Below are 67,466 nucleotides of genomic sequence, written 5' to 3'. Positions count from 1 at the left end.
CTTCAGGAGCTAGGCAGTGAAACAGAGCAGTCTTTTCCCTAAACCATGTTCCTTGTAGCACTAGGGCCCTGGAAAACACAAACTGCCTAACTTTGAACAGCGCTTCCCTCTACACAGCTGAGAGCAGGGGGAGGTTTGAATGGATCTGTGTCTCACTTCCCTCCCCTCCTGCTCCCCAGCAGCTGACAAGGCTCTTGGCTTTGACTTTTTCCATTGCTGGGCTCCCCTTTGTCTCTAGTTTCCACCAGGCACAGGTGTCCTGGCTGACGCCTCGGAGCATTAACTGTTTCCCTGCTGGAGAAACCAATGGCATTCCCAGGACTGCTGCTCAGTTTCAAGCTATTTGGAAACATCTGCATCTGAGACATGGAGTGGAAGGTATGTATCTACAGGGGGATATCTGATGTATCTGCATCTGGAGAAAGGAACTGCTTCCAGATGTGTTTGAGCAGAAATGCTATTGAAATGTAAACTCAGTTTATGTTGTCCTGCTTCACAAAATGCTCAGAAAGTGCCTGGGTGCAGGAGAGTCTGAGGCTGCTGCTGTGGGTGAGCTGTGGGTGCAGATGTGCATTTGCTGCAGGGAATGGTGTGGTTCGTGGCTGGTGAGAGTGTCACATTGTTTTCTCTCTTACCAGCCAAGTCATTCAATTCCTCATGCTGAGTATTTCTCCCAGATGTGGAAGTGCCTTACAAAAGCAGGGCTGTGTGGCACTGGAGAGCAGGGGCTGGGCTTGGGGGTATCACTGCTAGACACTGGCTGGGATTCACTCTTCTGCAGAGTGAGCATTGTGTAAAGCCGTGGGAGAAGGTGTCAGTCCATCAGCAGGCAGCCTTGCTCCCTGCCTGCCTGGCACAGTGTTCTTCCCCTTCTCTGTGACCACCTGGCCCTCTGGAAAGGGGCAAGTGGCAGCACAGGCCTGGGAGTTCTCCTGTGGGAACACCCAGGCTGCAGGTCAGGGCTGTGCTCCTCTCCCAACCAGCCTGCAGCGTTGCCATTGCAGTGTCCTGCTCCAGCCATGTGGAAGCAGAGCCTGTGGCTGGAAAACCCGGTACCCAACAGACCTTCCTCCTCCCAGTGCTTTTGCAGGTGATTTGTCATGACAAGAGAGAACATGGAAATCGTTTTTATCTCACTCTCAGCCTCTGCTGGGTAAATCCTGAGGAGGACGGTGGCACACGGTGAAGGAAGCAGGGTTGTGCCATCCCTGCCCACCCGAGGTTTCCCTCCTTTGTTCTGTTTATTGAGCAAGGATCCTGACACCCTTTCCCAGACGGTGACTCACAGCAGCTCTGTCTGTGCAGAAGCCATGTGCTCGGAGCACTTTACAGATCCAGGAGCTGCAGGAGCCTCGCAGGAGCCAACTGTGTTTATTAAAAGATGATCAGATGGTTCCTTCCTCAAGGCAGTGTCTAGCTGAGGCTGAGTAATAACTCATTACCAACGAGACAAATAACTGCTTATCATCAGGTCAGTGCCTTTCCCAGCCCTTTGGTAGGGGTGGCAGGTGCTCTGAGCACCGGTGGGCGCAGCACCCACAATAGGGGGTAAGAAGACCCCACTCCAGTCCCTGTCCCTTCCCCTGGGGCAGCCCCAGGCTCTGCTCAGCAGGGTTTGGCCCTGGGTTAAGCTCGAAGAACAGCTTTATCCAGCCCTGGTGCAGCATGTTCCCTACTGCCTGTGAAATCTGGCTGCTGTAGTGGCCTTTGGCCATCCTTTGATGGTCATTCCATCCTGGTGCTGGGGACTCAGAACCAATGTGCCAGAGCTCCTTGTGGCCTGATGGAAAAACCAGCAGCGGGCCAGGGCAGTGCTGGAGAGGCATCCCAGGAGTGCTGTGGGGCCGTGGGTGAGGTGGGAGGTCGTGATCCCCCATGTCCCCTGTCCCCACGTGCCCCATGCTGGCAGGGCTGGGCTGGGGAGAGGCAGAGCAGGGCCAGCTCTCAGCCCTGGGGCCGGGACCCTCTTGGGATGGCTCAGAGGCTTTCCTCAGACGCCATCCTCTGGTGCAGCCACCACGGTCCTTCCCTGCCAGATGCCATGGCATCTCTCCATGTCCTTTGTTCCCTCCCTTGCTCATGGCTCTCCCATGATTTATGGCCGTTGCAGAGCAGCCTGGCTGCAGCTCGGCTGCTTGTCCAGACCCCTGGGCTCTGTGCCCTCGCTCCCAGCCTGGGGCAGGCGGCTCTTGGGGGGACCCCCTGCATTCGGGCCCCCTTGCATTTAACCATGTGCATGGCCTTTTCTTTCACCTCCTTCCAGCCTGGCTGTGAATGAAGTGCTTTCAGGGGGAGGAGATTGTTGGGAGCCCAGCTCTGCCTGTGCATTGGTAGCAGCCCATAAAAGCATCCCAGGAATTCGCCTCGGCGGCCCTGTGCGGGGTGAGCCACTGAAAGACACCCTTTGTTCCTACAGCCCAGTCCCACACGCCCTCTGACGGGCTGGAATCTGCAGAGCTGGACTGTGCTCCCACTGCCTGCCACGCTGCACTCAGGCTCTCGGGAAGAGGTTTTCCCACGTCTGACCCGGGCCAGGGTGAGCAGGGCACTGGAGAAAGGCTTCCCCGGGGTTTGCTGGCAGGTCGAGCCAGGCGTGTGTGACCCCAGCCTTAGCCCCGTGCTGCCTAAGCTGAGTCAGAGGGACGGAAATCCCTCCTTCCAGGGCTCCCTCTCGCCGCGGGGGTTGATTACAGGTTTGGGGTGTGATGTGGTGCAGACTCCCGCTGGGCCGCTCCGGCCGGGGCTGACACGGAGCCAGGCCGGGCCCCGCCGCAGCCTGCACACAGCCGCCTGGCGCCCGGCCCAGAACACGGCTCTGGAAAAAAAATAAATGCCTTTGTTGTTGTTGAGGAAAGCCCAGAACGCTCCGACAAGGACACAACCTCTTCTTAAAGCTGGGTTTCAAAGCCCTGCTTTCACAGAGGGTTCAAAGTGACCTGGCCAGAGGCATCTGCTCCTCTGTAGGTCAGCCCGCCCGAAGGAAACCTGACCCACGTTGTAAGGGCTCCCTCTGAAACCACAATTTGCAGGGGGACTGAGGGATGGCATCCATGCAGCCTCTTCCAGAAGGGTGCCCACCCAGGGGTGCTGGTGGGGAGCCCCTGGAGCTTTCCTGTGCTGTCATTTGTCAGAGAAAAGCTTTGGGTGACTCAGCAAGCGGGTGCCAGACCAGGGCTTGGATGCTGCCTCGTGTCCTCAGCAAGACTGACACATGCAGTTCAGGCAGAGCCTGGGCTGGCTAAAGATACTATGGTACTTAAATATTTTATAGAAAATCATTAGGCAATTAAATCTGGTGGATCTCACATAGTAGGAAAAGCAGCTTGAAGCTTGTGCAGTAAACAGGGCAACGCTTCCTGCTCGTTTGGGATGTCTTCTTGGAGTCTTAACTACAATCCTTGCTTCAAAATAACTATAATTATCTCTTAATTGCCATTATTGTTTAACATTTTTAGCATTTGCAAGTGCAAACTGTTACAGTTTTCCGTGCAGATACAATCAGTAGCCAGGGATCACAATGAAAGCAATTAAAATCCTGTGATTATCACAAGGCTGCATGTCTCTCTCTACACCAGCTTCAATCTGCATCATTTGCCAAGATGTAGGCTAGAAACTCAGACAAATTTAGCATTTATTTAGTAACCCAGCAAAGCTACTACCCCTTGCTGCCTCCAATGATTTGCATCTACGGCACTTTTTGGAAGGACGGGAGCGGAGAGGGGAGGGGAAAGAAAGCAGTTTCTAGAATACATCCCAGGAGAATATACAGCAAGAAAAATTATGCACATGAATTATGCATCTGAATTATGATTTCACTCCTATTTTTGTCCGGATTAGCTCATGTTTGGTGTGCATCCCTGGCAGGGTGCTAGCAGAGTGTGCTCCAGCTCCCAGCAGGTCACTGCAGCTCTGGGTCCCGTGGTCCCTGCTCCGCTGGCAGCTGCTTCCCAAGGGCTCACGGAGCTTCCTGGGGCTGCAGCCCCCCAGTAACGATGGCAGCCCCCGCTCCTGCACCCCTCACGGGCTGGCCAAGTCGTTTTCCCGTGTTCATTGAATGCCTCTCCCTTCTGTAAACACACAACGGATGACAACAGATTCGGGTGTAAACTAAAAAAGCAGGTCTGCGCTATTTTGTGAAGAGGGGGAGGCGTTTGGAGGCTGTGCTGCCAGCAGCCAGGATTCAGCGGCATCCCCCAGGTCCCCAGCATCTCCGGGGGAAGGCACACATGGAAACATCTTGGCCTCTGCCAGCTCTGGGGAGATAAGCCCAGGAGAGAAGTGCAAGGGGAAGGCAGTAGCAGGGCTTCCAGAATCTCACCAGATGCAACTGCAATCCCAGCACATGGTCAAGTAAAGCCAGCAATCCTTCCAGGAAAAACTGCTTTGCAATCCTCAGGCCCCTTCCCTGGAGAGCTGGTGGCCCCAGGCCATGGATGTTTCCATGTGTAAGGAATTTTAATGGCCCTCATTGCAGGAACTATCCTCATTGCCCGAGTCAGCAGGGCACCTGCACCCCAGGTCCAGGCTGGGGAGGGTGTGAGCACAGGGCACCTTTCTCTGATGGGGCCATGTGGGGAGGCTTGAGGGGCTGGGAATGCTCCTTAGCTGGGCTCTTCCCTCACCAAACCGGCATGTCCCATCTCTGCTGCTGCCTTGGATTAACATCCCTGACATCCCAGCAGTTGTTTGCATGAGAAAATGAGATTAGGAAAGTATTTCAAGTATTTGTGTCTGTTGTTCAGTGGCAAACAAGGCTGGAGCCAGTGCTGTTTGTCCCGTCAGCTGCCCCAAAGCTTGGGAAAACAGCCAGGAAGGCAGTGGGAGACACCCAACGAAGCACCAGGGGCTGAATTTGCACATACCTTTAGAGAGTGGAAAATGTGGAGCCAGTGCAGGCTAAGTCCCCTTGCCAGGGATGGATACCTGCATGTGCACCTTTGTGGGTACCTCTGGGGCTCCCTGGGCTACCTCAGAGGATTGGGATTTTTCTACATTCGGGTGTTTCCCATCTGCTTTGAAATGCTGCAGGTAGGAAGTGAACAGTCAGTAAGTTTGGACAGTCAAAGAAAAGAGGAGCAAAGGCAGAATTAAGGAAATTAAGGCATCTTGGAAAGTCTGGGCTCGAAACCCCTGCAATTGCCTGCTGAGTTTTGAGCCGGTTGTGCTCCCAGAGTGATCAGATTAAGAGGAACTCTCCCGTTTGTCTTTTGGAGAAAGGACACAGCTGCAAGGGAGAGAGGCAAGGAGGAGGCCAGGAGAGCTGCAGCAGCTCCAGGTCACCGTGTTTTCAGGCTCAGCAGGTCCCTGCCACATCCTGGGGCTCTCCTGTGGCTCCTGTTCAGTTTGGCATTCCCGTGGCAGCTGTCACTATCCCTGCATTTTCAAACCACTGCCTGAATGTCAAGGAAGTCATCCATATATTCAACAGGAATATCAATTTCCAGGAGCTCCGGGGGACTCTGAGATCACAGCAGCTAATGCAGGGATTCTGCTGAGCTGTGCTCACCCCACCAGAGCTGGAATTCCTCTTCAATGGGGTGTCTGCTGAGGAGAGCTGGGGGTGTTTAAACTTCCCCTGGGCTTTCTGGGGCTCAGGTATTCTGGGGTGAGCCCCATCCCAGCTACTGGGATCCAGCCCAAGCCTGCAGCCCAGGGAGGACACTTTCTCTACATTTTAAAGCCAGAAGTGGCTCCTGAAATCAATAGAAAAGGAGATTCCTCTGCAGCCTAGGGAACCACGCTGTCCACATTCTTCCCTGAGGCTTTCAAAGGAGCAGAGGAATCTAATTCCCACTAATTTGCTTTGAAAACACCAACTTAAAATTGTAATTACAGCCTGGTGTCTTACTGCCAAGGGAAGACCCCAGCAGACTGCAGCTTCCTTGCTTCCCTAAAACATCAGTTTTGATGATTTATTAAGACTTACATTTTTAACAATATGATGTTGGTTAATGTTGGAAGATGTTCCTACAATTAATGAAAATTTCATAGACTGACTGGAGAAGAAAGAGACCATTTTGTGTCCCCTACCAGATGGCCTAGACCAGCTGCTCACTTTTTTCTTTGAACTGTGATTCTAATGACTTCTCTGTCCTTTGAAGTCTGCTTAGAGCTGCTGAACCAGATGGATTTGCATGATAGTAGCAGCCCACGTTTAACAGTGGAGGACTTGTGCTATTTTCCCTCCTGGCCACCGCTGAATGCTGCAGTTGGGGGATTTGGAGGGGTGAGTAAACCCGGAATATTGCCAGGCACTGGCAAAATGTGTCTTGGTGTATCATCACTGGCTTCAGTGGAGTTATTCCCCAAACCCTCAGTGTCCTTACCCAGCTCTCAGCTGGTTTTGTTGCTTTACAACCCATGAGACACTGTCAGTCATGGATTTATTTGGGCCTCACAAAGTGGGGGCTGCTGTCAGAATGCACATTTCAGCACCATTAAAAAAAAAAAAGAGGAAAAGATGAAAGAAAGAGCTTTAAATATGTATTAAGAAGTTTTAAAAATAATAAATCACTAAATAAAATGGTGACAAAAGAAACAAAACTGAAAAAGGTCCCTGAGTATGGGTTTGGTAAGAGTAGAGAAGCTGGGGAGGCAACACTGACATTCCTGGGTTTAAAATCTCAAATCACTAGTGAAGGTGGCCACATCACTTTTTCACACTGCCTCCCAGAGCACTCACAGGATCTCAAGCAGCTGCTCCCCCTGGAGCAATGTCCGGGCTGGGCTGACACAGAGCTCTCTAAAATCTCTCAGGACTCTGATGATCCTTGTGGGTCCCTTCCAACTCAGGATATTCTGTCATTCTACGAAAATCATCCCCACACAATAACAACATGCCTAGAGCTGTCTCTGCGCTGTGTTTCTCTGTGCCTGCCTCAGAGGCTTTTAGAGACTTTTGAGGAACAAAGAGCACAGGATAAATGGAATGATAAAGGGAAGGAGCAGAGCAATTCAGGGCACAGAAGGACCCCAAGGCCACGGCACTGGTGGCACAGAAGGTGCTTTCCTTACTCAGTGTGATAAGGAAATGGAAGCAGGGTAAACCAGAGGTGAGGCTGTGCCTGGATGTGACATGGAAGGAAATGGCAGTCTGCTGGCCCTGGAGCCCTCCTGCTCCTTCCCAGGTGGTGTGGAGCCGGTGCTGGCGGCAGTCCAGGTGCAGCAAGGCAGGAGCACCGGGCTGAGCCCCGTTCGGTGACTGTCCCCATCAGCCAGTGCTTCCCAGGCCTCGGCTGCTCCCGGATCCCATCCACAGCGAATGGCGGGAGCCCCGACGGTAACTTGATGTCACCGTGGGTGAGATGTTAATGCTGCTGAGATGCAGATCCCGTCTGGGTTAATGTCCTTAAGGGGAGCAGGTCGCTATTGACGGCCGCTGGTCCCAGTGTCCCCAGTGCTGCCCGATGGCAGAACGTCCTGTGTCTGACCCGAACCGGGTACCGTCAGAGCTGGGACAGCAGCAGCCTGATACAGCACAGCAGCCCCCAGTTTGGGTTACAGCCACCACATCCTCCGCGCCAGGAGAGCTTCACATCAGACACCGCCGATATCTCTTCATGGAACAGCCCGTCCAGCCCTGGCACAGGTGGAGGGATTTAAAAGCCGCCTGGATGCGGCACTTGGGGACACGGCTCGGTGACAGCCTTGGCAGCGCCGCGCCGGTCCCGAGGGGCTTTCCCACGAGGGGTGACTCAGCGCTGGAACACTGGCCGTGGTTCCGAGCCCCGGGCTGTCCCACAGGCGGGCGGGCACCGCCACCTGCCGCGGGCGCTGCCGCCCTCAGCCCGGTCCTCAGCCCTCCCACAGCCCGGTCCTCAGCCCGCCCTCAGCCCTCAGCCCTCCCACAGCCCGCCCTCAGGCCGCCCTCGGCCCGGTCCTCAGCCCGCCCTCAGCCTGGCCTCAGGCCGCTCTCAGCCCGCTTTCAGCCCGGTCCTCAGCCCTCCCACAGCCTGGCCTCAGGCCGCCCTCAGCCCGGTCCTCAGCCCTCCCACAGCCCGCCCTCAGGCCGCCCACAGCCTGGCCTCAGGCCGCCCTCAGGCCGGTCCTCAGCCCGCCCTCAGCCTGGCCTCAGCCTGGCCTCAGCCCTCCCACAGCCCGGTCCTCAGGCCGCCCTCAGCCCGCCCTCAGCCCGCCCTCAGCCCGGCCTCAGCCCGCCCTCAGCCCTCCCACAGCCCGGCCTCAGCCCGCCCTCAGCCCGCCCTCAGGCCGGTCCTCAGCCCTCCCACAGCCCGCCCTCAGGCCGCCCTCAGCCCGCTTTCAGCCCGGCCTCAGCCCTCCCACAGCCCGCCCTCAGCCCTCCCACAGCCCGCCCTCAGCCCTCAGCCCTCAGCCCCCCCTCAGCCCGCTCTCGGCCCGCCCTCAGCCCGCCCTCAGCCCTCAGCCCTCAGCCCTCAGCCCGCCCTCAGCCCGCCCTCAGCCCTCCTTCAGCCCTCCTTCAGCCCTCCCTGAGCCCGCTCTCGGCCCGCCCTCAGCCCGCCCTCAGCCCGCTCTCGGCCCTCCCTCAGCCCTCAGCCCTCAGCCCTCAGCCCGCCCTCAGCCCGCCCTCAGCCCGCCCTCAGTCCGCCCTCTGCCCGCCCTCAGCCCGCTCTCAGCCCGCCCTCTGCCCGCCCTCAGCCCTCCCACAGCCCGCCCTCAGCCCGCCCTCGGCGCTGCCGGGCCGCCGTAGCCGGGCCGCCCCGGAAGGGCTGCGGTTGCCATAGCGGCGGGGCGGGCCGGGCCGCGGGCTATGGCGGCGGCGGAGCCGGGCCCGGCCGCTTCTCTGCGGCGCTGCCTGACGCGGCTCGGAGCGCTGCGGGCCCGGCCCGACGGCGGCCGCCGCACGGAGCTGCACCTGCTCTTCGATCAGCTCATCTCGGAGAGCTGCGGGCCCGAACCTCCGGCCGCGCCCGGCCCGCAGGTACCGGGACATGGGGCACCGGGGCCGCGTGGAGGGAGCCCGGCGGCTGCGGGGATGTGTCCGCGTAGGGAGGAAGAGGAGGCGGCCCCGGCCGCGGCTGCCGCTGTGGGCACGGCGTGCGCGGGGCTTTGTCCCGCTGGGCCACCCCCGTGTCCCCGCGGAGCCCCGAGGGTTCCTCCCCACGGTCTCCCCGCTGATCCCCGAGGGTTCCTCCCCACGGTCTCCCCGCTGATCCCCGAGGGTTCCTCCCCACGGTCCCCCCGCTGCGGGACCTTCCCCGCTCCTCCGCCCGCCCCCGGGCCCCTTCTCCGGCTCCTTGGTGGTTCTGAGCCCTGCTGCCCTGTGCCGAAGCGCTGCCGGGTGGAGATACGGTGGGTGACACCAACAGGTGTGACAGTGGGCCTCGGCGATTCTCATAGTCCGATGCTGGAAAAATAGTAATTTTTGAAACCTTAAAGCAAGCCGTTCAAAGCTGAGCACTCTAGATGAGCAGCATGGATGCTGCTCCATTGGCAACACACAGTACTTCATTATTGCACTGGTTTGTCTTCATTTTATTTCCAAAGCAGGCTTACTTTGCGCTTTACAATTAATTCATTTTTGGACAATGCTCTTCTGTTCCTTGATCTAACTTGGTATTTTCTTTGAGCCACTATTATTGACTTTGTAGTCCCTAAATAATAAACAGGCTTTCTCTTCCAGGATGTTTGTGCTGTGCTTGTCCAAGCCTGTCAGCTGGTTCCCCTTGATCAGGAACATCTTGTCAGCAAAGTCTGTCAGCTTATGCATCACTTACTCAACAGATATCAGGTAGGGAGACTTTGGTCATGTCCCTCCTGTCCCTCAATAAGCCAGCAGAACTCTGTCTTTTTCCAGGGATGTGGAGCCAACCTTCAGAGTTAATTGGATTTTCACTGTATTACTTCTTTTTGGTAGCTGAGGCTCTGATCTGGTTCTAAAATGGTTCCTCATAAAACCACTTCTCAGTCAGAAGTGATTCACCATAGGAAATAGTCTTGGTTTTAGGACATTTGTACAGATTTATCCATTATTTTTCAGGTGTGTTCTCCGCTGATGTGTGATTTTAACAGCCAGATCACCTGAATCTGTGACCAATTTCTCTGGGTTTATTGACTGCAGCCGTAGAAGATGATGTTTATCTTGACCTTTTCTGTTGCAACAGGTGATGGTTGATGAGCAGAACTTGAATTTCCTTCTCTCTTACTGCATCTCGGCTCTGAGGCAGTGCAGCTCCTGGACACATGTTGAAATTCTGCAAGCCTTAGCAGCTCTTGTTTACAATAATGGGCCTAAGTGTCAGAAGGTGAGTTTACAAACAGAAAGTAACAACAAAAACATTTGCACCACTGCTGTTTCTTTTTTTTTTTTTTCTCCTTTTTTTTTTTTCCTGAGAGAAAGAAAAGCTCAAATTGTGTTACCTTTCATGCTAAGATTAGATCCCATTCAAATAGTGGCTGATATTTATGGGAAAGTTGAATTTCAGTTGTATTTATTAATAATTATTATTCCCATGTGGAATACTCTGTACCTGCAGGCTGCAGCTGTAGGGATCACCTTTAAATAAAGGCACAGGCTTAGCCTGCAGACCAACCATGCTGTGCCTCAGGCAGGAAGATCACAGGGGGTTTCAAATTGCACATAACTCCACAGGCTCCTCTGAGGATGCTGAAATCCATCCTGTAACCAGATCAGGGCTTTAGCTCGGTGCCATTTCAAAGCAGAGGCTCTTGGGTCTCAATCCTGTGTGAAGCTCCTTGTTGCTGCAGCTGACAGTGTTGGAAATGCTGAATCCTCCTGCTGTCACCAGCTCGTGGCAGCTTGCAAAGCAGTCTCTGCTGTTGGGCTGAGCCTGGGGTGGTGATGCTCACAGTTTGGGAGCTGCCAGCTTGTGTGGGCTTGTAGCCCGTGTAGTGGCAGCAGTTTGGTGCAGCAGTTGTTCCTAGCTTAGCTTCATGTCTGGGAAGAGAGCATAAACTGGGACTCAGCTGAACTGTGCTCAACTCTGTCCTTTCTCAAAACAAAATAAGAGGACTTAAGGAATTAAGGTTTTCGTGCTGTTTTTTATAAACATAAATCCGTCTCTGGAATCTGAAATTGCAGCTGAGAATTTTTAGGGTTTGTTTTCCTCCTCATTATCCTGCTTTGATTTTTGACTGGTAATGAATTCAACTAATTTCACTAAGTCAGGTGTGCTCTGCCCATGATGGTCATCAGTGAGTGACCTCTCCTTGCCCTTGTCTCAACTTATGAGCCTTTCCTTACATTTTCTCTCCCCTGCCCAATCTGAGGAGCACTTTTGGTGGGCACCTGGCGTCCAGCCAGGCTCCAGCCACCTCCCATGATATTTAGCCCCCAAACAACAAGACCCAGGAGGTTGAGGGATGAGCACTGACCCCTGATGGCTTTTGGTGGTTTGTTTTCAGTATCTCCCAGATCTGCTGGGCCAGGCTGGGCTCCTGCTGCACTTCAGTGACCCTGCCCAGCCAGACGTGGAGCTCAGGAGGGCAGCTGTGCGCAGCATGGCAAACCTGTGCCTCAGGTGTGTACCAGCCTTTTTGGGTGGGTTGGAAAGGTGTAAATCTGCCAGCAAGGTGTAGGTGCATAGATTTGAAATGCAGAGTTTTAGTGTTCCAAGATACCTGTGCATAAAACCATCAATTCTTGGTCTTCCAGAAATAATGTTACAGGGATTAGCTTAGGGGAAAAAGAAAAGCTGTTGTGCTGTTTGGTTTTTGCATGCAGAAGGTTTTCTTTTGTTCTGTGTATGGTAGAGCTGGCCCCTTTCAATCAGCCATTCATCCATCTGGAGCTCTGCAGGACAACAGAGGGCTTGGGTGGGGCTTTGTGTGACTTTATGAACTTGTGGGCAGACTGTAAACCCACCTCGTGTCTCCTGCTCTAATTTTAGTGTCCCTGCACAGCCATACCTGGATGAGTCCTACAGAAGTGTCTGTTTTCAAACTTTCTTAAGTGTTCTGCAGTCTTCAAAAACCTCTGATGTAGATGACATCACTTTTTGCATGGTAAGTGTGGGTCTAAATGTCTAAAATACTCTAATTAGGAGGTTGTGCTGCTGGAATATATGGAATTTGGAATGTTGTCAATTAAGATTTTGCTTTAATAGTCTACAATTTATCATATTACTGTCCCAGTTGAGCAAAACTGCCTAGAAAGTTGCTTGAAAGATGTGAACCTGCAGCATTTTGGGAAGGAAAAGTAAGTAATGCTTTGTTTTCAGTTACTGCAAAGTGCACTGAAAGGTGTCCAGTCGCTTCTCAACGGTGGGAAGATGAAACTGATGCAAACTGACCAAATTGGAGCTCTTCTGGCAGTGTTAAAGGTAAATCCTTAAATCCACCTGGGGAAAGAGGCAGCCACTGGGAGGTTCCAGGTGCTGTTAAGTGGGAAACAGTAGAAGATGAGCAGGAGGGGAGCAGAGAAGCCTCAGCGTGGGGGGAAATGGAGTGTGAGAAACAAAGAAAAATATATTCAGTTTCTCTCACAGCATCCTCACTGCACTTCCCACTGCAGAATGTGAGAGGAAGATGGGAGGCTTGGGGTTTTTTTGACCTACTTGAAATCCTTCTAGACACAGATGGATTTCAGTTGTGTAGCCTTCTACATGGGGGAGACAAGACCTGGGGGAAGGAGCACAGCTGAAAATTGTTTTATAACAGTAAATAACAGTGAATAACAGTAAATCTGTGCCTGAGAAAGGGCCAGAATGCTAACACATTTGTGTTCCTGTTGCAGAAATGCATGTTCCATGGGCTGCCAGGACTGAGCATAGAGGTGCCCACAGCCCTGTACCCTGCTCCTTTACCTCAGTATGATAAAAGGTCCCCTGTCAAGCAGGAACAGTCAGAACCAGCCACCTCTAAGCAGACAGGGGTAAGCTGGGCTGCTCCTGATTCTCCAGCCTGTTGTGTCTTACGTGTCGTGATATTGGTGGCTCTTCATGTCCTGAGCATGTGGCACATTTAATTCTTTGCTTCAAAGGTGTTGGTTATATATTCTGTATTGCTTTGAGAACTCAGGTGACACGAACAAATGGCTCTGCAGGGCTTGGCTTCCCTCAGTTAATCTCTGTGCAACAATTATTTGTCCGTAGCCAAGAATTCCTGGCCTTCAGGCACGGGATTGATGCGTGCAAACTCGCCAAAGCTTTTGATTTTATAAGTCACGTTTTCTCTCCTAACACTTGCACAATTGTTTGACTCTTTCTTAGGGAAGTCAAGTTCATTTAAGACTGATTTCTTGCCTCATCTGTTCCGCCTAATCCTTCTGCAGGTTGCTTTTTAACCCTGTAAATACTTTGGATTACTGATTATCTGAAAGACATGAGAGAAAATAAAGTTGTCTAGTCATGTTGACCTGTTTCTTTTTAGGTGCTGAAAAGAAAGGTTTGTTAGTGTTACCTACTGTAAATCTAAAAACTACAGAAGTATTTAGTAGTGTTCTTTGATCACTTTTGTGTGAAATATGATTTTTAGCTGAAAGTTTTTTCTTGGATATATTTTGCTTTACTGATGAAGAAGCCAAAGCTTAGTTTTAGAGGCTATTCAGTTATAAACTGTTTACTTAGGTATTACTGGAATTTTGTGACTGTTGCTACTAATAAGCAGAATTCAAAAACTCAGATACTAAAGAGTGAGTGTTTAAAGAGTATTGCAGAGACATGTAACTGCATTTATGTATTTGTTAAGCATTGACTAAGAAAAATCAATCTTTTGTCTTAGAGCCGAAGAAGAAAGTGCAAAGGGAAACAAAAGAAGGGAGAGTTTGGGGAAGAAGGAAGAGAAGACTCGGGGGATGCAGGAAACGAGTCAGTGCTGGGAGCAGACATGCTGAAATTGCACTTGGAGGATGTGCAGCCTCGTGCATCAGATGTGTGTGCTGGGAAGGATCCCCTGTCCTCACAGCCCACGGGCTGGAAATGCATCAGCAGCAGCGAGTCGGAATATTCTGATGCTGAAGGTGGAATACAGAGCAAAGTGAGGTGATTGTTGTGCACATGAACATAAAACCACGGGGTCCATGAAACACTTCCACACCATCCTTTGTTCTGAATCAAATCTGCTGAGGGAATCACTTTCCCTTTTGATTTATGAGATGATACGAGAAAATTGGAAGGCAGTAATTTGTGTTGATTTGAAAGTAAATTTGTTCTTCCTCTTCCTGTTCTTGGTCTAAAAGATTTCCTCTCACAGCCAGCCACTGACACACATGAAAGAGGTGGAGTTCATCCCTTGTCCCTGCTGTTTTCATGAACCTTTTTTGTTTGTGTTTAAGGTCTTACCAAGCCAATGTTCGCCAAGGGGCTCTGGCCTGTTTCCTCTCCACTATAAAGTCAATAGAAAAGAGAGTTCTTTATGGCTACTGGTCAGCATTTGTCCCTGATGCCCCTGGAATTGGCAGCCCCCAATCTGTGTCCCTGATGACTATTGCTCTAAAGGACCCTTCTCCAAAGGTGAGGCACTTTTGAGAACAAAAATTGTTCTATTTTCTACTATTAATCTTAGGAGTTGTCTTCTCTTGTCTTCAGTAAGTATATGGGTACTGCCCAAGAAATAAATAGGAAATGTTGGCTAAGGAAACAAAGGATTGATTCTGTATTGCCTAAAGTTATGAAAAAAAGACAGAGTTGAATTTTCTCCTTCTAGAGAGGAATTAATGTATTTTAAAATTCTCCCTGCTCAAAAGAGGTGTTAAAATCTATCACAAATTTTTTATCATTTCAGACACGTGCCTGTGCTCTTCAAGTCCTCTCAGCCTTTCTGGAAGGTTCTAAGCAGTTCCTCTCTGTGGCTGAAGATGCCAATGACCACAAGAGAGCTTTTACTCCCTTCTCTGTCACCATTGCTTCCAGCATCCGGGAGCTGCACCGCTGCCTGCTGCTGGCCCTGGTGGCAGAGTCCTCCTCTCAGACACTGACACAGATTGTCAAGGTACCTGCACAGCTGCAAATGTGCCACGTGCTCCCAAAGGGGTGACACTGCTCTCTAGATTGAGTCCTGAAGAAAGATTGCACGGAATTGCTGGTGAGGAGTGAGGTGGTGGTGAGAAACAGACCTTTGTCATCTCGCAAGACTTCATGGACTGAGTCATCCCACAGAATCATGGAATCACAGAATGGTTTGGGTTGGAAGGGACCTTACTGATCACCTTGTTTCAATCTCCTGCTGTGGACAGGGACACCTTCCACTAGACCAGGTTCCTCAGAGTTCCATCCAGAGTCTAGGGGGTTTCTTTTCTCTTCAGCACAGTTATTTTTTTTCTGCCTTTTTTTTAGTCTTTTTGTAGCTGAATGAACTTATAAAATGATTCTGAAGACTCACACTGACTTTAAAACTGGAGTCCAAATGGACAAATCCTTCCCATGTGCTCTCAAAATCCCTTGGTCTTTATGCCAGGGTCACAGTAGTTAAATCCTTGTTTTTAGGACCTGAGTTTGTATCCAGTGTTCAGGCAGCAGATAATTGGGGTGTTTTTTTTCAGCTGCCCTCAGATAATGAGCTGCCTGAGCGACCTAAATTACAAATGTTAAAACAAACCTGTTGGAGGCCGGGCTGACATTGTAACCAGCACCTTTCTCTGTGTTTCAGTGCCTTGCAAACTTGGTTTCCAACGCACCCTACAGCCGATTGAAACCTGGGCTGCTTACCAGGGTGTGGAACCAGATCAAGCCCTACATCTCTCACAAAGGTTTGCATTCTCTCTCTGTTATATTCCTCCCCTCCTCTGTGCTCCATAAACTCATAATTCAGTAGCAGTGGATGTTTCTGTTATAATCTATCTTGTCTGAAAACTGCTGAGGGAGGATGCTGGGCTGTCAGTGAGATTCTAATGGAGCTTTTTTTGTTCTAATGGAGCTTTTTTTGTTTTTGTCTTCTCTGTTCATTGTCTCTTGCAGATGTTAACGTTCGAGTTTCCAGCCTCACATTGTTGGGGGCAATAGTTTCTGTCCAGGCACCTTTGCCAGAGGTGCAGCTGCTCCTGCAGCAGCCCAGCTCCTCGGGGCTAAACAGCAGCGGCAGCGCAACCCCTGGGCGCTTCTTCTCCTGTGAGCAGTGGAGGACAGCAGTGCCCTGGGCAGGGGAAAGCCCTCGGGACAATCCAGCAGGGTGTGGCCCTCCAGAGCCGTGCTGGCTGCTCCGCCTGTGTGTGTCCATCATCATCCTGCCCCGGGAGGATTCCTGCTCCGACAGCGACACCACCTTCCCGTCCTTGGGCAGCGTCTATGAGCCGTGTCCCCTGCGCCTGGAGGCCCTGCAGGTGGGAGCTGGGCTCAGCTCTGCATTCCCTTGGCTCCCTGCTTTCCCAAGGGGATTTAGGCTGAGGCCAGTGCTGGTGCAGTGAGGCTGAGCAGCTGTGACACCGTGTGTCCTTCTCAGGAACAGTCACAGATGTTGAATCCAAAAACACTTTTAAAGGAGCAGGAATGGATCTGCGAGTCCAGCTTGGGTAGGGGAGGGTCTTGTGTGAGAGCAGTGTCTTAGCCACTAAGTACTGAGCTTTGCTTCAAGCAGTGTATTTATGAAGAGAAAAACATTTACTTTTTGGAGCCACCCACCTAATCTCTTGATACAAAGCTATTAGTGGGATGGAACTGGATTTATCATTCTCTTTCCAGTTGCTATCTGTTAACAGCTTCACGGTACTCCTCTGCTGCCTAAAGAGCATGAGCTGCTGTGATTCAAAGAGAAACATTTTGATTCCTTGGCCACAGCATGGCTGTCCCACTGCAAACCTGCTGCAGCAAGTTCATCTGCCTGTGATTGTTTTATCTCCAGTATTTTTTTCAATATTATTTGGGGGTGTGTGCTGACAGACTGTGAGTCTTCCCCATGCAAACTCCTCCATACAGAATCCAAGTTAAAGTTTTGGTGAGAAACAGTGGGAAAGAGCTGTGTAGTCAGAGAACTGTCTGCAAGGAGCTATGGAGGGGCTCAAGGAGTACCTGTGGATGCTGAGGCTTGGCTTTGTTTTAATTCATGTAGCCACAGCAAAGGGTAAGATTCTGTAACATACATCCCAAGAATTCTCACTCTTTTTCTGGAACAGTAAATGTTTGTTAAATCCAGTTCACAGAAGGCAGCAGCAGTGTTACAGGAGGTGCAGAATGTCCTGCTCTTGGGTTTTTTGGCTACAGGAGCCCTCACTTACAGTAAATAATTCATGGTCTTGCTACCTGATAGTGCTTCTGTGGCTCTTCTTTGAGCAAGATAATGGAACAGGGAGGCTTTTAATCAGCTCTAGTATTCCAGTAGTGCTGCAAAGTGTATCTGTTACATCAGAGTTCAGTATATGGTGCTGGGGTTGGTTAGCTCATTAACATCATTTCAGTGTGTAGTTGGGGTATTTTGGATAAACAGAAGGAAGAAATGCTGAATGGAATTTCCTTGTCTGTGTTTAGGTGTTGGCTCTTCTTGTGAAAGGTTATTTCCCTATGGCTCAGAGCTACTTCCTAGAACTTGGAGAAGTGGCTTGCAGATGCATGGAAGAAATGGATCCATCCATCCAGCTTCATGGAGCCAAAGTAAGAGCAGGAGAACACATCAACATTGTTTTACCAAGTCGGTTTTATCTGTCTGTCTGTGTGCTTTGCAAATGCAGATGAGTGGTGATGAATATTCAAAGCATCTGTGTGTGATGTAGGAATGCAGTACCCTGACACTTTGAGAAATGCACCTTCTGCTTCCAGTCTTGAAGTCTCAGCAGAATGTTGTTGCTCTGCTGAGTCACCAGGAAGCTTGGGATGTGCAAGGACTACAACACTGAGCGTCAGCTGGTGCAGGGGCTGGACTCTGTGACACAAAGATTTCCTCTTTGTGCAGTAGTTTGTTATGCTGTGCCTGCAGGAGACTTTATGTAGGAAAGGCTTTTCCTCTAATTTCAGTACTAGCAGGGACAGAACAGTCCAAACCAGTGCTGAACCTTTTATTTTTGTTCCCTGGGTCAGATGTAGTACTAGGTGAATGTTGTGTACTTCCATGGTCCTTGAGTCGCCCCTGATGGAAAACCTCCTTGCTTTTTGTTCTTTGTAGCTTCTGGAGGAGCTGGGCACGGGTGTCCTGCAGCAGCACAAACCTGACTCCCCCACTGCCCCTGAGCAGAGGGTGCCTGTCAGTGTGGTAAGTGTGAGATTCCACCTCACTGAGCTCCTTCCCTGCCCTCTGCAAAGTCACTGGCACAGACACAGATAAGTAATTGCAGGGAAGCAGGAAGGGACTCAGACTGTGGCTTTATGGATGCCACTATGGACAGTTTCTGGAGATTTCCTGCAGTAATTTGGCAGTTGTTCTTGTCTGGAGACAGATGTGTTGGGTTTTGTTTCTTTTATATGATGTTAACCCTGTGTCTTTGCCGCTTCTCTTCCCAACTCTTGCAGCCTGCTGTAGTTCAGAGAGCTGGAAGAACAGCACTGATTTTGTGTGTGTCATTACTGCTGCATAAAACTTCCAGAATTTCGGTGAATTTGTGTCATTAAAGAGCCAACCTACATTTTTCTGGCTGGTCTCAAGTGCAGAAAGAGTGGCCAGAAGCACAATATATGTGAATTTAGAAAAACTCATTAGCTGTTTGTTGGCTAAGTTTGCAGAAGCTGAGCAATTTGGGCCTGTTTAAGTCTTCCTTCTGTGAACAGAAGACAAGCTTAAAAAATTCTTTGGCTCATGCTTAGTTTTGAGCCTACAAGACAGGAAATGTGTTCAGTAGCATCAGGTTCCTGTTATTTGCTATGAATGTAAATTGTCAGGCAAATGAAAACACTCAGCTGTGTGGATTCAGGAGTGGGATTGCAAGTCTATTAAATGCTATATAAATTTCAGGGTATGATGATCATCTTTAACACACAAACTTGGGTTTAATTGCTGAGTTTAAAAGATAAACCTGGCTGCTTCTCCTGCAGGTTGTGACCTTCTGGACAATGATGTTAAATGGCCCTTTACCTGGCACTCTGCAGAACTCCCCCCACCCCACTCTCCAGACAAGTGCCTGTGATGCCCTGTCCTCTATCTTACCAGAGGCTTTCAGCCTCCTGCAGGTAGGAGAACACACCTTTCCGTGTGGTGTTTTTACCTTTGAGGCTTTGCCCTTGTCCACCAGATTACAGTAGTGTAAAGCCTTTTAAAACTTACCAGGACAAAGCAAAGAAACTTTCCCAAATTTTTTTTTTTCCTCATTCTGAGCATTGTGACTGTTGAAGGCTGGGAAGGGCAATGTCAGGAGTAATTAGCCTGTCAGAACAATTAAACTGTGGGTCACAGCACCTGTTTGGGCCTGCCATGAATACCCAGCCTTGGCAAAGATGCACAGGAGATGGAGGACAAGAATTTAATGGCATGAGGGAGGCTGAGGGATTGTTGTTCTGCTGGTTAATTCTTTGAGGAGCCAGCTGAGCCAACAGCCAGGGCCTGATGTTGTGCACCCATTTGCCAACATGTTGTGGGCAAATGTGGGCACAGTGTTGTGCACCCATTTGGTTTTTTCCCTTTGCTATGTGAAATATGCTTTTAAACATGAAAGCCTTGGCAGAGGATACCCCCTGCATTGTGCAGCTCCTTCTGTGTCACTGTGCCCTTGCTGGGGAGTGCTCTGCCAGATCTCATTTGCCCAGGAATTGCTGGTCCAGCAGTATCTCTGGAATTCTCCAAGTACAGCATGTACTTCATCCTCCTGTACTTTGATCCCATCCCCTCTCCTGTCCCTGTGGCCAAGTGGGGTCAAGTCAGTGCCCACTGTGACCTTTTGTCATGGGCTGGTGAACTGACAACCTGCCCAGGCGGAGCTCACCCTGCCTGCCTGTCCTGCTTAATGAGGGGCAGAGAGGGAAGGAAGGCAAGAGCAGCCCATCCTCTCTGTGTGAGCCGTTCCTTCTACTTTGGAGAAGAGTTAATGCTTTGATTTCCTTTGTGGTCTCCCCTAACAGCAGTGAGATCCTGTGTGCTGGAAACATTCCTGAAACACTGCTCAATTCCCTTTATCTGGAGCATGCTCTGAGTGGAAGCTCCTTCAGATACAGAGTCTTTCAGAGGATTGTGTGTCCCTGTGGGACAGAGCTCTCCTCAGCCCCCCTGTTGTCACTGCTGCTCCTCTTTGCAGGGTGACCAGCAGATCCTGTGTGTCACGTTGCTGCTTGGCCTGAACCACAGTGAGAACCCCCTGGTGAAAGCTGCTGCTGCCCGAGCCCTGGGAGTCTACATCCTCTTCCCGTGCCTCAGGCAGGTCAGAGCCAGCCCATTCCCTTCCTCTGAGCCATTTTATAATGATGTGGAACACGGATTTGTTTGAAATTAATTCACTTTACTTTTAGCCTGTAGCGTATTTGTAGTTTTTCCTTACTGGCTCCAGACCTGCTCTTGCCTTTGGTGTGAGGGCAGAAGCAGTGCAGCTTTCAGGGAGGTGAAGCAGAAGTGAGAGGAAAAGGAGAGAGGTCAGGCTCTTCCCAGGCTCTCAGGGATGGAAGCTGGAGTGGTTGGGTTGGCACAGAGGAGCTGGGATGAAGGGAACAGCTGTACAGTGCTCTGAGGAGTTTAATGTTGGACTCCATCTTTGGGGTCTTTTCCAACCTTCAGGATTCTATATTGTAACAAGTTTTTAATGTGAAGCCTTCAGTTTTGCTTAAAACTAAGAAATAAAGCTTATTTGGAGGGAAAAAAACCACCCTGATTTTTTTCTACAAAATATCATCTTAGCTTGGCTGAGCTGGAAGATTAATTTTTACAACGTAACCTTTAAGTGAGTGATTTTAATATCAAAAATATGCAGAAGCTGACTTTGGAGTTTAATTCCAAAATATTTTGAAAGAAAATCCTTTACCATAGGCACATGTAAAGTGCCATAGGAGAGAAGATTAGACAGGCAGATCAACAGGGAGCTTGGAGAAGCAATTACTTAAAGGGTGGGATTTGATGAGCGTAAGGTTGGCAGTTCATGTAATTATGTTAAAATGTAAAGCAGCTAAATCACCAATGGAATTAAATAATCCATTGAAGCTTTTCAGCAACAGCTACCCAAGAGTGGTGGATTTGGTCAGCATTCAGGCTTGGACTGTTAATTAAAGGTCAGGCAAAGCTGCAGAGAGCACCATGAGCTCATTAAAAGGTGTCACCTAGAAAAGAAAAGTAAATGAACAGAGCTGATCTCTCTCTCATTTTCCCTGGAAAAAACCAGTGTGTGTTACTAAGGAAATCACCTGTGTTTTGAGAACTTTGTAACTTTGCAGCAGTTTTTGCTTTGACAGGATGTGATGTTTGTGGCAGACACAGCAAATGCCATTCTGAACTCCCTCCATGACAAGTCTCCCAACGTCCGTGCCAAGGCAGCCTGGTCCCTGGGCAACCTCACAGACACCCTCATCATCAACATGTAGGTGACACGCCCTGCCCTGTCCCCAGGTGTCACACAGAGCAGACATAAGGTCTGCAACAGGACACGGCCTCAGGCTGTGCCAGGAGAGCTCCAGGCTGGACATCAGGGGGAATTTCTCCATGGAAGGGGTAGTCAGGCACTGGAAGGGGATCAGGCACAGCTTGGACTCTGGAAGGGCTTTTCCAATCAAAATGATTCTGTGATACTTAACATCAAAAAAAAAAAAAAAAAAAAGCTGAAATTTGGCTTGGATCCTTCTTTTTAACCACCCTCTGCCTGTGTGTCTCCCAGGGTGTGACACTGTTTAGGCATCCTGTATCCATCTGGGAACACCTCCCACTATCCCAGCTTGCTCCAAGCCCTGTCCAGCCTGCCCTTGGACACTTCCAGGTATGGGGTAGCCACAGCTTCTCTGGGCACCCTCACAGGGATCAGGTTTTTTTTTCTAATATCTGATCTAAACCTACTCAGTTTTAAGCCATTCCCCTTTGTCCTGTCACTCTAAGGCGAGACTCTATAAAACTTTTCACTTTTTAGTTTTCCATTAATAAATATTTAACCCTTCCTCAAGCCAGAGACTGAGGGAAGCCCAACCTACTGTTACATTTTTAACAGGAAAATAGTTATCATATATTCCTGCTACAGAATTGTCCCTGAGCAATTCGTTGCCCTCTGTTTTTTATTAGACTTAACCATTGCTAACCAGCTTTCTTGCATTGATAGTTTGGTTTTAAATTAATAAACATAGTGGTCACATGCAGAAAGGTCTGCCTTACATATTAGCCTTCTAAAGAGTGAAGGTTGTTTGTTCATGGGCCTTTATAAAGGGTGGTATCACATCTTTGAGGATGGAGCAAGGGTGTTCACAGGGTGATTCTCCTGCCAGGGAAACCATGGGACAAAGCTTCCAGGAGGAACTTTCTGATCTCCTGCTGCTGAAATTGCTGCGGTCTGCAACAGAAGCATCCAAGGACAGAGACAAGGTAAGGCTGAGGGGAAGGAGGGTGGGGTTGGTGTAGTTAACTCCTACATTAAAAAAAAAAAAAAAAAGAAAAGGAAAAAGGCACCAGTTACTTCATGTGTCTTTGCCCCAACGTTTGAGGGGAGCTGCAGCTCAGATCCTCCCCTGAGGGCTGGTGTTCAGAGGTTGCCTGTGTTGTTTGGATTGCAGGGAACTGGACTGGGCTTTTCCACAGGGCAGGGATTTTTCCTTTGGTTTGTGGCCATTTGCAGAGAGTGCTCTTTCTGGTGGCATTTAGGAAGACACAGTGTGATTCCAGCTGTGCTCCTTGCTGCCTCTGAGATGATTTCACAGCAAGCTTGAGATCAAACCTGCCGACAGCCCGAAAACCGGAGGGGTTTTTGTGTGTTCCAGGTGAAGAGCAACGCTGTCCGTGCCCTTGGGAACGTGCTCCATTTCCTGCAGCCCTGCCACGTGGCCAACCCCAGGTTCAGGGAGGCCATGGAGGAGTCCCTGCAGGCCCTGATTGCCACGGTGGGCAGCGAGGCCACCATGAAGGTGCGCTGGAACGCGTGCTACGCGCTGGGGAACGTGTTCAAGAACCCTGCCCTGCCTCTTGGTGAGAGCCTGTGCCCCTGCCTCGGGGCTGCCTCAGCTCCTGTGGGGCTGATCACATCGTCCCTGCTGCCACTGGGGTGGAGAGAAGGGGGGAAACCAACGGAGCTGAGTCTTGCTGTCACAGCTTTCCCAGGGCTCTTCCCAGTGGAACAGACTCAGCTCCTTCCAGTGCCAGTGCAGGTGTAACTGCTGGATCTGTCATCCCAGGAAGAAGTGTGAGGGTGGGATTATAGGTGTGAGTAAATGCCAAATGTCCTTGTGTAAAACTTTGGGAGATTAACTGTTTTAACTAATATTTCATTTCATAACCCCTGATTCTTTCATTTAAACCACAACAAATTCAATAAATGCCAGCCCATTAAATATTCAGGAGACATTTACAGTGTTGCATATTTTGGCTGATTTAAAAAGGGGTTTTTTTGGTGGGTTTTTTTTCAGGAGAGGCTCTTTGGGCCACTCAGGCTTTCAGTGCCCTTTCCTCTGTAGTCAAGTCCTGCAAGAACTTCAAAGTGAGAATCAAGTCAGCCATGGCCCTGTCCATCCCCAGCAGGAGGGAATGCTACGGCTCCACGGAGCAGTTCTGCCAAATCTGGAGTGCCTTGGTGGTGGCCCTGCAGAGGAGTGAGGACACCGAGGACTTCCTGGAGTTCAAGTACAGCTCCAGCCTCAGGACCCAGATCTGCCGGGCCCTGCTGCACCTGCTGGGGCTGGCGAGGAGCACAGACCTGCCCTTCCTCGGGGCCACCCTCAGGGCCCACGGGGACGCCATCAAACCCTACGTGCTGCAGTACCTCAGGGCTTCAGGGGAGGAGAGCGAGGCCGGGATGCACACGGACCTGGGGGAGAGGGAGAGAGGAGTGCAGAGAGCCATCGACCATCTCAGTGGGGTCGAGAGAGAGCTGCAGGGCAAGGTGAGAGTGAGAGTGTCCCTGTACCTGGAGGATGTCCTGACGGACCACACCAATGCCACGGGGCTGACAGAAGCTTGAAGGGAGCGCCCATTTCAGTGACCAAAACTTCCACAGGGGGCACCGAACTCTTGCACAGGAGGAAAAAGTTTCCTGCCGCTGATATTAAATATTGTATTTCAGAATTTATTAATAATGCCTCTAGGACTTCATTTTTATATTATTACTATTTTTTATGGCTGTGTTTGGTGAACTCTGCCGTGGCCCTCCCTGGGGCTGGTTTGTGCACTTTGCTGTCGCAGCGTCGCCACTTGGAAAACAAACGCCTTTTCCTCCTCTGTGTGTTTTATAAAGCTGCCTGTTCCCTCAGCTTATCTCCAAGCATTTTGTTCCTATTGCTGCAGGATCCAGAATCATGTTTGTAAAGCAGGGGGCTGGAAGAATTTTGTTTTTCAGAGCATTGCAAATGTTGTCACTCTTGTGTTCCTGCAATAAACCCAAATACGCCAATATTTGAAGAACAGCTTAGAGCAAACACCCTTTGCCTTTACCTGTCTGTGTTCCCAGTATCCTACACCTGGCCTGTGCCTTCCTGCTGCCTCCACTCATCCTGTCTTCCAAAAAAATCAAAACTCCTCATTTCCAGGTGGATGGTACTGTGCTGCCTAAACAGAAAATTCAAAGTAGGTTCTCCAAGGCTGGAATTTTGGCTCTCCAAGCACCTCTGTGGGCGGTGCAGTGATGTCCTAACAGCACATGGATTTGTTTCTGGTTCTGGAGTTTTGCCCTCTTCCATTCCTTCCTGCTGGTGTTACTTACTCTGTGTTTGCTCTGTGCTTACTCTGCTGATAGCCAGGGGAGTGCTGAGCTCTCTGATGTTGCTGGGGACAAATCAGCACCTCCAGGAATGAGCAGGGCTCTGGGGCTCTCAGAGTTAAGTGCCTGCTGTCCTAACCCCGGGCTGGGTGTTTGAACAGGGCTCAGGGCATGTCATAAACCCTCTGGGGGATACAAAATTCATCTGCTTTGTTCTTCCACCCTCACCGCTGCTTTCAGCAGGCCTCAAGTGCTGAGAGTATCCAAAACTTCCTGGAGCAATGGAGCGTTTTCCAGGGGCTGGATGGGGCCAGTTCTCTGCCAGGGATGACTCCTCCTGCTGTCCCAGCCCCGTGTGTGTGTGGTCAGGGAGGGAAACGCTGGGATGGAGGCAGAGCTGAGCATCCCTGCTGGGCCCTGTCCCACAGCCACTGGAAGCACACCTTCACCTGCATTTCTTCCCCAAAGTTGCTGACATCTCTAGAGCCTCCTGGTGCTGAGGCAGCTGTGGGGGCTTGGGAGCAGGTACACCCTGTGAGCACACCCAGCTCCATCCAGTGTCAGGCTGTTCTCTGCACAGAGGACTCTGGTTTTATGCAGCCCAGGAGGCAGGTGGGAGCTGCTGTTATTCCCAGTATATTCTCTGGGGACAAAGGGCTGTGTGCCCTGTGCCACCCCTCGGTGCCAGTGAGAGCCACTGGGCTGGCTGTGAGGTGCTGGGGGCCGGGGAAAGGCAGCACCTTCCCCACCCTGGCCAAGGTTTTATTGTACTGCCTCTTTATTGTTGTGTTTACAAGCCAGGCCCTTTATAGGTTTTCCTATGAATAGTTCCAAGGAGAAGGTAATTACCTTATCACATGCGGGATGATTTATAGCCAAGGTGGCAAGGGACATTCAAGCTCCACATCGGCTCCGTTTGAAAGACAATCCTGCTGTTCTTCCGCGGGGTCACTGGGTGGGAAAAACAAAAGGGCTTTAGTGCCCGGCCCCATCCCAGCCCGGGGCTGTCTCCTGCGGCCCCAGGGAGCGATTCCCTGGGCTCGTCACCCACCTGCAGCCCCGTGGGCTCCTCCCTGGGCAGCGCAGCAAGGAGCAACCACAGCGAGTCACTTACAGCGTCCCTGGGGGCTGTTAAACACTCCCCTCTCTTTAATTGTTACTTTTATTTTAAAGGTTTTATTTTTTCCTTCCCTCCAGCACCCGTCTCTACGACCGGGAAGCGCAGACACTGATTTATCGGTCACCCCGCGGCTGTTGCTCCCCGAGCATCCCAAGGCAGCCGCCTCCATAGTCCGACGGTCCCTGTCCCTGTCCCCACGAGGTGGCACCACGTCCCCGGGCACGGCGGGCGCGGCCCCGCGGCGACAGCGGCGACAGCGGCCACTCCGCTTGCTCGTGTCCCCTCGTTGGGGTTCTGGTTGTCCCCTCAGTGCGGTCGTGGGGTGCACGGGGGTTCCCCGACAGGACACGGGTGTCACCAGCCCGGACAGCCACCGGAGCGTCCCGCGGCACCCGCGGTCCCAGCGGGGGCAGACACGGCGCCTTCCCCTGGGATAAATGGGATATTCTCCCTCCCGGTGCGCGGCCGCGGCTGGTGGCTTTGGGTGCTCCCTCCGGCAGCCCACGGTGTCACTGCCACCGGCCCGTGAGCAATGGGGTGGCGAAGGCAGGGGTGACTTCCAGTGGCGGGGTCAAAGGGAAGAGGCTGATCCTCAGTTCATGCCTGCTGTCTCTCCCATAAAAAATGGCCCGGCTCTATCTCGCAGGCCGTCCCTCCCTGGGACCCGCTAATTCGGTGATTTTTATCCTGTCTGTTTTCCTTCTCTCCCCTCTGCAACCTCCCGGCGCTCCCCCTCGGGCGGCTCCGGGCTGGGCGCTGATGGATGGAGCTCCCGCACGGAGGAGGATTTGGGCACAGCCCGACCCTCGGCGGCCCGACCGGGCTGTCCCAGCAGCCACCCTCTCCCCGGGGGCCAAAGCCCGGTGCAGGACGAATCCCAGCGGGAAGGGTGCGGGCAAGGAGGGAAAGAGTGGGGAAGAGAACCGAGGGCACCCCAGGGCTGTGGGCACCGCAGCGCCAAGCGGGGCTGGGCACAGAGATTCTAACGGGGCTCGGCGAGCGCCGGGGAGCAGGATTGTCCCTGGGGTCATGCTGTGCCACCCCCGGGGAAAGGGAGCCCACGCTGCTCCGGGGGGGTGCTCTGGCTCCCCGGGAGCCCAGACTGGTATTTCAGTCTAGACGTGCTGGTATTTTTTCAGTCCAGCAGATTTCCTTGATGGCCCAGCGGTGGAGCAGGGGCACGCCTGGCACGGTGGCAGTGCCAGGGCGGGGGGTGCCCGCGGGGCCACAGCCTGGGCAGGCGACACCGTCCCCAATCCCCGCTCCTGGGGCAGCAGGAAAAAAAAAGAAAAAAAAACAACAAACGTTTGCCCTGGAATGGGAGGGAAAACTATGTGGAACTTGAAATTTGCTCATAAAGCCGGGCTTGCCGGGTGGGAGGCTTGCCACATCTTGCTCCAGCGCTGCCCCACGTGCAGACAGAGCGCTGCGGTGGGTGGGTGACTGAGCCATCACCGCTGTCCCCGCTGTCCCTGTGCCGCACCGCCGGGGCTGGCCCGGGGAGATATTCTGGGGGGTCACCGGCTCGGTGCTGGCAGAAACATCGCCGTGACTCGGGGCTGTCCCCTCCGCGCTGCCGCCGCTGGGTCGATGCTTTCCCCAGCCCTGCCTGCCCAGGCAATGTCCCTCTGCGTGCCACCCATCCCGTGGGGACACATCCCGGGGACTGCCGGGGGGACAAAGGCGGCTTTCAGGGCCCCGGCCGTGCTTGGGCGGCCTCGGAGATGTGTGAAATTCGGCTTTGGCCCAGCTCCTTCCTGGAGCGGAACTGTTCTCAGCGAAACCGTCCCCACCACCCGCCCTAATGGCTTTTCTCTGTGCGCCCGCATTAATGAACGCGAGGCCCAGCCTAATCGGGGGGAAGCCATGCAAGTAATTGCTTGAATTTTTAATTCGGGGTTATGATAGGGGAATCAAAGTCACACGGCAGCCGCTGAGGCCGCCCGCGGCTCCGCACCATTGACTCCCGCAATTTGCTTTTGATTTTTGCCCTCCCGGTTCCCCCCACGGCCCGCTGCGGACCCCGCTGGGGGCCGGCCTGGACCCTCCCAGGGAGGGCAGAGAATGGGCCTGGGGTGGGGGTCCCACCTGCAACAGGGGCTGGGGTGAGCCGGGCTGTGTCCCTGCGGGCTCTTGCCACAGGTGGGACGTTGTTTCCAGCCCCCGACAGCGTTTCCTTGTGGAGGGCTGGGTTTTACTTTTCTTGGAAAAGTAAAATTTTTACTTTTCTTTTGGATTTCTCTGGTTCCGTTGTGGCAGCTCTTGTCCTCAGCCTGGGGAGCAACCAGTGGGAACCCCTTGTGCAGAGCACGTCTGGTGCCACCATTGTCCCACGAAGGGGCAAGTGACACAGACACCCATGGCCATGGGGTGACATGTGGGATGGTGGGGCTGGCAGGGTTTGCGTTGGGGCCTCTCTGTAGCGCAACTGAGACTCACACTGAAGCCACCCCAAATTTGGGAGCCCTGTCCTCAGGGAGCTCCTCCAGCCCTGAGCATCCCCTGGGCCTTGGCACTGGCCACGCCGCTTTTGTTTTCCCAGAAAACAACCCCACCTCCAGGCTGGTTCCAGCTCGCTTCCCTCCGCTTTGTCTTAAAATTAATAAAGAGTCAGAGGACGCTCGGCAAAGCAGAATGGCATCCGTGCAATGCCTGTCCCTGTGGGGACACCAGCGGGGCCACCCTGCCTGGCACCAGCACCGGGGGGCAACGGGAGGAGCCACTGGGCCAGTGCCACCCCAGCCCCGGGCACAGCCAGGCATGGGACAGTCCCTGTGGGCACGGGGTGGCCCAGCTCTGCTCGGGGACCCGCTGCCTGCCCCGTGACCCCGTGTTTGGGGTTTGGGCCGCTGTTGTGGTGTTCCTTGTGCCGCGATCCCACGGGCAGATAGCATTGTTTGCCCTGACACGTAAGCCAGTGACAACCTGCAAGAGCTCTGGCATGGATTCCGCCCGCTCTCCCGGCCTGCCCCGCTTCCAGCGCCTTTTTATAGCCCAGCAGAACTTGTTTTGCTGTGGCAGCCAAGCAGAACCTGAGTGTGAGCTGGAGCTGCGGGGGGACGTGTGTGTGGCTCACGGAGGCTGCTGGGTCACGTCCGCACCCCTGCGGCCCCAAACCCCCCTGCAGTGGGTCCCTGCACCCCACGGCTCCCCAGCTCCTGCCCTCCCCTCCAGCTCAGCGCCTGGGCAGGCTGAGGGAAGCCTCGAGGCTCTGAAAATGAGGGGTCTGGGGTTTTGGGGGGATCCGGAGTGGGGCCATACTGCTGGGGAGGGAAGGGGATGGGAAAGCCACCGGTGCAGAAGGACACATTGTCATGGCCATGGGCAGGGGACGAGCTGAGGCTGTCCTGACCCCCACTGCCTGTCCCCTGGCAGAGTAAAGGGACACCAAGCAGCCCCAGAAGGGTCCCACCTGCGGGTGAGGGGCCACCCGGCCCCCTGTGCCCCCCAGAGCAGCGCAGCCTCGGCACAGGACGGGAGGTGAAGACGGATTATGAAAGTGTTTCTTTGCTTTGCTTTTGAGAAAGGAGAACTTCAAAGGGGCCATTTATCACCAGACAAAGAGAGTCGCGAGTTATTTGCAAAGTGTAGGGGAGCAACATTAATTATCAGCATGACAGACAAACACTGCTGCCGGGTGTCCTCCTGCCCACCCTGCGCCCTGTCCCTGCACGTCCTGGGTGCCTCCTGTCCCCCCATGTGCCAGTCCCAGCCCCTGTCTGCTCTCCTCCCCCTGTGCCAGGTGGACCTGCGGGGCTCTGGGTTAGGGCACTGGGGTGATGATGTCCCCAGGGTGATGCATGTCCCCAGCATCGGTGCACCCACACGGCTGGAGGGGCAACACGACCATTGTCCCTGGTGCTGACACCGCAGCCAGAGTGCTCCTGTGGGGTGGGACCAGACGTGGTGGACACCAGACAGGGATAAATCCACACCCTTCAGTCCATTCCTGAGCCCATCTCTTCCAGGATGATGCCCAGGTTCGTGTTGGTGCTTGGAGCAGGGAGCACACAGGTGGAAGAGGATTTCCACACCAAAGCCTCCCTCTGTACCTTGGTGACAGCTTGGACACGTCCCTTCCCTGGGAGCTGAGTGGGTTGTGCAGCACAGCCCGTGATGGGACACGTGGAGGATGTCGCTGGGGTCTCTGCGCTGGGGACTGCAGGGGACAGGGACAGCAGGGCTCAGCCCAGAGATGGGGCACCCTACCACCGAGCCTCTGCCGAGGGAGAGCCGAGGCTCTGTCCTCCATCTGGGAGGGAGAAGACAGGCAAAAAGGGAGTTTGCATCCTAAACAAAAGTGCCAACAGGCCTGACTTCCCCGGAGGGTGGAAGTGGCACCTGTGCGGTGTTGGAGGCTGTGACTCTCGGGGTGCTGGGGTGAGAGGGCCCTGCCTCGGCAGCCCCGGGCGGGGCGGGCAGCTCTGCCTTTCATGTCTGATCCCTCCCGAAACCACAGCTTCCCTTCGCCCCGCGCGGGGATCAACCGCGGGTCATATTTAATAAAGGTGGGGATGGGAGAAGCCTTCAAAACATTACATCACCTCGGTGTGGGGGAGGCGGAGGCAGGCAGGGAATGCGAAAATCTCAGCGCAAGTGGGGGCAGAGGAGAAAAAAAAAAAAAAAATCTCCGCGAGGGGGTTTAATGGGCCTGTTTTTGGTGGGAACTCTCTTGCCCACTGCCCGCGAGGTCAGAGGCGGTGTCTGCACGCGCTCAGGCGTTAAATGAAACTGTAAGGAAAAAAATGAGAGGCAGATACGAAATGCGTAAACGCGCCCGTGGCAGAAATCAGAAATCCCCCGGCGCTGTGCCCGCCCTGGCGGCCGCAGGAAAAGTCCCACCAGAGCCGTGTCCCCACTCTGCTGGGAGCTGGGCACCGGCCGGGACAGCGGGTGCCCTGGCACCGGCTCCTGTGCCAGAGGCAGTGCCAGGAGCAAAGTCCCCCGTGCCCGGGGCTGTGCCCGTGGCTGCCCCTGCCCTGGCACCCGTGGCAAGGTGCCTCCTGGCCCAGGGCAGACGCTGCTGGCCCCTCCGTGCTGATGGACGAGGAGGATGTGGCCATGGGGAAGGGGCTGTCTGGAGCAGGCGGATGCCATCAGGAGGATGCTGATTCCCTCCCTGTGGCCGCCGTGAAGGGACGAGCCGCTGCTTTGGTCCCCGGAGCCTCTGAGGTGATGGGGAGCGGCAGGTTCCAGCCCCGAGAGCTGCCGGCCAATGCGGGCTGGCTGCGAACCAGGTGGCTTCGGAGGGTTGAGGGGCAGAGCAGAGCATGCTCAGATCCAAACAAAAAAAAAAAAAAAAGAAAAAAAAAAAAAAAAAAAAAAAAGAAAAAAAAAAATCCCCGGTGCAGCCGCCCTGCATTCCCAGCCGCAGTCACCTCCCGCTGAAAGCTCGGGCTGATGCTCCCGCCGGGCTGGGGCTGGGAAACTATGTGCTCCCAGCCCCGCGGGGCACCCACGGGCCCCCCGAGCCGTAATGACCACGCTCCTCTGCTGAGAGGAGTTAATGAGCTGTGCCGGACAACGATGGGAAAAGGCACCGAGGCTCCTGACATCGCTCGGAGGAGCGGGGCGTGGAACAAGGGGGAAGAGCAGTGGGGTGAGAGAGATGGACCAGAAAACGATATCCACTTCATTAGCCAGGTGGTTCCAAATGTGTGGAAACAGGACAAGGTCCAGGGCACCCACTGTGACAGAACATTATTATCATGCGATGCCATGAAGCCTGTGCAAAGACCAAGTCAAAGCTCAGCAGCCCACTTGAAAGGGAAAGGGGATCTTCTGGGAACAGGAGCCAGGCTGTTCCCAGGCCGGCTCAGGGTGGGGGTGTCCCAGCCCGTGCCGGGGGGTCTGGGCGCTCAGCCCGGCTCCTGCTCTCCCCCGGCACCTGCAGAGCCTCCCCCAAACCGCCCCGAGCAGGAGCCTGGGAAGGGGCAGCGGTGGCAGCCCAGCCCGGGGGGCACGGCGGGTGTCACACACGTCCTGGTGGCACTGAGTGGGTGCTCGGGGGTGGCAGAGGTCCCTCAGCCCCCACGGGTGAGGGGTTTGGTGTCTCTTCCGTCACCTGGGATCTGGAGAATTTTGGGGTGACCGGGGAGCTGCTGTGGTGTGAAGGATGAGGGTAGCTGTGGGTGCAGGGCATGTGCCACCCTCAGAGGTGGGAGAGCTGGGCACAGGGGGACGCTCACTGCAACCTGGTCCCTGCTCCCTAGAGACCTTGGGGTGCAGGGCACAGCAGGGCTGGGGAGCCCCTCACCCAGAGGATTCACACAGTGCTGGCTGTGAGGGAGCTGCTGTCCCCTCCCTGTGCAGCCTCAGCACCCGGGACCAGAGCTGGGGATTTGCTTGGCTGGGCCGAGGGCTCCAAGCTGGGAGCCAGAAAGGGGCTCTTTGGGATTTTCCAGCCCTCTCTTCTCTAGGGCGTGCTCAGGCCGCCGTGTGCCCAGGACAAACCCTGTGTGGCCATCGTGTGCTCGTGCACATCCTCCCTGCCCACACATGGAGAGGTTTCCAGCTCCCTTTGGGTGCCTGATCCCCACTGTCCCACCCCTGCCCGTGCCTCTGGCCCGTCCCCCAAAGGCCAGCGGGGCTCTGAGGGTGCTGTGCTGCCATCCTGGCCCCGAGCTGCTCCTGTTCCATGCAGCAGGAATGGTTTTATGGACAGTTCAGCCTGTTCAGCCCGTGCAGCTCCCAACACCTGCTCCCGCCGGCGGGCACAGGCTGTTCCCTGCCCAGCCACGGGCCTTTTCCTTCCCTCTGCCTGCCTCTGCAGGAACCCAAACTGCCACCAGCTCCCCAGGGTGTTTAACCGAGAGGGGATCCAGGGCCAGCGCTGTCAGGGACCAGCAGCTGAGCTCCTGAGGAGCTCTGGGGCTGCATTTGGGGTCTGCCGTGGGTGCTGGTGGCTGGCAGGATTTTCTGTGTGTTTGAGATGGGCAGGTAACTCTGGGTGCTCTGGAAAAGTCTGACTCTGGGCTGGGAGCGCTGGGTTTAAAGCTGTTGGCCTTTGCCGGGGCTGCCATTCAGCCAGGAGCAGCAGGAACTGGAAGAGCTTTGGGCAACTGGACAGTGACGAGCGGAGATTTCAGACCTGCCTTGCCCTGAAGGGTCCCAGGCCCATCTGTGCCGTGCTCTGGGTGTGGTGCTGCCTCGAGTCTTGTGCCTGCTTTAAGCGAATTTGTTGATCTTTGGGACTTGGTGCATTCACAGCAATAGGAAAAGCAGGTTTTGTTCAGATCCCAGGGCACAGCCTGGATCTCTTCCTCTGCTCCTTCCCAAAGCTGTTCCCTGCTCCCAGCCCTGACTGCTGCCAAGGGTCAATGGGAGCTTCGTGTCCCCTGTGACCCCTGTCCCCGCCGTGTCCTCTTTGCTAACCAGGTGTCCTTCCATGTCCTGCACAGCTAAATGGCAGTGAGCCTGTCCCTAGAGCTGCCCCACAGCGGAGGCCACGACCCCCACTGGTGACCCCCGTCCTGGGGGTGCTCCCCTGGACCCGCACAGCCTGTTCCTGCTCTGCGCCGGGGCTCGGGCAGCAGGACCCCACACCTCAGAGGACACACCGAGGGGAGAACTCTCCCCGGTTAGACGCGGAGGGAATTCTCCCCTTGGCTCCCTTCCAGCGCGGGCACAGCGCCCGGAGGAGCCGAGCCCACGGGGGTCTTCTCTTGGCCCCGGCGAGCTTGGGCAAAGGGAAGCGTTCCCTCCTCGGGGTGCCACGGGCACGGGGACCCCCCGACGGCGGCCGCGTCCGGGGCGCTGGGAGCCGCCGTCCCGCCCGCCGCCGCCCCCGCCGCTCCCCCGGGGCCTCCCGGCGGCCGCGAGGCAAAGTCCGCCCCGGCGGGCGCTAAGGGCCGGCCCGAGCCGTGCCGGGCCGGGGCGGGGGCCGGAGGAGAGGCCTTGGCGCTGATTTGCATAAGGTATAATGCCTTATGGTGGCGGTCATGGCTCGGTAGAGCGCGGCCCGCGGCCCGCAGCAGCCGCGGCCGGGGCGGAGCGGGGAGGAGGGAGGCGAGCGGCGGGCGCGCCGCGGCCCCGGGAGGAGGATGGTGTCCCAGCTGAGCGCCCTGCAACGGGAGCTGCTGGGCGCCCTGCTCAGCTCCGGGGCCACCAAGGAAGGGCTGATCCGCGCCCTGGAGGACATGGTGCCCGCCGCCGGCTTCGGCGTCAAGCTGGAGAGCCTCCCGCTGTCTCCCGGCGGGCCCCCCGACGGCAGGGCCGCGCTGCCGCCGCTGGCCAACGGGCACGGCAAGGGCAAGCTCTCGGGCGACGAGGGCTCCGAGGACGGCGACGACTTTGACACGCCGCAGATCCTCCGCGAGCTGCAGTCGCTCAACACGGAGGAGGCCGTGGAGCAGCGGGCGGAGGTGGAGAGGATGATCAGGTACCGGCACCGGGGTCCGCCCGCAGGCGCTCGCTCCGACGGCCCCGAGCCCGGCGCTGCCCGGGGGCTCGTTCCCGGGGTGCGGAGCCCGGTGAGCGCTCCCGGCGCTCCCTGCCCGCCCCGCGCTCACTGCCGGCGCTCCGTGCTCCGTGTGTCCCACCCGCTGGCGGCTCCCGGGACTCCCTTGCCCGGCGCTGACGGGGGCCCCGCGGTGAGGGCAGCGGGCCGGGGGAAGCCGGAGCCCTCGGCCGTGTCCCCCCCGCCCCGTCGGGGCTGTCCCCGTCTCCGGTGGCGGCGGGGCCGTGGGGACTCGGACCGGCCGCCGGCTCCGTCCCTTCGCGCCGGCGGCTCAAACATAAACCGCACCACGTGGAGCCCGGGGCGTTATTAATTTATTTCTATAAATCATCAACAGAAAGATACACAAAGGGCCGCGATCAGGGCGATCGGGCCGGAGGGTTACTCATTGCCCGGGTTGTAAAGCGGACCGGGAGCGGGCCGGGAGGAAGGGAAGCCCCGACGGCGGCGGCTCCGCTCCGGCCCATCCCGAGATGCGGCTCCGCTCCGAACCGAGCCGGGCCGGCCTTGGCCCAGCGGGGCAGCCCCGGGCTCGGCGGGCAGCGCTGCCCCGGCCCGGGGGGCGCGGGCGGCACCGACCCCGCTCCGGAGCTGCCGCGGCCGCGGCGCCGGTGGGAGCAGGTGGGAGCCCCGCGGGGACACCCCGAGTGCGGCGGGGACACCTCGGGGTCGGTCCGTGCGTGCCCCGCTGGGAGCTGCCGTGCCGGTGCCGGTGGCGATACCCGGAGCGCGGCCCCAGGTGTCCCTGTGTGTGCCCGCGTGTGCCCGTGTGTGCCCGTGTGTGCCCGGGTGTGCCCATGTGTGCCGGGTGTGCCCGCGTGTGCCCGGGTGTGCCCGCGTGTGCCCGGGTGTCCCCGCGTGTCCCCGCGTGTGCCCGTGTGTGCCCGTGCCCTCTGCCAGCCTGCGGAGCCCGGGGACAGCCCCGGCTCTTCCCCCGACACGCCGCGATCTCGCCAGCGGCGCGCTGCAGTCCTGCCCCGGCAGCGGCAGGGCAGACGGTGCCCTTTGGGGACAGGGCGGTGTCACCAGTGTGTGCCCAGGTTGGGACCTTTCGGGTGCCCAAGGGGCTCCGTGCCTGGGGGGATCCACCGCGGGCCCCTCCCGGGGGGTTCCCAGCCCTCCTGCTTGGCACGGAGCCCTGCACCCCGGGGTGCTCCCACCTGTCCCCTCCGTGCTGGCCACATCCCTCCCCGGGGTGCCCTTTTGGTGGCCGGGGGCGCTGAGCGGGCTGAGCCCCGGGATCACGGTGCTGCCACAGGTGTTTCTGTGCAAAGTTTGCCTTGGGTGCAAACAAGAGCGGGCACATGTCCCTGAGGAGCCTTTGCAAAGAGCTCGTGTTTGCTCTGAGAGAGGCCTTTGTACTTGGAGAGGGAGCGGGCAGGGAGACACCGAGTGCCGCCGTGCCTGGGGGCTGAGCCCCTCCTCTCCCAGTGTCCCGACCCGGGCTATTCCCACATTCCCTGCTGTCACTCCCGGGCAATTCCCACATCCTTGGGGTTGCTCAGCCCCGCAGCACTCCAGGAGCGTGGTCTGGGCTCTGCTGCCCACCCGTGGGTGCCGTGTCCCCGTGGGTTCACCGTGGGCACGGAGAGCCCAGCTCTGGGACAGACACCCCATAGCTCCCTCCCTGCCCCATGCCACCTGCCAGGGCTCACCCACACCTCGCTCAGGCCAGTAATAAATCCCAGGAGCACCCAGATGCCATCCCCTGGGCTGGGGACTTCGGGAAAGCCACCAGCCCTGGGGACCCGGCAAAGCCACCCCGAAATGTGTGTGGGGAGTGCAGGCAGAGCTGGTTCCCTGCTGTGCAGGGAGATGCTGACCACGATGTCGTTTCTGCAGGGAGCTGGGCTTATAATCCATCTCTATAAATTCTTGGCATATTTCTCCGAGGATGTGGAGTGTATTTACCTGGTTTTGAGGCTGACAAAATGGGTGAGCTGGTCTGGGGATCCCTGGGGAGAGGAACCTGTGTGTGAGGCTGAATGGGGAAATGGCTCTTTTTCGGGCAGCATTGGCAGCCAGGCTTTGTGGGGCTAATTTTGTGCGAGAAAAACACCTTTCCATGATTTTGGTGGAGAAGGATCGTGGAGCCAGGGCTATAAACTGGTTTCCCAGTATTAAAAAGCACTCCTGCGTTGGCTCGTGGTTTTGGTTTTGTTTGTAAGTAAAATCCTGTCGAAGATTAGACAATTAATGTTTGTTTTATTTCATTTTGGTGACAGAATCAAAGAAAAAGGGCTGGTGTTGACTCAAAAGGTTTTCCTCTCTGGCTTTTTAGGTTACCAAAAAAGAAAGCAAAAAAAAAAGGGGCCAAACAAACACTCAAACGTTTCTTTTTGGGTCAAGTCCAAACATTTTGTTTAACATGAAACAAAATGTTTGGGTTTGGTTTCAGGTTGTTTAACCCTTTTGAATACGGTCAAGTTGATTTGTAAAGGAAAAAATCACTGCTCAGAAATTAAGAGCTGAATAATTGTTTTGAAAGTGTAAGTGTGAAACACATTGGAAATGTCAAGGTGAAGACTTTTAAAAAATAATTAAATTGAGGGAAATTCTGGAGGGTTTTTTTTGCTGATTCACAGATGTTTTTCCAGCCAAAACGTTGCCAAATTTTATTTGAGTTCCAAAATCTCATCTGTAACCCCAGAGCCCTCATTTGACATTTTCCAATGCTCTGGCTCACGGTTTCACTCTGAGAAAGCGCTGTCCTGGGCTGGGGTGTGAACCAGACCGCTCTTAGAAATGATAATGAGCTCTGTTTCATTAACTTGTTATTAATCAGTGATTAGTGGGATCAGTTGGGTGACATGAGCTGCTTGTGCCCAAAGCTCTGCCCGAGCCCCTCGGCTCCGGCGCGGCCGCGGCTTTGCCCGGTGCCGCTGGGAAGGACATTTCCTCCACATCCTTCTCCTTTGCTTCCCACCTTCTCCCGGGAGCCCTCCCATGGGAAGGACCCCCCACAACCAGCGGGGTTCCCCTGCCTGGAGGTTGGGCACAAGCTCAGAGACTCCAGCAAGGCTCCGTGGCTCCTTCCCGGGGTGTGACAAAGCCTTGCTTGGCTCTGCTCCGGTACTTTTGCCATGGATCCAACCAGCTTTGTTTTCAAGCTGCGGCCAGGAAAAAAAAGTAAGAAATTTACTTGTTGGGCATTTTTTTTTTTTTTTTTTTTTTTTTTTTTTCCCCTCCACTTGACAAGTTGAAGGATCCAAAATAAGTAATGAATTGGGAAAGCAGGCAGAGGGTGGTTCCAGGCACGGCGTTGGGGTATCGCATTATTTGAGTGCAGGACTGTGACCAGCTCTGGGCTCACACCGGTTTTTCAGTGCTGAAAGTGTTCCCTTTTAGCCCAGAATACACCCTGAGGTCTTGGATATAACACAGATGTGTTGGCCTGTTCCTCTGCTGTCACACTGGGCATTCGATAGAGCTAAAGACCACGGACAGCATTTGGATTTTCAGCTGTAATTTTATTTGTTTGAAAATAAAAAGACCCTAATCAGCAGACCCTAAATCAGTATCAGCTACTCCAGGGACGGTAAAGTAGTGTGATTTAGAGAAGAGTCATTTACACCTGGATCCTACAGGAGCCAAATTCAAGTGTTTAATAATAATCAGGAACGACTCAAAATTTTAGGGGGTTTGGTTTCGGTTTTGCCTTAGGGACTCGTTGGGGTTTGTGTGCCTGGTTTGACCTTGGCTTCTCAACCACATTCACCTGTGGTCGGTGCACAGCTGTAGGGCGAGGGAATAGGGTCCCTTTTAAGGGGATATTGAGATTTTTAGATCGTTATCCCTGTGGGAATGGAAGGAAGAAGCCGCACAACAAGCGCGGCGGTTGGGTTTGGTGGCTGTGCAGGGGTCCCTGCCAGCCAGTGGCAATCCCGGGGACACGGGGCACAGAGCAGGTGCTGCACCCGTGAGCAGGGCCAGGAAAAGCATCTCCAGCACTTCTCTTTCTTCACTGAGAGACCAGGATGGGCTCCCCATGCCCATCCAGGTGTGTGCGTATCTTCACGGGAGAGATCGCGCTGAACGTCACGGCAGCAGCTCATGGACGGGCTGTGCTTCCCCGTGGAGGATCTGGAGGAGCTTTGCTGGCACTAATGAGACCTCGGTGTGTCCCATCAGGACACTGGGATCCTCTCTGCTTCTGCCTGCCTGGGGGAACAGTCTGGCTGGCAAACCCCAGGGTGGGTGTGAGCCTCCATCCCGCCAGCCCTGGGGTGGGATTATTATTATTCCTACAATATTAATATTAATATTATTAATAATAATAATAATAATCATAGTTATGAAAGTTTGCCATTATGGGAAGAAGCAAATGCTGGGGGCTTTTCCCTGGCAGCAGATATTAACCCTTGGTTTCCCTGCCCTCAGCGAGGACCCGTGGCGGGCAGCGAAGATGATCAAGGGGTACATGCAGCAGCACAACATCCCGCAGAGGGAGGTGGTGGATGTCACGGGCCTCAACCAGTCCCACCTCTCCCAGCACCTCAACAAGGGCACCCCCATGAAGACCCAGAAGAGAGCTGCCCTGTACACGTGGTACGTCCGCAAGCAGCGGGAGATCCTCCGCCGTAAGTACCTGTGGGAATGGAGGGGGAGAGGGGGGTCCCTGTGTCCCTGTGTCCCTGTGTCCCTGTGTCCCTGTGTCCCTGTGTCCCTGTGTCCCTGTCCTGCCCCTGGCTACCAGCACTGCCCCCAGATCTAGCATCTCCCCAAAACAGTTTTCCAAGTAAAATGAATTTAAGGTGCAGGAAAACTGGGTGAGAACCCCTCTTGGCCCCCTGCTCGTCCACACGGCTGAATTTCTGTGTATTTGTATTTGTTAGATCTGGCAAAGCAATTAATGATGGCTTACAATTAGGTGCCTTTCCCACCTTTGCCCCTTTTCCTTGTTATTTTTCAGGCTGCTCATTTTTTTTTCAACTAAGCTCAAAAAATGGAGAGAGATAGAGAAAATTAGAAACTCCTGAATTGCGGCTGTCTGTAGCAGGGTTTGGGGCAGTCTGCGCTGTTTAAAATGCGGATTATTTTGACCAAGCACACAGACTATTCCTTTGTGCCCCTCTCCCACTCTTCCCTGCCCTGGGATCTGTCCCGTAGCTCTCAAAGCAGCCTCGAGTGGCACTGACCCTCCCCAGGAAAGGGCTCTGCCTCCCTCCTCCAAAAGGATGCAATATCCAGCAGACGGGAAGTGCAGAAAAGGGTTTAGCACCAAATACCATCGCTCTGAAAACACACCTTGAGATGTTAGAGCAAACAGAGCCTGCTCCAGCCTTGCCCTGTGTTTCCCCCCTCCCGTCACGGGGCGGGGAGGGGGGAAAAGCCATTATAAAAAGAGGGAGAATTCCCCTGCAAAACTGAGAATAATAAAACCCTCCCATTAATCTCCCTTTACTGCCGCGGTGACAAGCGCCGGGGCTGGGGCGGCCGCCGAAGGTCACCTCTGGTGCTGCCCGCCCCGGGCACGGGGCTGGCGTCCCACCGGGCTGGGAGGGCGGTGGGAGGGGAGCTGTGGCTGAGCACAGAGGGGGCACCCTCTCGGGGGGCTTTGCAGTCATCGTGCCCAGCTCCCGGCTTGGAAAAATCCTCCCCAAACGAGCGCGGGCTGGCAGGAGCCCTGGCCATGAATATGCATGGCCATAGGCATGCCCTGCACATGCCTCCCCATTAAACAGGGGTGGATGGCAGCGGGCTGGCCCCTTCCCGGCATGGGTGGCACCTGGCTGGCTCCAAAGCCCGCCGTGGGCTCGGGGTGCTGCGGGAGGGGACACGGGGGGACACCTCGGCGCGGGACAGTGACTCCGAGCGGCGGCTACAGGCCAGCTCACGTCTGCTCCTTTCTCTTTCAGAGTTCAACCAGACAGTCCAGGGTTGTGGAAATATGACAGACAAAGGCAGTCAGGATCAGCTGCTGTTTCTCTTTCCAGAGTTCAATCAGCAGAACCAGGGGGCTGCCCAGCTCGACGACGCCTGCTCTGAAACGCCCAGCAAGAAGATGCGGCGCAATCGGTTCAAGTGGGGGCCGGCCTCCCAGCAAATCTTGTACCAAGCCTACGAGCGCCAGAAGAACCCCAGCAAGGAGGAGAGGGAGACTCTGGTGGAGGAATGCAACAGGTAACAGCTGCCCCACAGCCTCAGCCTGCCTTCCCAAAGCTGCGGGAGATGCCGTGCTCCCGGCTCAGCACCCTGGCTCCCGGCTCAGGGCACAGCTTTGCCGAGCTGCCAGGCCTCTGCTTGCCATCATTTCCCCCTCTGAGTGATGGTTGGGCCAGAGGGAACTCCATGCTTGGGCAGGGCTGGGATGGGGATGGTACAGGGATGATCCATGAATGATACAGGGATGATACAGGGATGATACAGGGATGATACAGAGATGATACAGAGATGATTACAGTGATGATACAGGGATGCAGCAGGGGTACTACAGGGGTATCACAGGGATGATCCAGGGATGATTACAAGGATGATACAGGAATGATCCAGGGGTGATCCATGGGTAATTACAGGGATGATTACAGGGATGCAATACGGATGCAACAGGAGTAGCACAGGGATGCTGCAGCATTCCAGCAACATCAGAGGGAGCAGGGATGGCCTTTACAGCGTGGCTGTAGTCAGAGAGCGGGTGGGCTTGCAGGAAGGACCGAAACTCCCCCCAGATTTGCTGCATCCCGAGGCCCCCTGCCTGCCCCCCCAGCAGCAGCCCTGCTCCAATGTGTCCCCTTGCACTGGCAGGGCCGAGTGTCTGCAGCGAGGAGTGTCCCCCTCCAAGGCTCACGGCCTGGGCTCCAACCTGGTGACAGAGGTCCGTGTGTACAACTGGTTTGCCAACCGGCGCAAGGAGGAGGCGTTCCGCCAGAAACTGGCCATGGATGCATACAGCTCTGGCCAGCCCCCACACAGCATGAACCTGCTGCTGTCCCACGGCTCCCCTCACCACAACCAGCCCAGCGCCTCCCCGCCCAGCAAAATGCCAGGTGAGGCCTCGTTTTTGGGGGGTGGTGGCAGAGTTTTGAGGTGCTCTGTGTGTGTGTGTGTGTTTGCAGGGAGAGGATGCTCAGCCTGGGCTCGGGGAGGGGTGGTGATGGAGGGGAGCACGTGCTGTCGCTGCGGTGTTATGGCCACATGGGGAGGGCTGGATTTCCGTCGTGCTGAGGACAAATCAGTGTTTGCTTGGCTGGTTTGGCTCACGGGAGTTCCGTGTGGGCTCGGCTGGGCAGGGAGAGGCTGTGCCCAGCGGGGCAGGAGGAGCTGCCCCGTGCTGCCGTGTTGTGCCAGTGCCAATCCGTGGGATGTAGCCCGTGGGGAGCAGTGGTCTGGGGGTGCACAGGCAATACCCCGGGGAAGGTGTGGCAGCACGTCCTGCCCTTGCTGCAGGGCTGGAGATAGCCCGGGCTGGGTGCAGGACTCTGCACCATCCCCATCACAGAGTGGAGGGAAGTGAATGAAGAAAAAAGCTGCTGGGGGCTGCAGACTCACCCCCAGGACTGGGCAGAGCAGAGCAGAGCGCTCCTGGGGCACTGAAGTGGGAGAAAACGCCGTGGGGAAGGGGCAGCGCATCAGAGAGGCATTGCTGGGAGAACAATCCTCATTGTCCCTTACCTGCCCTCTGCAGCCCCCGGCGGGCGGGACAGGGGGGCGGTGGTGGGGAAATGTGTCCCCACTGCCCCACGTCCCCTCGGACACAGCCCCGGCACTGGCACAGCCCGGCCGGGGAGGCTGGAACCAGCCACCTCCTGGAAATGACCGTGCCTGGCTCGTAACCCACACCCAGCTCGTTACAAAGGCAAATCAAAAGGAACCCGAGCCCGGAGAGTCCCCGCGGGAAGGGCAAGGTGCTTGGGGACACGAGTGACACGGTGTTGGCAGCGCCCCGAGGGGTACCCGGCGATGTGCGGGGCCACATCCCACATCCCATCCCCCTGGGAAGCTCCGGCAGCATCCCGGGGACCGGCCAGCGGTGACCAAAATGTGACCCTGCCCCAGGAATGCCCCGCACAATGGCGGGGACAAGGGAGGACGTTTGCCCTGCTGTCACCGGCTGATTGCTTACAAGGTGCCCTACAAGCACATTGTCAGCAGAATCAGCTGTTTTCGGTGTCGCGGCGGGCTTTACAATGCCCCACCAGCATGCAGCCCCGCATTGTCACGGCGTTGTCCCCCCCGTGCATGCTTAATTGACAATTAAGCCGGGGCTTTGAACGAACCCCGCTGCCTTTGATGTGCCCCCGGCTTGCCAGCGCACATGGGGCACCCCCCGAGAGCCTTTGTGTTCTTCTATTAGGGGACAGCAATTACTGTAACCGCGGGCATTTATCTTGGGGCTGGAGGGCCCTTAAGCCCCAACCTTTATTTTGCCGTGGGAGCGGTGGCAGCAGGGGCCGGCCGTGGCTATAGGGCCGCTGACAGCCCATCCCGAGGGGCTTTTGAGCAGGGCAGGAGTGATGGCTGCGGACAGGAGCCCCTCCGGAGGGGTCAGGAGGAGGAATTGGCTGCGGGAATTTCTTGGTGCTTGTGTCCATCCCGAGGAGGAGGAGATGGGCATAGCAAGGGGGACACTGTGGGGTCTTAAGGCTGATTTTGGGGGCAGCAGGCAGGGGTGGAGCTCAGCTGTGGTTTACTTCAGGGTGCTTGGACCAAGCTGGGTCTAAGAGGCTTCCAGCTCCCAAAACACCGCCGGATCCATCAGTGCTGGAGCCTCCTCCAGGAGATATATCTGGGGATCCCCTCCCAGTGGGACACATTCAGCGCTGGCCCCGCTGCCTGGCTGACCCCGTTGTGGCTGTCCATGCTGGGATTTGAACTGTCCTTGCCCCGGTGTGGCGGCGTCTGGGCCACTCAATGCCTTAACAGCTTAATGACAGCCCTGGGAGGGACAGTGCCCCTGCCCTGCCCAGCCCCTGTGACATCCCCGGCAGGAAACCATGGGGCTGGAGCTGTGGGGCAGCTGCAAACCTCTCCCGTGCCCGTGGACAAAGAGGGGTGGCCTCTCCCTGGGACATCAATGGGGTCTTGCAAAAGGGCAGAATGACAGCGGGGCAGGGAGGAGAGCTGTAAAAGTCAAACATCCTCCGGCCTCTGCTTGGGGACCCATCTGTCAAGCCTGGAGCTGTAGTTTTTAACTATTTGGAGGTAAATACTTAAAGCCTTTCTATCTCGGAGGCTCCTCTCCGAGGCTGGACTTTTCCCTTACTCTGGGTTTTATCAGCAATCTTGGTTCCCTGTTTGATTTGAAGGTCACTCACTCGGGGCTTTATCTCGGTGCCATGCTGTAGACTCTGGCTTATGCCATTTTTATCTTCAAGAGCCCCGAAGACAATTGGGGCATTGATGAGATTAGGGGAAGAACCACTCACCCCCCTGAGCCCGCCCTGCATACAAAAGGCTGCCCACCCTGCAGAGCCCCAGCCCCAAGGAATCACCTCCAGCCTGTCCTGGGGGGCTCCACACCCTTGGGGGTCAGGGTGTCATCCCTCCATCTCTTCATCCATCCCTCCATCCATCCCTCCATCCCTCCATCCATCCCTCCATCCCTCCATCCCTCCATCCATCCATCCATCCCTCCATCTCTCCATCCATCCATCCATCCATCCCTCCCTCCATCCATCCATCCATCCATCCCTCCATCCCTCCATCTCTCCATCCATCCATCCATCCATCCATCCATCCCTCCATCCATCCCTCCCTCTATCCATCCCTCCATCCATCCCTCCCTGCTCTGCAAACATCAGAGTAGCAGAACAATATCAAAGCAATCACATTTACATACATATATAGGTGTATATACATATATATATTAAAAGACATTACTTTTATATATATATATATACACACACATTTAGATATCTCTATACATGGAGATAAACATAAAAATAACCCAGTGCCACCCCTGGAGATTCTTCCTAAAACCCAAAGGGCAATTGAAGTGCTTTAACTTTCCTTTCAGAGGAGATCCCATCAGCAAACCCTCGCTCTGGGGATACCCTGGTTTATACCTGGATCCTTCCTGGTGTTTCTTGGGGTGCTGGTTCTGGCTGGGACCCGGTGCCAGCAGTTGTAATATTTTACTGTCGGGCGCATTGTGGGGCTCGGTGGGTACAGTGCTCTGTTAGGAGCTTTTCCCTCTTTTATGGGGGTAATTAGAACTTTATGACAGCAGCGAAATGGGAGGGTCTAGTCCCCATAAACGGGTTTATAATGGATATAAACTATGCACCTCTGTAACTGAGCAAGATTAACACTTTAGGGACAATTTGAGTGGCAGCCCGAAAAATCAGAGCTGCCCTCGGTGCTGCCTGGATCTGGATATTGGGAGGGTGAAATTGTCCCTTCAGTGACCTGGCTGTCCAGGGTGTCAGTGGGTGAAGCATCACTGAGTCCAGCATGACCCCAGAAATTACACTTTGCTTTTCTCACCCCACTTTCACACCCTGGTCCACGCCAGTGGCTGCGTCCTGGGGCGTCAGACAGAGCCAGAGCTGAATCCCTGCCATCACCAGTGAATTTTTGGGGTCTCTTTTGGGGTTTGGCATTGCTGGTGATGTGCAGGACATTGGTGAAGGTCTGGGCAGAGGTACAGCCTAGAGCTGGGGGAAGGGGCAGACCCTGGAGGTTGGGGCATGGTGGCAGCAGGGCTCCCTTTGCATGGAAAAGACAGTTAAAAGTACAATGAGGGTTTTTTTTTTTTTAAATACAATTTATTAATATCAAACATGACTTAAAGCGAAGCAGAACCAAACTGCTTTGCTGCTGGTGCCTGCCAAAAGCAGGGGACTGGTGTGTTCTGAGAAAATGGCACCAGGCTGTGATGAAAGTGATAAAGAGACAGATCCTTGCCCTAAACTCCCTGCACTAGCCCCAAAAGCCGAGTCAGGAGGATGAGTGTGGCAGCCCAGAGGAGTCAGGAGGTGCTGGGGCTGTCTGTGGCTGCACAGGAGCCTCTTGCCCTGGGGACTGTCACACTGCTGTCCCCATCCATTGGCTGGAACAGGGTTAAGGCTATGGGAGCCCGACCCTGCAGCTCGTCTGGGGCAGGGGAAAGCAGTAAAACATTTCACAGGCTGTGCAGCTCAGGGGCCACACAATGGCCCATCCCATAAACAGACTTTTATATTATGGCTGTAGTTCCAGTTAAAAAAAAAAAAAAAAAAAAAAAAGCCTTGAGGAGGGAAGGCTCCACGGCCAGACCCATTCCTGGTGATCCCCATCCAGGCTCCTCTCCTGAGGAGCAGACTGAGGGGGAATAAATCCCTTTGCACAAGGGCTGCTTCCAGCTGTGGGGGCACAGGAGAGCAGCAGGAGAACCGTTGTGTTGGGCTCTGATGGCTGTCTGAGCCCAGCTCATAAACCCTGCATGCCAGAGCCCCCAGCTCGTCCCAGGGGGAATCCTTCAGTGCTGGTGCAAGCAGCTCTGCCCATGGATTCACCCCGGCTCTGGGGGGAGCTCCCAGAGCTTGTGCTGCCAGGGGAAGGCTGGATCCCAGGGTTCAGGGCTTGGAGGAGGCCTGGGGAGCTCAGAGGAAAGGCACCCCCATCACCAGAGAGCTCCCTGTGTCACAGCAGTGACAACAGCAATAATGCCTTGTAGTGGCTCCCTGATATTAATGATCTGCCCAAATCCAACCCAGCCCTGGGGACACATAATTAATAACACTCCTCCCGTTGTGGGAATGGGGAGAGCCCAGTGAGGATAGATGCTTCCTAATAGAAGCCCTGGCAGAAGGATTCTCCCTGCCCAGCAAGAGGCTTCTGGGCAGGGTCCTTGGTGGGGCTGGAGAGTGGACCCAGCCCCAGAGCCCAGCCTGGCTCTCCTGGGGAGAGCTAATCTTCATCAAGACTCTTCATCAAGACACTGAGTCTTCAGTGGTTTTATCTGGAGACCCAAAATCTCAGTCCCCAGCCTATCTGGGAATCTCGGCGCTGGTTATTGTTCCTCAAACAATCAAAGTCTTGTCCTTGGGGTTGCAAGGAAGAGCTTGAAAATCAGCATTTAACCTCTTGTGTCTTTTAAAGCCGACTTCACGGCTTTGAGTGGCTTGGCTCATGAGCTACCACCCCCTCAGCTGGATAGGGCGTGATTTTGCATTTGAAATGGACTTTTTTTTGTTGTTGTTCTTACTGAGCCCAGAAGAGCTTGAAGACAGCAGAAACGCTGATTTCCTTTTGCGAGAGGAGCCGTCTGCGCTCCAGTCTATCTCTCAGATCACGCCCAGAAGAAAAGGCTTTATTTTATCTCCTCTCCCATTGTTTCAGCAGCGCCGGGATCCCGGCCCGGAGTGAAGCACCCTGTGCTGGGGCCGCGGGAGGAATGTGTGTGACAGTGCCCGGGTTGAGTAATGTTTACCCTGGTCACGGCAGGGACGGCCACTCGGGCCGCCAAATATCCACCTGCCAGAGGACATTCTTTTATTATCAGGGATAAAGGGGTTTGCTGGGAAATCATCAGGGCCCAGACATGGCGAGGAGATTCCTATCTGCGGGTCGTGTTTAACCAGCTGATGGGGAAAACTCCGGCGGCGACTGCGGAGTCACTGTGTTGTGGTTTTGGTGGAGGGCTGTGAGCAGGTCTGTGCATGGGCAGATGGTTCTGGAGCTGGTGGGAAGCTCCTGGACTCCAGTTATTATTTACCTGCTTTTCCTTGGTTCAGAGATTAATTTTAGAGTAGCCTTTAGAGCATCCTTTATGGAACCAGCCAGGCTGAATGTCCCCTGTGATGGCCATTTGAGGAGCTGTCTCCAGTGTCCTTGTGCGGTGGCCAGGGGTCACTCATGGTGGCTGGCAGGGTGGGCTTTGCCACCACGGGGGTTTTTCCCCAGGAATAAACCATGGTTTGTCTGTCCATCGTGCACCTCTTCTATCCCAGAGCAGTTCAGTAACTCTGGCTGTGAGCACAGGGCTGGACTCCTCCTAATAAATGGCTTTTCGCCCTAGCTGTCAAGGCAGGCCCGTAAAAGACACTTTTGTTTCCCATGGCTTTTCCTCAGTTAATTATTTGTGATCTGTAGATGCCTTTCCATGACACATGGCTGATCATATGGTTATCAGGGTGGGGTGCTTCAGCCAAATTAAATATATTTATATAGAGGACCTGTGCTGGGGCCCGATTTCCCTCCAGGGCACTGGAAGGCTGGGGTCTGCTCTGGGGGGCTGTTGTGTGGCTGGTCCCTCTGCCTTGCTGCTGTTAATCATACACTTGTGGAGAGGTGTTGAGAGGGAATCTGATGCAGAAGGACCTGAGGAAACAGTGAGATCCCTGGAGCTGGGCACCTCGGGATGGCTGGGGGCTGCGGGGAGCAGGGAGAACCTCACAGGGGTGAGATGGAGGCTGCAGGGTCACTCCTGATGGGGCAGGATCCCAAGAGGCAGGGCAGGAATTTGCAGGGTGGGTGTGAACCGTGCCAATGGAAACACGAGGGGTGCAGGTGGCTTTGGGGCTGTCGGCCTGGGTGGGGCTCCCTTTGCCCCCCGTGGCACTGGACAGTGTGGGATTGCAACTCCAGCCATCAACTCCTCCCTGTAATTCCAGGGGACCAGCTGGGAAGTGGTACAGCAGGAGGGGACACACTTTCCAGTGCTCCCATCCCTCTGTGTCATTCATAGGCGTCATTTAGGATCTCCTGCACATCTGCATCCTTGTGCCACACACTGCGGGAGGGCTGGGGGGTCCCGAGGGGGTCTGCAGGACCCTGGCAGCCCTCTCTGGTGGCCGTGGGTGATGCCAAGGCTCGGTGGTGTTTTGCAGGGGTGAGGTACAGCCAGGCCAGCGGCGAGGCGGCGTCCTCGGGGGCCATCAGCCACCACGGCAGCGGTGCCATGGTCACCACCAGCCAGGCTGTCCTGCAGCAGGTCTCCCCGGCCAGCCTGGACCCGGGCCACGGTTTGCTCTCTCCCGAAGGAAAAATGGTGAGTACACCTGGCCCATTGTGGCGGCGGCGCTGATAAGATAAGAGGGCTCAGCGGGCAGAGCAAACACGCTTTCCCCGGGTTTCACACGCGGCCCGGGCTGAACAATGGGGCATTGTGGGGGAGCCGAGTGCCACTGTCCCCACCGCCCCCGGTGGGACACGGAGTGTTTTCCCAGATGGATCTGGCAGAGCCCAGGGGTTCATTGATCCACTGGGTGGATCACTGTTTGCTTTCCCCTGCCCATGACATGGTATCGATAAAATACTCATTCATTACTTTTTCCCCTGAACCCTCCCAAGTTTGGGAAGAGCTTTCCCTGCGAGCAGAGACCTTCTTATCCCGGGCATCACTCAGGATTGAAGCTGCTCGTGCTGGCTCTGGCCCCACAGCTCCTGCCTCTCCCCTGTGCCGTGTCCTTGGGGCTTTGCTGGGCAGAGCTGCCAACATCAGCGTGGCAGAAGTGGAGATGGGACATCAGCGTCCCTGCGGTGCTGGACATGTCCCCACGCTGCTGCTGCAGGGCCCGAGCACTCGGGACACCCCTTCCTGGTGTCAAGGCCCTGGAGGAGCGGGTGAAGGAGCAAGACAAGGAGGGGGTACAGGAGCTCAGACCAGGATGGGATGGGATGTGATAGCAGAGCACAGCCCGTCCCTGGAGCGGGCTGGCAGAGGTTTGCCTGCAGCTGCTGCTTTTCCGGGAGTTTTTTCCTGCTGAAATCGAAAGTCAAACATGGCACTGGGTGACGGGGCCAAGCCGGTTCTGCCCCGGTTTTCACTTCCATTTTCAGAGGGTTGTCGCTCCCGGGCCATCGGTCTCCTGGCAAGGCTGAGTGGCCATGGAGGGCTCTCTGTCCCCTCCCTCAGCTATGGCACCATTCCATTGTGCCTTTCTCCTGGCTGGAGAGGGTCTCTGTGCAGCCCCTCGGGCTCTGGCACTCACCCTGCAAAGCCAAATATCCTCTACCAAGCCAAGGGGACATTGCAGAGTGACACCCCAGCTCCCCCAGCCCAGTCCCTCTGCCTCAGCATGCCCAGATCGCCTCAGGGGTGTGTTGAACCTCATAATGCTCAGCCTGAAGCCATAAAATGAGTCAGGGATAAAGGTGGTGGCAGCAGCAGCACATGCCCAGGGTGGGGGTCCCCGAGGAGCTGGCAATGCCAGCACCCCCTGCCAGCTCCTGGGACCAGGGCAGAGACCCCTGGAAGGGGCTGGGCAGCACGGGAGAAGGGAAAGGAGCAGATTAAACTGGTAAAAGCCCCTTGGTAAAGTGCAGCAGAAAAGCCCTGCTGAGTTCTCCCCAAGTGCCCAGCGCCGTGGGGATGGCGGCTCTGCCAGCTTATCTCTGATCTCCAGGCAGGGCTAGCTGGTGCTTGCAGGTGATTTAATAGAAATATGCTGTAGGCTGTGGTTTCTAGTAAGTAAACATGTGCCTTTAATGCCCCACATGAAACAAGGAGCTGCCAAGGAAGTTGCTGCATCTTTCAGGAAAGAGTTTTACTGAGGCTCCAGAAATCTCTTGTGGCTCACTCTTTCGTGCTCCGGTGTTTGCCTCAGCTCTGTTAGTGCCAGAGGGTCTGCCCTGAGGGTGCAGTGCCTGGAGGGTCTTTTCCAGTCATGCACAATGCAGGTGCAGTGCTCTGGGGCTAAACACCCTGTGAGAGGAGCCGGGGCTGCAGGCGAGCGGCGTGTGCTTGCCGGGAGCTGTTTGACTTGTGCAGCCGAGTGTGGTGTAACCCGGCCTTGAAGGGACTTTGAAAGTGGAAAATACCGGATCAGGAAATGTGAGTCACTCCCGGGCTTTGGAATTTATTGATGGATTTGTTTCAATTGCTATCTCCAGCTCACATGTGCAAAATAAACAAGGTGCTCGGAACTGGTGTCCAGAAATGTCACCTGAAGGGCTGCGGGGATGGCTCTGAGTTGGGATTGAGGTCACTCAGTGCAAGAGGACCAACGGCAGGGATTAGGGGAAGGTGCAGCAATTAAAGAAATAAGGCATTTACGTGTCCTGGGGACCAGCTCCAGTCCTCTCAGCACATGCCAAGTGCCTTTGTCTGATCCCTAAACTTTGGCCTGAAACCCTGGGCACTGGCTCTGGCTGTGCACACCCGCCCTGTCTCACCAGTATCCTGCCAGATTGGTGACTAAGATCATCACCACGAGGCCCTTTTAACCTGCTTTCTGTCATTCTTCTTCACTTTCCTGAGTTTATAGGTCCCACTTTCCCCTGAAAGCATGATGGTTAGAAGTTAATGAGTGTCAAAAGCCCTCAGCTGTCCCCGTGGGCTGGAGCTTGGACTTGGGGTACAAAACACCAAAGGCTTGGGATGTGCCTTGTTCCGGTGCCATGCTCCAGTGGAGCTGGAAGCCAGTGCCAGCAGAGTCTTTCCCAATGCTGTTTTGCTGTATATTAACACGAAGCTGAGGAGCTGCAGTCAGAGTCTGCACCTGGGGTGTAGGGGCTGTATGGGGTGGGTCCCCGGTGGGACCACAGCCTGCTCCCCTCTGAGGAGGGGGCTCTGCTGATGCCCTGGTGTCCCTGGGAAGTGGAGGAGAGGGCTGGGGGCTGTGCTCTGACGGTGCCTGTTGTGATATCCCGGCAGATCTCGGTGTCAGGGGGTGGGCTGCCCCCGGTGAGCACCCTGACCAACATCCACAGCCTGTCCCACCACAACCCGCAGCAGTCCCAGAACCTCATCATGACGCCGCTCTCGGGAGTCATGGCCATCGCCCAGAGTAAGTGTCCCCCGGGCTGCCCCCTGTGACAGGGAGGTGACACTGCCCGGCACTGACATCCCGGCTCTGCTCTCTCCCTGCTCCCAGGTCTGAACACCTCGCAGGCTCAGAGTGTCCCCGTCATCAACAGCGTGGCTGGCAGCCTGGCAGCCCTGCAGCCGGTGCAGTTCTCCCAGCAGCTGCACAGCCCACACCAGCAGCCGCTGATGCAGCAGTCCCCTGGGCACATGACACAGCAGCCCTTCATGGCCACCGTGACCCAGCTGCAGAACTCACACAGTAAGGGCTAGCGAGGAGCTGCAGAGGGCCCCGGAAATGAATTCAGATGGGAAATCAGCTGCTGCTCCCCTCCCTGCTCTCCCCTGCCCAAGCTGGCCCCCTTGGAGCTGCCCCTCTCTCGTGGTCCCGGCCCATGGGATGCTCAGCGGTGCAGGGTGGTCACATCCTGCTTCATCCCTTCCTTCCCTCACTCCATCCCTCTGGTCCAGTCCCCACAAGCTTTTTGGGGGCGAGCTGCTGCCTGAGAATGCAGTGCCTTGGAGGGGAGTGGGGGGTTCTTCCCTTGCCTTGTTTGATCTCATCCCTGTCTCCCTGCTGCCCGTTCCCAGCCCGGGGTGGCTTTTCCCTGACCTGTGCCCTCCTGTCCGCAGTGTACGCACACAAACAGGAGCCTCCCCAGTATTCCCACACCTCCCGCTTCCCCTCGGCCATGGTGGTGACGGACACCAGCAGCATCAGCACACTCACCAACATGTCATCCAGTAAGCAGGTAATGGCCCCACAGAGGTGGCCGGGGGGCACGGGGTGAGGGTGTGGAGCTGGAGTGGAGCTTTTCCCCCCTCTGGATATGGGGCTGGAGGTGGGAGTAGCAGAGAGCCCGTCCTGCTGTGCTCTGTTCATTGGGAAGCTGAGGATGGGAACCACATTCCAGCCCCTTCCAAAACACCTGCTTGCAGGTGGCGTGGTGGGGATTTGGGTGATTTTGTCTAACGTTGGTGGTACCAGCCAGGCCCTGCTCATCCATGGGGCAACTCCATGAGAGTGGGAGCATCCTGCTGGGGCTGAGAAGGTGGAACCAAGCAGGCTCTGCTGCCCGTGCCCAGGGGGATCGACCCTGGTTAGAGTCAAGTGGAGTCCAAGGCTCCCCAGCTTCCCCCAGCCCATAAACCTTTATCATCTGCCCACTGCAGGTGTAAGGCCGGACTTATCCTGGTTCAAATCAGGTGTGTGAGGTTTTCCTTAGACAATAGCCCCTTTCTGAGAGCCAGTTCTGGGGACTGTGGGAAATATGTGGCCCTTATTGATCGCTAGATAAATAAGAGAGAGCCTTGAACTTGCATTCAGATAAACTTTCTTCCCGAGGTTTGACAGGGGACAGGAAAAAAATGTCTGCAATGACCACAGAGTAAATACAGTGTGGGATTGCTGTGAGACCCCCCCAGCATCGCTGTGAGATCCTTGCCCAGGCTGATGGAAGGGGCTGCGAAGGGGAGACGTGGGGGAGTTTGGGGCGCTTGGGAAGGGGTCAGCAAGGCCACCCCCCGGGGATCCCACCGTGTGCAGGTCTCAGGGTGACCATTCAGGCACGGCCACCCCTCCGAGCTCCATTTCCTCCGTGCAGCTTTATCGGCCCATCTGCTGTGCGCTCAGCCCGAACTGGCCCTGATTAATGGAGCTCTCCTGCCTTTGATGCCGGGCTGGCCTCGGCAGCCCCGGGACACAGGAAATGTCCCTGGCAGGGACACAGAGCCCGGCCATCCCCGCTGCCTCCGGGCCCCGCCATCCCCCTGCCCTGAGCAGCGCTGCCCGCCGGGGCTGGGGCTTGCTGCCTCCATCACGGTTTTGTACTTTTAATTAAAGCAGGAGGAGGTGTCCCAGCTCAGGACGGGGGGAATATGGGGCCAGGACCCTTCACTTGTTGGGGAGAGTGGGCATCCATCCCCCCAATTACCCCCAAATACATGATAAACGTCCTGCAAACACCAGGGCAGGATCTGACCCGTCTCCATCAGCAAACCCTGCCAGCCCCCAGGGGCTCTTTTCCTACCAGCCATTCGATGCCCCAGCTACAACTGGAAAAACTTCTCTCTGGCCATGGATTTCTTTCTTGCTGGTCAGCAGTTCCATTAGCCAGGGGTGAATGAAGTGTGACGGACGCAGCACGGGGGCCCCAGAAATGCTGCTCACCACCCAAATCGCTCAAATACCTGAGCGTTCTTGGTGATTTGGGTTTCTGTCATTGACTGGAGCTACCGGGGGCTGTGCCCTGGCTCCTCCACACTTTGCCTCGGGTCCTGCAGGGGGGCTGGAGCTGGAGGGAGGTCCCTGGTCACCCCCCAGCTGTCCCCTCGCTTGCTGTGGCTCTCTTATCAGATGTTGTTATTAGACCTGGAAGGGGCAAATACCTCCCCGTTCCTTTGACAACGCTTGAGGCCGAGCCACCATGTTTATTACGTTGGCAAACACCTGATAGCCACGGCCAGTCCCTAATGACATGTCACGGGAGGCTCCTGGCGTCTCCTTATCTCCTCCTGACCGTGTTTGCTGTGTGCTGCAGCCCACAAGGTCACCCCCACCCCTGGCCCCTGCCCACCGGGGGCTGGAGGGACCCCGGGGATGGAGAAGGAGCCTGTGCAGTGGGGTGGATGTGGCAGGGGGAGCTGCTTGTCTCTGTCCCTGGAGATGGGAGCCGTGCTGGGGGACAGTGATGAGCACTGCTCCCACCCCAGCCCAGCTCAGCCTGGCTGCTCCTGGGCTGCGTGGCACAGCCTGGGCACAAACAGGACCTTTTTTAGTATCATTATTTTTGGGAGGGGGTGGCAATAGCTGGCTAAGAAAGTATTTTCCCAGTGCCTCCCGCACAGGGGTGGGCTGGGGGCTGAGCAGGGCAACACCAAGGTCACGGAGCGGTGCAGGAGGTGATGCCTCCAAATGCTGTGTGACGCTGCCTCCTCCTCCTCCTCCTCCTGCCTCGCTCCCCGCCGCTCACTGCGCTGCTCTCCCTCTCCCTCCGCAGTGTCCCCTGCAAGCCTGGTGATGCTCCACACCTCGCTGCTCTTGCACATAGCAGCGGGATCTTATTTTCCACACCATCCCGCCGGCGAGCTGCGCTCACAGCCCAGGAGTCGCCTGCCGGAGCAGAGCCCAGCAGCCGGGAGCCCGACACGGAGCCGGGGCTCGAGGCTCCCCGCCGCCCTCCCGAGCCCGGAGCCGCCGTGCCCACCCGGGACCTGCCTCTCCTTCCCTCCACGCAGTATTTCCGAGATGGTTTTCCTGAGAAGTATTTGTGCCTTGCAAGAGGCTCTCCCGAGGAACAAGGCAGGAGCTGTGCTGGGAACTGGCAGAAGGGGAAGATGGATCATGTTCTAAGTTGTACTCCTCCCCTCGGCGGACTGAGAGGGACCGGGGTCTGTTACTTGGCGTTTGGAGGGAGGAATTGCATGTGTTGTTGAACTGAGCCAATTAAACTGTAAATAGAGGTACAGTCTGCTCCATCCTCCCCACTCCTATACATAGAGATTTATATAAAAAAGAAGTAAATTTTGTCCAATGGATGTAAACTACTGTAATTAAGTGCAATTCCCCCATCTGTATATATTGGTTATCTTCTTTTTCTCTCCTTTTTTTTTTTTTTTTTTTTATGGTAAAGGTCAGAGCTGAGGATGGTTTTGGTTTTTGTATTTCTCTTTTTTTCCTTTAAATGAGGTAATTCCAATCCTGGGGCTGGCGAGGACCCTGGGCAGGCAGCACTGGGCTCTGCAGTGCAGGAGGACAGGCAGACACGTGTCCCCTGCACGGTGACATCCCACGTGAAGGAAGGGCACAGGGCGAGCTGAGCAGAGCCCTGGCAGGACCTGGATGATCCATGTGGGGACAACTGCGGCTAAGAATTAATCTCAATGGACTTCCCTGCTTTTGGGGACTCTGAGATGGGCTCTGGTGGGGTGGGGAAGGACTCAGCAGCCTGGTGAACACATCCAGCTGCTGGGAAGTGTCAGCAGCCTCCAGGTGAGCCTGGAGCATTTACTGCTACAGACTGAACGAGGCCACGCTGAGTTCTGATGGGATCTTCCCCAGATGGCTTCAGAGACTGTGTCCCTTTTCTCCTCCCTCAAGGCGCAGAAGGGTTTGGGTGCCCAGTTACTGCCTCATCTCCTGCCCAATAAATGGCCAGTACAGGTGGCTTCTTTCCACCTTCAGCAGGTGATGATGAACCTTGTTGGCTCCACCCTCAGCAGTGCCCGGGGTGCTCTCGGCCTCGTGGTGCCCTGGATGGATGGATGGATGGATGGATGGATGGATGGATGGATGGATGGATGGATGGACCATGGGCTGTGGTGTGAACGCTCCAGCTGCTGCCTTGTCTCATGGAAAGCTCTGCAGAAGGATCTCCAGCTTGTGAATGATCCCAGCTCCGTGGTGAGGGCACGTCCAGCCCCTCAGGCACCTGCTGAGGACACACACCAGAGCCCTGGAGCAGTTTGGGTGCCCCAGTCCAACCTCCCAAAGCCATGGAAGCTGTCAAAGGCACCGTCTGCCCTCTGTGGGACACGAGCTCCTCTGTACCTGCTCCCCTCTGTAAATGGATCCAATACTCCCCAGATGAGCTGATTTTTCATGAACTTTGTGGCATGTGCCAGCTGCTGAGAGGGCTTTAGAGAGGTGGACAGCAGCAGAGGTGCCCACGGATGGATGACCAGTGGTAAAAAGCAGAACACTGGATGCTCTCTTTGGGCTGAGAAGGGCTCTCTGCCTCAGCTGTGGGACCCTCTCTGGGACTGACAGGAGCTGCCCTACGGCGAACAAGTCACCTGGAATTTGGAGACCAATATTCAGAATTACATTTAATTTAATGTACACCTTAATTAAAAACACCATTTCTTCCGAGTCCTTGGTGCTGCGTGGTCTGTGAAATCCACAGTGATCGTGTGTGGTGGTTTGGCAGAGGTCAGGCTGACAGGGACACAGGCTGGTGGCATGTCCCTCCTGCTGTCCCTTGCAATGATCATCTCCATTTATATGGAGATTATATAGCTATAGTTATTATAATATTATATATGGAGATTATTTATATATAATTATTATAATATTATATATATGTTTAATATTTATCTTGCCTGGATGTGGGGAGTCCAGTATTTCCTGCGAATCCCCAGGTAACAGCCAGGAAATTCAGGAGGCTTTTGGAGGTGAGGAGACCCATGTCCTCACCCTCCTAATGATGCCCTAATGATGCCGCCCTTAGCCCAGGGTTTCTCCCTCATTCCCTGCTAACTTTAGCAGCCGAGTGCTAAGCAAACCAATTAGGAGGGGAGTGCCAAAGCCAAGCCCCATCCCCGTGGGTCAGTGCAGCCCGAGGGGGAGGTGGCAGGGTGTGCTCTAGGGGCTGGAAAGCCTTTGAAGATCCTTGACTGTGAAGAGCTAACAGAGCTGAGTGACTCAGAGCACAGCAGTGGAGAAGGGTGGAACCTTTGTGAAGTTCATGGTAATGTGAAGCAATGCAAAGCTTTCCCTGGATGGTGCAAATCCAGGTTGAATTGGCCCTGCAGAGGGAGGAATGGACAATCCAGTGGGAAGCAGGTGGGAGAAAGAGGCACTAGACCTGCTGCAGCTGAGCTGGTGCACTACCTTCTGGGGCTTGATATCTGCACCAGCTGCAAGAGTCACAGACTGAAAGGATGGAGCTTGGGGTGTGAAGAACCCTTTGGTAAACGGGCCAGGGTCAGTGCTGCTCTCCAGACAGCTCTGCAGAGAAGGTAAGTGAAAACCTCGGCAAAAGGAGGCTGTGAGAATTGACCCCAGCAGAGAGGGATGTGGTGAAGGAAGAGGGGACAGAACCAAAAAACAAGGGGGGGAAAGGGCAGAGGATACATCCAAATGAGGACACAGATGAAGCAGGTGACTCCCACGGAGCAGAGAGTGATGAAGCAGACAGGATAAAGTCAATAATGTGAGTAGAACGAATGATTAATAACAGATGCTTTCCCCAGAGGTGCGGATTTATGAAGCTGCTGAACAGTGTGTGGTATGCTGTCACTTCCCATCCCTGGGCAGCAGGATCTGGGAAGGGGGGAAGCAGGACAGGCTGCTAAGGGTGCTACACATACCTGTGTGGGGACAAAGCTTCCTCTGATTCTGAGTTAACCTCTGGCTGAGGAAACCTTTCTGGATGGCAAATACCCCACAAAACTCTTCAGGGCAGCCTCTGCAGCAGCCTCTGCCCCTGGCCAGAACTCACCTTGCTTGGAGAAGTCCTGGGTGGGGTGTTTGCTCCCACATGTGCCCTGGCTGCCTCATTAAATTGCTGGAAAATGCAATGTCATGTCAAATGAAGCTCCTGGAAGATCCTTTTTATTCCCTCCTGTTGCTGTCAGGCACGTGGTGTTTGTGTGTGATGCAGTTGTTGTGGGGCAAAGACTCCAGCAGAACCATGACAAAGTTCATTTATGACCAATACAGTTTTACAGGGCCGAGTGATTATTTTACAGTTCAAAGCTGCTTATAAGGGAATTCCTTGCACGTGAGGATCCACGGGGTGCCATGAGGCTTTAGCACTGTCTCTTCATGTGAGCTGCAGCCTCCTTCACGGACACAGGGACGAGGCTGCATTTAATTTAAAGTGCAGGTGTGGGTACAAAGGAAAAATCCCCCAAATCCCAGCAGTGCCAAGGAAAGAGCCGTGGTCAGGGCTGCTGTTGGTCTGTGTGACACAAGGACCTGCTCTCTGTGTTTTCATGCTCCTTCCCCAGTCCGTGGGCTGAGGGTCAGGGGAGGAGCACGGGGAAACCTGGGGTGGGCAGAGGTAGGATGTGAAGGGCTGGAGAGGAGCATGACCTCCCCTCCACCTCCCAGGAGAGCACAGCCATGACATGGGCTGTCCCATGCCCCCACAGCCTCCTGTTTGTGCTGCCAGCAAAGTCACTGGGTCAAAACCAGATGAGCTGCCCTCGGTGCCCACCCCAGAGCCACGACAGGGCTTAGCAAACCCTGAGCACCAGCCCTGGGCACGGGGCTGTCCCTCAGAGCAGGGCTCCTTGGGCTTATCACCACTGGGGGAATGGAGCCAAGGAATCCCTGTCCAGGGCTGAGGCGTGGGGGCCTGGTGCTGGGATCCCTGTCCCCAGGTGTGTGACAGCAGCCTGCTGCTGGTGCCCGCCTTGCTGCCAGGGCAGTGCTGGGGCTCAGCTGCCATCCCAGGCTCTGGTGGTGGCTGGGCTGCAAGCCAGTGGGGCTCACAGGGGCAGCACCAAGCAGCTGGACCTCTAAGGAAGCCCCAGCTCATCCCTCTGATGTTCTGCTGGCCATGAAAGCACCGGGTCGCCCTCTCACCAAAGCGCAGCTGGGTGATCGCTGTGGTTATAAATCCTCTCCGGCAGTGCGTGCACACGTCCGGAAGGCGCAGTTGCACAAGAGCAGGGCTCACACACGCTGGGGCTCTCCAGACCCGTTCTGCCAGTCCAGCCGGGTGGCAGGATGGGCCGGGAATGTCGGCAGCAAAGCCAGCAGCAGGAGCGGGGCTGTGCCGAGGCTGGGCTCTTCTCCGGAGCTCCGGACAGCGCTGGCGCTCCCCGCTGCCAACACTCCGCTTTGAATGCTCCGAGCGGGGCTGCTGGGGGCTGCTGGGGGCTGCTGGGGGCTGCAGGAGCAGCCGGAGGGGATGCGGAGAGCAGGCAGGGCGGTGTGCCCGCGGGGCAGGAGCGCGCCTCTCCCGGCGCCGGCTGATGCCACGGGCCACCACGGGGATGTCCGCGATGTGCCCGCAGCGCACCTGCACCGGCCCGGGAACGGGTCTCATGGGGGCAGAGATGTGAGACCGGCTCTGGAACAGTTTGTTGTCCTGAAGCAATGCGCTGCACGCCCCCCCCCCCCCCCAAAAAAAAAAAAAAAAACCACTTCAAACCGCGCTCAGCATCCAGAGAAAACCTCTCTGCCCGCTCCAGTGCGTCTCCGATTGCTCCGGCTGCTGCCCTGCCGTGGGCTGGGCTCCCCACTGAATTGATTCTCCACTGATCCTGGAGGATTTTCCCCCTCTGCAGCGCCGAGGCAGAGCAGAGGCGTGTGCGGCTCCATGCGCACAACGGGAGCGCTGGGGGAGCCACCAGCGCCGACAGGGAGAGGAGCCCCCCGACTTCAGTTCTCTGCTCCAGAGAGAAAAATTTACAGTCAAGAAATTCAAATGTGCCGTAGAGTTGTCCTGCCCCAGTGTAGGCGTAATGCAGAGCCACGGAAAAACAAAGCCTCGGGCATTTTATGCTGTCGTCATATTCAAGGAACTTTGGTTTTACTTTTCTACTCAGCAAAACTAATCCTCCTCTCCGTAATTAATATGCTGCTCAAATGGATTCTTAATTACAGATAAATCACAAATCTACACACTCAACTGTTATGCTTTTCAAGTAATAAAACAGGTCATTTGTCTTCCTCAGATGAACAGAGCCCAACCAGCACACCATTTCCCCCTTTATGAAGAATTCATTTGCCTTAGAAAGAAAGTCTTTAAAAAAACATTGCAAGGATTTCTTGAATAGGGGATCAAAGCTCCCACACTGCTGGAAACCATTTTTCCCTAAATAAGATGTGAGTAAAGGGGGGGAAAGTAAAAGTTTTTTGGTGGTGGTTGGGATTACAACCCCCTTGGGAGGGACGAGGACGTGGGGTCAAGAAGTGGTGACCAGGTTAGCAACACAGGGAACAGAAGGGGAGCACAAAGGAACAGAAAGTGGAAATGGACAGCTGAATGAGGACGCATGTTTCCCTGCTGCAAGAGAATGGATGCTACATCAATTCTTACTGAGAGCCGAGGGCTGAGGGCCTGTTAATGGATCGGGGGACACAGCAGGGGTCAGAGGTCACCAGTGTGCTCAGCCGGGCTAATTGACTGTGATGTGCATATTAGTGATGATGATGTAGCAGGAGGGCAGGGCACACGTGCAGGAGTCCCACTGCCCTGCAATTCCTGCCCTACACCTGTGGAACAGATGGACACACACACAGAAGATGGGGGGATTTTCTCCAGGAGCCCACAGCTGCAGGGACTCAGACCTGGCTGTGCATGTGATGGAATAAAGGCACTCAGCTGCTTTGCTTTGCCACCTCGTGGGATTTTATTTCAGCTCAGTGACCTGAGCAGTGGCACATCTCACCTGAGCTGCTCTGCACCACCCCAGGGATCCCTGAGCTCTGCAGGGATGGGGCTGTGTCAGGGTCAGGAGAGCACCTGGCTGTGCCACTGCTCTTCACTGTGACCTTTTCTGTTCTGTGTTCATAAGAAAATACTGAGTAAATCCTGCTGATGGCACAGGGCTGTCTGCCCTCGGAAGCAGAGCTCCTCAGCCCTGACACTAAGGGATTTCCCAGCTGACCGATGGAGATCCCCGTTTCCTCACTCTTGAATCTGCCAGCAGCATCCCTTGGTGAGTGATGGATATTGGAGATGATTTATAGTTCTTTGTTACGCAAATGCCCCCACATTCTTCCCCATCCTCTCGCAGCAACCATTAGTCACTGCTCCCAGCAGAAGGCAGGAGCCTCAGCCTGGGAACTGCACAGAGGATGTAGAGCTGAGCCTTTACTCACTGTAAATACACCACCGGGGACACAAGAAAGGGAATTGTCACAGGTCCCTGGGTCTGCTTCCACCCATTTGTTGGGAAGTTAAAAGTCGGGTAAAGAAGGGCTGTAAATCAGGCAGAGAAGGGCAGAGGGGAAGATCAGGTTTACCCAATTTTTCATCTCAAAATTTGTTATTAAAGTAGTGAATGTTACAGGAGGAACAGCCATGGCCTATATGTTTTAGAGCTCTTGGATTTCAGCAACATAAACCTTTACCCAGGAGACTTTTATTGCATTACATATTTTTTTGTTGCTGTTAATTAAATTTCCGTTTGTTTTCCTTCATGAACAACCAGGAAAAATCTGTATTGTTTGATCTGATAGAGAGTACTAGATTTACCTGCCTTATTGGATCTCACATTTTATCATAATGAACAAATACATCAATTAAATAAATTTTGATCTTAATCTAGGCAAACTTTCTTGAATGCCCTGAGGAGCTCAGCCAGTTGCCAGGTTGCTCCTGCCACGGTCTCAAGCATTTCTTTCTTCAGGCACACCTGTGAAACTGGATTGTATTAGTACAAATTAAGGATTAAGCAGAGCGGTTGTGCACAGAGCAGCAACAACATCCTCCGGTGTGCTCCGCCCCAGACTCCAGGATGGCAGCGGAGCTGGAAGGGGCCGGATGGAGTCACCCGCGGCCCTGCAGAGGGAAGGAATCCTCCGTCGCCACCATCGTGCTGTCGCGACAGCCGCTCCCACCCGGAAGGCCCGTTGCCATGGGAACGAGCCGCCATGGCGGCCGGCGGGCGGTTGCCATGGCTCCCGGCCGGAAGTGCTCCCCGCTTCCGGCGCTCGCGGGGGCCGCTGGGAGCGCGGCAGCATGGAGACCCACGAGCTCTTCCGCCGCCTGGGCGCCGGTGCTCGCTTCGACGTGCGGCGCTTCGGGCTGGACGCGCGGCGCTTCGGGGTGCGCGGACACCGAGGGGAGGGATCGGGGATCGGCCCCCGCGCGGTTCAGGCTCCGGAGCCTCGTGCCTCCCGCTCGCGGCGCTGAGGAGCGGGGCCTGGCCGTGGCGTCTCACCTTTCCCCTGTTCTCCTGCAGGTGGTTAAAGAGAACCGCGGCGGCGTCTCGCTGGAGAGCCTCGACTTCTTCGGGAACAAGGAGGGAGCCCCTCAGGGATCTGCCGAGGAGGGCTGGGGGCTCGCAGGGGCTGAAGAGGGGGTGAAGCAGAAGAAAGATGGAGCAGAGGAGAACGATGGAAAGAGGAAAAGAACGGCAGAAAGCAGTGAAGGGAAAAGAAAAAAGAAAAAGACCAGAGGTAATTGTACACACACGCGTGTATCCCTGGCAGAATCATCAAAGATCTCAGAATGGTTTGGGTTGGAAGGGACCTGAAAGTCCACCCAGTTCTGGGTTCCTTGGCTGGCCTGGCTCAGAGCTGATCTGATAACTGGGCCAAGAGCCAGTGCTGAGAGCTGGGATGTGGTTGCCATCTTTCTGAATTCCTCATTAGTTTTATTGAGAATGAGAGAAAAAACATTCTGAGATTTTTTTTTTTGTCTCCAAATAATGCCAATCTGTATTTTACTAAAGGAAATTTCGCTTTGTTTGCAACTTCCAGTAGCAGCATCAATGCCAGAGCTGTCAGAAAACAATGGGATAAAGTGGATGTCCTCTACAGAAGCAAAACTTGAAGATGCAAAAGACAAAAAACCTACTGCAGAGAAGCTTGAACGCTTGAGGAGAGAAAAGGTGGGCCCAGGGAATTCTGATGCAACAACAGGTTCCTGGTGTTCTGTGGGTGTTTGGTCTAAAATTGAGGTTTATTAGTGGTGGATCCTCATTGGAGGAGAGTGACTGAGTGTGAATAGAGATGAATCCATATGTGGTGAGTTTCATGGTGTAAAATTAAAAAGAAGGAGTTTGTCTTTTGCCTTGTAGATAAATCGCTTCAGGAACCAGCACAGGATCAACGTTCAGGGAACAGATCTCCCTGACCCCATCGCCACCTTTGATCAGCTCCAGGAGGAGTACAAAGTGCACCCTAAAATCATGGAGAATATCCAGGCTGCAGGCTTCCATGTCCCAACACCGATCCAGATGCAGGCCATCCCCACCATGCTGCATGTGAGTTCTCTGGGATTGCAGGGATTCTGCCAAAATCTGGGGCTGTGGCTGCGTTTGTGGCGGTTTTAAAGCTGGATCTGCTGCATCAGAATTGAAAGCTTGGCTTTCACAATTTTCCTCATCTATCCTTTTCCTAAGGGTTTTTTTTTGAGGTCAGTTTGCAGCACTGATGTTTATGGGAATGTAATTTTTACTTCTTTTTTTTTTTTTTTTTTTTTTTTTTTCCTACTGAAATATAAACCCTTGTTTTTTCTTACAGGGTCGAGAGCTTCTGGCTTCAGCTCCTACAGGGTCTGGAAAAACACTGGCCTTTTGTATCCCTCTCTTAACACATCTGAAACAACCCAGGAACAAAGGATTCAGGGCTCTGATCATATCACCCACCCGAGAACTTGCCAGCCAGGTGTGTGCTGAGGGAATCTCACATTGATGGACTTCAGTGTTTTCACTCTGCATCAGCAAAATAGCAACTTAGTAAATGTTTTTTTCCTTTATTGCCCTCACATATCAGAGAAAGCTGATGTAAATGATTGTTTCAAGTCTTTTGACTTCTGTGAAGTAGGTACATATCTATTATCTGAGTCTAATCTAAATGATTAGATTACAAGCTCAAGGTTCTTTGATCATATTTTAAACTGCCCAATGCTCAGGTGCTCTTAAAACCTCCTTTCCTACTTGAGATTGCCACAAGAGGTTTATCTGTTTGTCCCAAACTTGGAATTTCAAGGAATAACTTTATAGCAAAGCTGTGTTATTAAAATGACACCTTTGGGCAGTTTTTATTCATGTGAGAGAGGGAGCCACATATGGCAGTGACGTGAATAATGCCTGTTAGAGAGCTGCATTTTTTTTATGCTAAGGAAACCAGGGAGCTTTCTCTTAACACTGAAATCAGGGTGAGGTTTGAAGCTCTAGCTTCAGGATTAGGATACTCAGAGAAGCTGTGGCTGCCCCTGGATCCCTGGAAGTGTCCAAGGCCAGGCTGGACAGGGCTTGGAACACCCTGGGATAGTGGAAGGTGTCCCTGCCCTTGGCAGGGGGAACTGCATGACCTCTAATGTCCAACCCAAACCATTCCATGGCTCCATGATTGCCAGCAGATTTTTGGTTAGAAAAGTTCATCAGCTCAGTTTGCAAATCCAATCTGTGCTGCCTTTTCAGACCCACCGGGAGCTGGTGAAGCTGGCTGAGGGCACAGGCTTCAGAATCCACATGATCCACAAGGCAGCTGAGGCAGCCAAGAAGTTTGGGCCCAAATCTTCCAAGAAATTTGGTAACTATTCTAATGACTGAAGTGCTTCTAAAAAAATTAATTGTCACTGACTTTTCTTTTTGGGCTGTGTGGTTAAAAAGTGGCAGGGAAGAAATGGGAAGTGACCCAGACGTGGGTTCTGCTAAATTGTACCTGTGGCAGATTGGGTTGGAACTGCTGTTTCTCAGGGCTCTCTTTGTTGGATTTGTGTCTTCTTTTGACATTTTGCTTCTTTTCTTTTAATAGATATACTGGTCACTACTCCCAACAGGCTCATTTATCTGCTGAAAGAAGATCCTCCAGCAATAGACTTGAGCAGGTACGAGAGTCTGATTCAGACGTGCTTTGCCACTCACAAGTGACACTCCTAAATAACCAAACCTCCCTGTTCCTAGCGTGGAGTGGCTGGTGGTGGATGAGTCAGACAAGCTGTTTGAGGATGGAAAGTCAGGATTTCGGGACCAGCTGGCTTCCATCTTCCTGGCCTGCACCTCCCACCTGGTCAGGAGGGCCCTGTTCAGTGCTACCTTTGCCCACGACGTGGAGGAGTGGTGTAAGCTCAACCTGGACAACGTTGTGCTGGTGTCTGTTGGAGCAAGGTAGGTGTTTCTTGTGGTTTTTTTTTTATTTCCTGGGAAGTTGTTTTCTTTGCATCATTAGCCTTGATTTCATGGCTGTTGTTAGTCAGCTCTCTGCAGGTTGTTTGTCTCCAGAGAAAATTGTGTAGGCACGTAGATCTTTCTCGTGTGTTGAATAAAGTGTTCTTTTCCTGTGCTGATTACTTTATCATCAAATAAACATCCATCTTAGGAGCGTGCACTGAGGAAATAGGTTTTGTTGTGCAGTAGTTCTCATGCAGCAGGTAATATTTTTATGGAGGTTATATATACTACATATTTATTAATATATAAATTTTTGTTAATGTATATAAAAAACACTAAAGTGTTTCTGTTGGATTTCTGGTTTCAGAAACTCTGCAGCAGAGACAGTAGAACAAGAGCTGCTGTTTGTTGGATCTGAGACAGGAAAACTAACAGCAATGAGAGAGCTTGTTAAAAAGGTATTTTGGAGAGACTGAGCGTGTTCTTCCTGTTCAATTGAGCTGTGTTCTGTCAGAGGCTTCCAATTTCCACTTCCCTATGACAGATGTTAAACTGTTGGTCACATCTGCTGTGTCTCAGTTTCTGCAAGGAAAAGGACTTTGGAGCCTGAGATAAACTTACTCTTTTGCAGGGTTTTGCTCCTCCAGTCCTTGTTTTTGTCCAGTCTATTGAGAGAGCTAAAGAGCTTTTCCATGAGCTTGTTTACGAAGGCATCAATGTGGATGTCATCCATGCAGACAAGACTCAGCAACAGGTAGGAGGATTTTACTTCTTTTCAAGAAATGCTTTAGAGAGAAAGGTAAAAGCAAGAGTGTTGGAATATAACTCCAGGTAACTGTGGCAGCAAATTCCTGCAGGTTTTTGTTCAGAGGTTTAGTTTTATTCCTTAACATCGTGGCAACTTTAAGGAAACAAGTTCACCTCCTTTCTCAAATTGCTATTTGGTCTGTTTCCAAATACCTTTTCTGCTCTTTTCCTAGAGAGACAAAGTAGTGCAGAGTTTCAGAGCTGGGAAGATCTGGGTGCTCATCTGCTCAGCGTTACTGGCTCGAGGGATTGACTTCAAAGGTGTCAATATGGTCATCAATTATGACTTGCCAACGAGTGCAGTGGAATACATCCACAGGATAGGTGAGGCAAGGCTCACAAATCACCTCCTTTTCCTCATTTCTGGGGTCTTTAATGCAGATGCTCATTTTTGTCAGCACTGTGTGAACCTTATTTAGATGTTTCAGACATAGCTGTGCTTTCATTCACTGGGAGCAGTGTTTGGTATGTCCTTAGTCTGTCAGCATGCAGCAGGAGGCTGGGGCTGTGAGCAGGAATAAAGGGAGATGTCTAAAGTCAAGTCTCTACTCTGCAAAATGTGTGTTTGGCAGGTCGTACTGGAAGAGCAGGACACAGAGGAAAGGCAGTCACTTTCTTTACAGAGGATGATAAACCTTTATTACGGAGGTAATATGACTTTATTAACAATATTTTTATTTCTTACTTTAAAAAAAAAAAAAACACCACAAAACAAAAGGCCAACAACAAACCAGCCAGTTTGTTTGGTCTGCCTTTCCAGAATGGTATTTATCACTTGTCCAAGCAGTGAAGTTGATCTCTTCCCTCCTTTCTTTTCCAGTATTGCCAACGTTATCCAGCGAGCTGGCTGTCCTGTGCCAGAATACATAAAACATTTGCCCAAACTGCAGAGGTATGTTCATTTGAGCAGTTAACCAGTATTTTAATCAGTGCTTTTTAATAACCTATGATACTTTCTAGAACTAGAAACCCTAGTAATTTCATCTTTCTTCACTAAATGTTGTTCTCAGCAAACAAAAGAAGAAATTCATTAAGAAACCTTTGACAAGAGAATCCATTTGTACCACCCCAAAGTGCTTCTTGAAAAAAGGCAAAAGAAAAATGTAAGTATGTTTTGCTGAAGAGGAGGTAAGAGATGCTGTTTATCCAGAAACAGTCCAGAAAACTTAAGCCAAGTAATGGGTAACTTGTTTGGATGAACCACCCAGTCATAAAGATTTTAGTGAAGTTTTAGTGTCAGTATCTGTCTGCTGGAGCTTGGATTAATGACAGCATTTTGCTTTTGTCAGGTGAAGCCTAATTTTAAGCCACTGGTTGTGTTCAGGTGTCTTGATCTCCAATGTGTTTCTTGTAGGAAAATAACAAAGGAAAATACTGAGGGAAAGAAGAAAGGTAAAGAAGACAAAAAGAGCAATAAATTACAGACTGTTTCAGAAAGCTGAATTCAGACTGGTGAGCTGGGGCTGACACCTCTGTCTGTGCTGGAACAGAAGAATGAAGATGGCAGTGATGGTGAAGGGAGAAGAACATTTCTCATGTTTCCTTTGCGGTGAGGTTGAAGGTTTAAATGCTAGAAAGTTTCTACTGCAATGCCAGGAGAGAATTCCTGCATGCTTCTTATAGAAGCTGGAGCACGTGCTCGTGCAGTGAATGCCATGTATTTCTGAGAACAGTTCAACACCAGCAGCAGTTTGTGTTATTTTCATACAGTTTTGTATTGCTCCTTGAAAATATTGTTTGTGTTCAGATCACCCCTAATACGTTTTTTTGACACTTTCAGGAGATTTAGAGACAAAACCCAGACAATTTTGCCATTAGGTTTGGTAAACACAGCTGTCAGAGACTTCTCTGGACGCTTCAGAAAAGCCCAAACAAACCCACTCGTATGTGAAAGCAAAGCCTTGCTCTTCCTACTTCCATAAAATTATTTTGAAATAACTAATACTTTACACATCCAGTAATTTTGTACTGTTTTACAACTGAGCCTGAAACCAGAATAAACAAGGTTGTAAGATGCTAATTCAAATACCTGTGTGTCTGTGCAGCCCCAGTGGAACAAGTTTGCAGGCAAAAAAGACCCAACTCTCTGTGTTTTCCCTGTCTTCATCTGCCCAGCGTGTTCTCAGCCCACTTTGGGTTTGTCATCAGAATTCCAGTCAGGCAGGAATGGCTTCTTTGCAACTTTAAGGAAGAATCTCTGGACATGATTCTCTTGGTTTAATCTAGTTTTGAAGGGGCAGCCACAGCAACCTGTGCCAGGGCTTCAGCACCCTCACAGGGAGGAAATTCTTCC

At 54.1% G+C, this 67,466-nt stretch overlaps 3 protein-coding genes across 5 annotated transcripts; all 3 read left to right on the top strand.

Annotated features, from left to right (window-relative positions):
* The first annotated feature begins 8,775 nt into the window (after nucleotides 1-8,775).
* HEATR6 (HEAT repeat containing 6) lies at nucleotides 8,776-24,291 on the top strand. 2 transcript variants are annotated; one of them, XM_066333552.1, is made up of 20 exons: nucleotides 8,776-8,899; nucleotides 9,602-9,709; nucleotides 10,083-10,223; nucleotides 11,344-11,459; nucleotides 11,829-11,943; nucleotides 12,159-12,260; nucleotides 12,674-12,811; nucleotides 13,660-13,919; nucleotides 14,213-14,390; nucleotides 14,662-14,868; nucleotides 15,526-15,625; nucleotides 15,834-16,195; nucleotides 17,337-17,459; nucleotides 17,968-18,054; nucleotides 18,831-18,965; nucleotides 20,024-20,146; nucleotides 21,165-21,289; nucleotides 22,179-22,275; nucleotides 22,668-22,872; nucleotides 23,310-24,291. In XM_066333552.1, exons 2-20 carry the CDS (start codon nucleotides 9,683-9,685, stop codon nucleotides 23,858-23,860), a joined length of 3,192 nt encoding a protein of 1,063 aa, XP_066189649.1. In that variant the 5' UTR covers nucleotides 8,776-8,899; nucleotides 9,602-9,682; the 3' UTR covers nucleotides 23,861-24,291. The 2 variants fall into 2 exon arrangements, with proteins under 2 accessions (XP_066189649.1, XP_066189650.1); XM_066333553.1 differs by lacking the exon at nucleotides 8,776-8,899 and having other exon boundaries at nucleotides 9,605-9,709; nucleotides 22,668-22,811; nucleotides 23,310-23,454.
* A 9,389-nt stretch (nucleotides 24,292-33,680) lies between these two features.
* Nucleotides 33,681-54,485, top strand: HNF1B (HNF1 homeobox B). Of its 2 annotated transcripts, none has more exons than XM_066333549.1 (9): nucleotides 33,681-34,095; nucleotides 38,554-38,753; nucleotides 40,032-40,296; nucleotides 40,918-41,159; nucleotides 47,925-48,085; nucleotides 50,693-50,825; nucleotides 50,913-51,104; nucleotides 51,476-51,594; nucleotides 53,842-54,485. In XM_066333549.1, exons 1-9 carry the CDS (start codon nucleotides 33,758-33,760, stop codon nucleotides 53,860-53,862), a joined length of 1,671 nt encoding a protein of 556 aa, XP_066189646.1. In that variant the 5' UTR covers nucleotides 33,681-33,757; the 3' UTR covers nucleotides 53,863-54,485. The 2 variants fall into 2 exon arrangements, with proteins under 2 accessions (XP_066189646.1, XP_066189647.1); XM_066333550.1 differs by having other exon boundaries at nucleotides 33,682-34,095; nucleotides 40,110-40,296.
* Nucleotides 54,486-61,253: 6,768 nt separating this feature from the next.
* DDX52 (DExD-box helicase 52) lies at nucleotides 61,254-67,193 on the top strand. Its single transcript, XM_066333548.1, has 15 exons — nucleotides 61,254-61,350; nucleotides 61,487-61,703; nucleotides 62,007-62,137; nucleotides 62,327-62,512; nucleotides 62,772-62,915; nucleotides 63,674-63,785; nucleotides 64,011-64,083; nucleotides 64,160-64,363; nucleotides 64,734-64,824; nucleotides 64,998-65,120; nucleotides 65,347-65,497; nucleotides 65,746-65,821; nucleotides 65,994-66,065; nucleotides 66,184-66,276; nucleotides 66,528-67,193. The coding sequence occupies exons 1-15, from the start codon at nucleotides 61,264-61,266 to the stop codon at nucleotides 66,613-66,615; spliced, it is 1,848 nt and encodes a 615-aa protein (XP_066189645.1). The 5' UTR covers nucleotides 61,254-61,263; the 3' UTR covers nucleotides 66,616-67,193.
* Nucleotides 67,194-67,466: the final 273 nt, after the last annotated feature.

The sequence above is a fragment of the Sylvia atricapilla genome, chromosome 20 (genome assembly GCF_009819655.1).
Source record: "Sylvia atricapilla isolate bSylAtr1 chromosome 20, bSylAtr1.pri, whole genome shotgun sequence".
Lineage (NCBI taxonomy): Eukaryota > Metazoa > Chordata > Aves > Passeriformes > Sylviidae > Sylvia > Sylvia atricapilla.
This window is presented reverse-complemented; position numbering and strand designations above follow the sequence as displayed.

Excerpts from the sequence above, each read along its gene's own strand:
- HNF1B (XM_066333549.1), top strand. The coding sequence starts at position 33,758 with ATGGTGTCCCAGCTGAGCGCCCTGCAACGGGAGCTGCTGGGCGCCCTG. Across the intron at positions 40,297-40,917 it reads CTGGTGGAGGAATGCAACAG|GGCCGAGTGTCTGCAGCGAG; the intron begins GTAACAGCTGCC and ends TTGCACTGGCAG. Across the intron at positions 48,086-50,692 it reads TCTCTCCCGAAGGAAAAATG|ATCTCGGTGTCAGGGGGTGG; the intron begins GTGAGTACACCT and ends ATATCCCGGCAG.
- HEATR6 (XM_066333552.1), top strand. The coding sequence starts at position 9,683 with ATGCATCACTTACTCAACAGATATCAG. Across the intron at positions 17,460-17,967 it reads TCCAGCTTCATGGAGCCAAA|CTTCTGGAGGAGCTGGGCAC; the intron begins GTAAGAGCAGGA and ends TGTTCTTTGTAG. Across the intron at positions 22,873-23,309 it reads GAACCCTGCCCTGCCTCTTG|GAGAGGCTCTTTGGGCCACT; the intron begins GTGAGAGCCTGT and ends GTTTTTTTTCAG.
- DDX52 (XM_066333548.1), top strand. The coding sequence starts at position 61,264 with ATGGAGACCCACGAGCTCTTCCGCCGCCTGGGCGCCGGTGCTCGCTTC. Across the intron at positions 61,704-62,006 it reads AAAAAAGAAAAAGACCAGAG|TAGCAGCATCAATGCCAGAG; the intron begins GTAATTGTACAC and ends TGCAACTTCCAG. Across the intron at positions 62,513-62,771 it reads CCATCCCCACCATGCTGCAT|GGTCGAGAGCTTCTGGCTTC; the intron begins GTGAGTTCTCTG and ends TTTTTCTTACAG.